The 72,089-nt window shown below is 41.5% G+C and overlaps 2 protein-coding genes across 6 annotated transcripts; one reads left to right on the forward strand and one right to left on the reverse strand.

The window, feature by feature from the left end:
* Positions 1-26,107: 26,107 nt before the first annotated feature.
* LOC112221021 (polycomb group RING finger protein 1) lies at positions 26,108-34,168 on the forward strand. Of its 5 annotated transcripts, none has more exons than XM_024383070.2 (9): positions 26,108-26,443; positions 27,236-27,344; positions 28,827-28,979; positions 29,249-29,320; positions 29,409-29,511; positions 32,133-32,217; positions 32,430-32,516; positions 32,834-32,914; positions 33,334-34,168. In XM_024383070.2, exons 1-9 carry the CDS (start codon positions 26,357-26,359, stop codon positions 33,382-33,384), a joined length of 828 nt encoding a protein of 275 aa, XP_024238838.1. In that variant the 5' UTR covers positions 26,108-26,356; the 3' UTR covers positions 33,385-34,168. The 5 variants fall into 5 exon arrangements, with proteins under 5 accessions (XP_024238838.1, XP_024238839.1, XP_024238843.1 ...); XM_024383071.2 differs by having other exon boundaries at positions 26,115-26,443; positions 27,239-27,344; XM_024383075.2 differs by having other exon boundaries at positions 26,268-26,443; positions 32,133-32,178.
* Positions 34,169-37,342: 3,174 nt separating this feature from the next.
* Positions 37,343-39,857, reverse strand: LOC112221022 (transcription factor LBX2). The gene is made up of 2 exons (XM_024383077.2): positions 39,110-39,857; positions 37,343-38,425 (listed from the first exon to the last, which is right to left on the reverse strand). Exons 1-2 carry the CDS (start codon positions 39,432-39,434, stop codon positions 37,965-37,967), a joined length of 786 nt encoding a protein of 261 aa, XP_024238845.1. The 5' UTR covers positions 39,435-39,857; the 3' UTR covers positions 37,343-37,964.
* Between the last annotated feature and the right edge of the window lie 32,232 nt (positions 39,858-72,089).

Raw genomic sequence — 72,089 nt, forward strand, 5'->3', positions numbered from 1 at the left:
TGTTGCTGTAATACATATTGTTACCTCGACAAGGTCTGCATCTGGGTCTTACCTTGATACCTGATAGTGGTATTGACCAGTAGGAAGACAAATGTACAGAACACACTTTATTGCACACACTTAAGACACACACACAGCAACGTAGCAAGAGGGGACTAGTAGAAGTGGTTTCTAGGAAAGAAGGAATTAAAGAATGGCTGAAGGCTAACATGGCAACTAATATAAACAGCGTGTACAGATACAACTGTTAGTAGGGCTGGGCTAAACGTGTTGGCTGCTGGGGCTAATATAGCACACGGTAGTATATACAATTACATGCTAGGCTACAAATTGGGGCATAGTGACATATGCCATTTACAATTAGTGGCAACGCTAATATGTGAACAGTAGGCCTCTAGAATATGACCATGGGGGATGATATCTTAGGTTGGGCAATAGGTAGTTTATTACTACATAACAACATAACAGTCAAACTACACATACACAACATGGATAAATAGCAGTGTCCTAGTTCACTTACATAGGTCAGTGATGCACTAACACTAGCGTGTGTTGGGAGAGTCCAGGGCTGCAGGAGGAAGGTCCATGGGATGTGGCCCAGCTGTTGGTTTGCAGGGCAGAGATCCTCACTCTGCTGCTGAAGACTGAGAGAAAGAGGCAAGTAATTGGGGATCTGTAATTGACTGACCCCATAGTTAGAAGAGTTAGAAGAGTTAGAAGTCCCACAGTTAGAAGTCCCACAGAGTTAGATGTCCCACAGTTAGAAGTCCCACAGAGTTAGAAGTCCCAAAGTTGTGTCACTGTCCCAGGGCTAGAGAGAAGGTTTGAGAGAGGGTTTTCTACAATGCTGGGAATAGGCTAGCCAGTGAAGGGCATGTCCTCTCTGGATGCTTTCCCACATGACAGCGATGTCATTGTGTGGCCGTGTGCCGATCTATTGCTGATTAGCACAATGGCCTGAGGTTGGGCGTGACGTGATACTGGCAGTGATGTCATGGAGTCCAAGAGCTTCGCAGGTCGACTGCAACATTTGCGTCCAGAGGACCTCGAGTCATTACTTATTGACCTGGTTTGGCACTGATATCGATTTTCCGTTCGGTTCGACAACTCTCCGTCCACTCCCACACAGCGACGTTTTCTGAGACATGATGGCATTACCCATAATACGTGCTTGGTGGGATGAACGAGCTTGATACGCCTGTGAGGCCACTGTTTCACTATGTGGGACACCAGACTACCTCAGTCATAGCATTAAATCATAGGTCATTCATTTCAGGGACCCTTCCCTATGCAACTCTTTAACAGGGTCTCAGTTATCATGTGCTGGGGTATCCCCTAACTGTGTGTGTTTGTGTTTGTATTAGTGTGTGTGTGTGTTTTTGTTTACCAGAAGTCCTCACAAGGATAGTAAAACAAGGAACATTTGGACAAGTGGGGACATTTTGCAGGTCCCCACAAGGAAAAATGCTATTTTAGGTTTAGGGTTTAGGTTACAATTAGGGTTAGAATTAAGGTTAGGGTTAGGGGTTACGGTTAGGTTTAAGTTTAGGGTTAGGTAGAGTTTTAGGGTTAGGGTTAGGGGTTTGGGGTTAAGGTTAGGTTTAGGGTTAAGGGTTAAGGTTAGGGTTAGATTTAGGGTTAGTGAAAATAGGATTTTGGATGAGAAACAATTATTTGGTCACCACAAGGATACCAATACAAATCTATGTGTGTGTGTTGAGAGGGGTGTTGTTCAGGCCACTCAATTACTTAGATGCTCCCAGTGGCGCCGTTCCTTCATAAACTCAATGAACTTGCATAGTGGCATCGTTTGCTACTTGTGAGTGTTTGAATGGGCTAGTCTGTAAGTATGTATGAGTGTGTGTTAGAGAGTTTGTAAGTGTGTGTTAAGTGCCTTTCCTGCTAGTGTGGGGGCCTTTTCTTCTCCCATTGTTCACACAGTGACTGGATACAGCTGCTGCAGCTCCTATGGTACAAAAAGCGCTTCTAGCACCAGTCCCTAAGCTGACTTCTGCTACAGAAACCAGGGGAGAGCGAGGCCAGCGTATATCTGCTTACAAACTATTTGCTAAATGTTTTATTCCAGTGTCTCAGATGACAACGGCACAACTGTCTCAGTTGGCAGCTCAGCCTACGCGGGTATCAGTCAGGTAATAAGTACAAGCATGCGGGAGGCAATCGATCAACGCACAAGTTGAATGATATGACAGCAACACAAAAAGCCCAACAAACGGTTTACAGACACCCAAAAGCTGAAGTCAAGTTGTAATGCAGGAGAGAGATGAATCACAGGTCAATATCATCAGCTAAGAAGAAAGTATTGTTTAAACTTATTGTCAGAGAGTAGTGAGGATATCGTTAATTTATGTATACACTCGGTGACTAATAGGGGGCCTGTTTTGAAGCCACCGTGCCTCCATCTTGCCACTACCCAACCATTCTAAAAAATATTTTGGAAGCTATAGAAATGCATTTATTCATGTCTATATTCATTTCTGCCACATGTATTCTATTAAAGACACTTTAATGCATACTTTGAAATTATATTATGAGAGCTAAACATCAAAATAATTTTTTAAAAATATATAAAAACAGCATCATTTTTGGAGATCATTAATGTTAGTGATTCTAATACAATAAAAAAGGACTGCTCCTACTTGGGTTTTCCAATATGGCCGACTGGTGGCTTCAAAGCCTCTAAATGGCCAATACATACAGTGCTTTTGGAAAGTATTCAGACCGGTTGACTTTTTCCACATTTTGTTACGTTAAAACCTTATTCTAAAACGGATTAAATCTTTTTTTTTCTCTCATCAATCTACACACAATACCCCATAATGAAAATGCAAAAAGAGTTTTTTAGATTTTTTTGCAAATTAATAAAAAATAAACAGAAATATCACATTTATATAGTAGGTATTCAGACTCTTTACTCAGTACTTTGTTGAAGCACCTTTGGCAGCAATTACAGACTCAAGTCTTCTTGGGTATGACACTACAAGCTTGGCACACCTGTATTTGGGGAGTTTCTCCCATTCTTCTCTGCAGATCCTCTCAAGCTCTGTCATGTTGGATGGGGAGCGTCACTGCACAGCTAAGTTCAGGTCTCTTCAGAGATGTTAGACTGGGTTCAAGTCTGAGCTCTGGCTGGGCCACTCACGGACATTCAGAGGCTTGGCTGTGTGCTTAGGGTCGTTGTTCTGTTGGAAGGTGAACCTTCGCCCCGGTCCTCGGTCCTGAGCGCTCTGGAGCAGGTTTTCATCAAGGATCTCCGTTCATCTTTACCTCAATCTTGACTAGTCTCCCAGTCCCTGCCGCTGAAAAACATCCCCCACAGCATGATGCTGCCACCACCATGCTTCACTGTAGGGATGGTGTCAGGTTTCCTCCAGACGTGATGCTTGGCATTCAGGCCAAAGAGTTCAATCTTGATTTCATCAGAATCTTGTTTCTCATGGTCTGAGAGTCTTTAGGGGCCTTCTAGCAAACTCCAAGCAGGCTGCCATGTGCCTTTTAGTGAGGAGTGGCTTTCGTCTGGCCACTCTACCATAAATGCCTGATTGATGGAGTGCTGCTGAGATGGTTGTCCTTCTGGAAGGTTCTCCCATGTCCACAAAGGAACTCTGGAGCTCTGTCAGAGTGACCATCGGGTTCTTGGTCCCCTCCCTGACCAAGGCCCTTCTCCCCCAATTGCACAATTTGGCCGTGCGGCCAGCTCTAGGAAGAGTCTTGGTGGTTCCAAACTTCTCCCATTTAAGAATGATGGCCATTGTGATCTTGGGGACATTCAATGCTGCAGAAATGTTTTGGTCTCCTTCCCTAGATCTGTGCCTCAACACAATCCTGTCTCGTAGCTCTACGGACAATTCCTTCGACCTCATGGCTTTGTTTTTGCTCTGATATGCACTGTCAACTGTGGGACCTTATATAGACAGGCGTGTGCCTTTCCAAATGATGTCGAATCAATTTAATATACCACAGGTGGACTCCAATCAAGGATGATCAATGGAAACACGATGCACCTGAGCTCAATTTCAAGTCTCATAGCAAGGGTCTGAATACTTATTTATTTATGTTTTTTTGTTTTTAATACATGAGCAAAAAAAAAAAAGAAAAACTGTTTTTGCTTTTTCATTATGTGGTAATGTGTGTGATTTCCTATGGCTCCCTTGCGTTTTTGAGAGTTCAAAACCAGTATAGTTCCTCACAGCTAAATATGTAGCCTAGTTTACAACACACAGGTTGTTGTGGAAATACATCTGTTCCCTGAGGCTGTGTGTGGCAACCACACCTATGGTACAAGATACAGCTTACATTCATCATCACATAAAAAGGTCAACAATAGAAATTGATGAATGAATACTGTATTGATCCTCAATGGGGAAATGTGTCTTGGCACAAGTAGCATACAGAAACACAATACAGGAACTAATCAAATAGGTGTGTGTAGCAGCTGGGAAAACAAACAAGCAACACAAACATTGCTGTGGCAGGTTTGATTTAATCAGATCCCCATTACAACAAAAGTGCATCATAGCTTTCTGAGGAAATGGTTTTATTGAATCCATTTTAGAATAAGGCTGTGACGTAACAAAATGTGGAAAAAGTCAAGGGGTCTGAATACTTTCCGAAGGCAATGTAGCATCAGCAATCCAGGGTTTACATACATCATTGGAGGACATGCCTAGGCTATTGTGCACTTTTGAATCTTTGCCAGCCTTTTGTGTGGTTGAATAGGCAGATTGAGGCAGACATATTTTGTCAAAATGAAGTGGTTGTGAAAGCAGTGGGATTGGGAGGCATGGCACCACAGAGGTTGGACTGTAACTGTATACAGGGTGTGCAGCGAAGCCTCCCGACAGAGTAAACCTGCAACATTTTGATTCCACCTTGAAATCTGGTATGAGATGATGAGTATCAAATGAAAGATCTGGATAAGATCTAGTTATATGGTGCAACTATAGGCAACCCCCCAGGGCCAAGTTACCTGGGGTGATGTTTTCTCAATATAGCGAACAACGCAATGAGCAAACCATACACCAGTCAACGATTGGTCGCCATAATTTAGACTTGGGATTCAGCAAACCAACCCTTGTTGCCAATCAGTCCCAAAGTCCCAAAGTGGTTCCCTTACAACCAATTGTAATTTCAATGCCAGATGTACCTATCAGTTCTTTTGCAGGAAGCTGAACAAATGAACCTTCATAAAAGCTATAATTGGAGCAGCTGGATTTGTAATGTTGATCCTCTGCTTGTACCATGTGATGAGGAGGAGGATAACTCCAAAGCTACAACAGCTGTTTGAACTAGTACAAATATTCACTGCAATTCATGAGTCACCAAACGTGGAATGTGTACAAGACAGGATGTACTGTAGGTTCACATGCAAGAGGGGTGTTTAGAACTTCGTAAAATAAAACCACATTGGCATCTTTGAATCAGTCTAGGATGTGAATCATGTCTATAATGAAACATGCAGAGACTCATCATCACATGAAAGCGTACAGCCACTGACAATGGTTTAATTATCACTCGACTACATTACTATACAATTGCTGAAGTGCCATGTAACAACAACGTTGTTAATGCAGAAATAATAGCAACTAAATGTGGAACACTCACAGTGTTAACATGGTGAGAATAACATTAGTGCATGAGCATTCCAAACTGTCACAAGCCATATAGTCAGCAGAGCAATTCCATTTATTGCATAACAATCACCACATGCTTAGTTTTGAGATGACAGAGTGCTAACTGCAAGGACACGGCTTCTATAAGATTCAGATTCAGTTGGAACTGTCTTCACTAGAAAACTGTATTCTCAAGATAGCTAGTCTAGAGCTGTCAAACTTGCCTCTCAACAAGCATATTTAAGTCATATCAAGTTTTCAAATCAAGTGTTAGATTAAATTAGCCCAATATGCAGTGAGATTTTTAATTGATTGTTGAATTAGGTTACTTTGATTCTCACAGATTCAGCATGAATCCCTTATAAAACAACATTTAATAAAACCTGAATGAATGAACTTGTAAACATTTTTTAACTGTGATGAAATGTTAAATATCAACGTGCAAGCAAGCCTGTCTCATGTCAGATCTTTCTGTGTGTTAACATGTTCTCTGTGTTAGCAAGTGCAGCATGCCCCTGTCTCATGTTGAAAGCAGGTTGCTCATGCATGATTAGACTGTTCAGAAAACTTAGCTGTAGGAGTGTACCAAGTTGACATCTGGTCTTCTCTTTCCCCCTCTGTGAACAATGTAGCTACACCTTCTCCCAGTTACTTCCATAGAGATAGTTAGAGGACACACTATTGCTACATGTCCTATTATGGTGTCTGTGAGAGCATGGGCAGTGCCATTAAGGCCATCTCCATTTTGAAGTAGTACATATTTGTCCTCTCCTACTTCTATAAATTGGTAAACAAACTGAAAGGGTGCACACTGCCACCTGGAGTGTGTTGTTTGAACAGGTATAATGCCAAGGTTGGCGATTTACTGCCACCTGCAGTTTAGGAATGTTTGCTCATAAGTATAATTAATTGGCTGATCTCTCCTGATGGCCTGGAGGGAATTATGTGATCCTTCTTTAACCCATAGGAAGTCCCACCCAGTTGACTACTTCAAAATGGTGAAAGTCTTCAATGGCGCTGCCCATGCTAAAATGGGCTTTTGGGCACTAGAGTCCTCTACCTATCTCTATGGTTACTACCCACCTTCTGCAGGTGAGGGCTGTATAAGCCCTGCCTTAGGCCATCACAGCTACATAAACTTTGAGCTTAACATAGAAGAAGACGGTTCTGACACATTAGATCCACTGTCATCTCCACATACTCAGAGAGAGCTCGTTTTCCAGAGGCTTTTTTTAAGGATTGCTGCCAAAGCTAGGTCATCAGACAAATATGTTAGAATTATCTTTTGCAAAGGTCAAATATTTATTTAATTCACACCCACTTTTTGATATGATAGCTGAAGCATGCTGGCCAGGTAACATGGTGAAGACTTGAGTTAAGGCAGATGTTTGAGGGCAGTTCTTCAAAAGGAGTTTTAGCTCATTATCAGCTAAAACAACTTTGATCTATTCTCTATAGGTAACATATACAATGTTGTCGACATAGATAACACTTGAAATGATTATCACTTCTCCCTGCTGCGTACATCACATTTACGAACTGGAACTTACATTTTCGTAAATGATTTCCTATGGCTCCCTTGCGTTTTTGAGAGTTCAAAACCAGTATAGTTCCTCACAGCTAAATATGTAGCCTAGTTTACAACACACAGGTTGTTGTGGAAATACATCTGTTCCCTGAGGCTGTGTGTGGCAACCACACCTATGGTACAAGATACAGCTTACATTCATCATCACATAAAAAGGTCAACAATAGAAATTGATGAATGAATACTGTATTGATCCTCAATGGGGAAATGTGTCTTGGCACAAGTAGCATACAGAAACACAATACAGGAACTAATCAAATAGGTGTGTGTAGCAGCTGGGAAAACAAACAAGCAACACAAACATTGCTGTGGCAGGTTTGATTTAATCAGATCCCCATTACAACAAAAGTGCATCATAGCTTTTGCATAGGTGTCCGTTCAATGTTTGTCAATAAAATCATTACAGAGCCAGACCTGTCACTGTTCCCCCCCTGCTACAATTACATGGACAGAATAATTGGTCTGTAATTTCGATCCTCTCCCTCAACCATTTGAGAGTGTGTCATCTCTTCATTCGGACCCAGCTCCTCTGTTTGCGACACAGTCTTTTTTTGCCAGGAAGTACCGGTTCCAATAGTGAAATCACATGTCCTGACTTCTTCACACGGTCGTCTACTCTGTGGCAAGGCCTTCTCACTCTTTAGCCAGCTGAATGCTCCTACGATCATTCAAGGCCTGCCAGATCTCTCCAACTCGCCGGCCCAGCCTGGCTCTGACTGCCTTTTCACCATGTAGTAGAAGCTCAGAAACAAAGGGCCTGCTCCATTACCTAAGAGGGAGCAGAGGCTGCGCCAAACCCACACACAGACGCCAAAGGGGGGTCCACCGAAGGCTCCGCAAGACCCCATACCTGTGTCAGAGCCTATTAAGGCTGAGAAGGAGCCCAGAATAAAGTGGACATTTCTTTTCTCTCTGCTTCTCTCCACTTTGTTTCTGTGGGACCTTCGAAACGCTTCAGTTCTTATTCTCCCCATCGCCGACAATAAGGCCTGAGGCTTGGTCCTTTTGGGAGAAATTCACGAGAAGGAGCCATCCAAATGACCAAGAATTGGCCAGGCCACTTCTCCCTTGGTTGCTCTTACCAGTAATGCATTGCAGAAATGGACGAGCCGATAGGTTGTGAACATACATGTGCAGGGCCTCTGAGTAGGAGTGAAATGAGGAGTGGTGGTGGGAATGTTACACCGTTTTCTTTCCTTCACACACTTTAGGGCGTGTGTGTGTGTGCGTGCGTGTGCGTGTGTGTGTGTGAGAGATCTGGCAAAAGAGATTTGCAAATATAACAAACAATGAACACCAAGTTGAAAGCTGCATAGCAACCAGAAACATACCCAAGACATGAATATATTTCACATCCACAAGTGAAAATACTATGATGTCTACCAGCACATTATCTCTACATATTTATGACTACATCTTACAAAAAGTCATAAATACTCCTCTCGGAATGTCATCAAGCATATTGCATGTGTTTTATCAGTTGTAATCAATCCACGAGGTAAGGAATGCAAAGAAGTTCACAAATTCTATCATGGACATTCTGTTTGGGCGAGGTAAAACACTGATACAAAGACCGATGATACATTATTTCAACAGTTTTAATATGCAGTCAGGGTAGAGACAGCAACTTTCTAAATGAGTGCTAAGTGAGGACACCAAATTATAATTATTTGTACAACGACTGCATTATATAATATCTAGTCATGGATGTTGTTGTTGTTGTTTTGTGTTGCGGTGCCGTGCCGTGTGTCATTTTGTGTTACAGGCTTTGCCCTCATGACATACTGAGCATGTAAAGATACAAGTAATTATCTAACTGATAATAAATGTATTCGAATACATTTCTAGATCTGAATTTATGCTTCAGTTCACAGATCTACAATCATCTCAGCCAACCTAAATCCTGAGCTTTGGTAATGGAGAGGGGTTACTGAAATTCCTTTCTTAGATCAGCAGACTAATACGTTCATATATATATCAATTATTATTTTAAATATACACAAAAAAAGTTGACACACCTACATATATTTTCTACATTATCGAATAATAGTGAAGACATTAAAACTATGAAATAACACATATGGAATCATGTAGTAACCAAAAAAAGTTTGAAACAAATCAAAATATATTTTATATTTGAGATTCTTCAAAGTAGCCACCTTTGCACACTCTTGGCATTCTCTCAACCAGCTTCACCTGGAATGCTTTTCCAACAGTTTTCCACATATGCTGAGCACTTGTTGGCTGCTTTTCCTTCACTCTGTGGTCCAACTCATCCCAAACCATCTCAATTGGATTGAAGTCAGGTGATTGTTGAGGCCAGGTCATCTGATGCAGCACTCCATCACTTTCCTTCTTGGTGAAATAGCCCTTACATAGCCTGGAGGTGTGTTGGGTCATTGTCCGGTTGAAAAACAAATGATAGTGGGACTAAGTGCCGTAATTGTAGGCCGTCATTGTAAATAATCATTTGTTCTTACAGTGGCAAGAAAAAGTATGTAAACCCTTTGGAATTACCTGGATTTCTGCATAAATTGGTCATCAAATGCTCAAAAAGCTAATTGGAGTCAGGGGTCAGCAAACCTGGAGTCCAATCAATGAGACAAGATTGGTGATGTTGGTTGGAGCTGCCTTACCCTATAAAAAACACTCACAAAATTTGAGTTTTCTATTCAAGCCTGATGTGAACCATGCCTCGAACAAAAGATATCTCAGAAGACCTAATATTAATAATCGTTGACTTGCATAAAGCTGGAAAGGGTTACAAAAGTATCTCTAAAAGCCTTGATACTGTATTCATCAGTTCATGGTAAGACAAATTGTCTATAAATGGAAAAGGTTCAGCACTGTTGCTACTCTCCCTAGGAGTGGCCGTCCTGCAAAGATGACTGCAAGAGCACAGTGCAGAATGCTCAATGAAGTTAAGAAGAATCCTACAGTGTCAGCTAAAGACTTACAGAAATCTCTGGAACATGCAAATATCTCTGTTGACGAGTCTACGATACGTAAAACACTAAACAAGAATGGTGTTCATTGGAGGACACCACGGAAGAAGCCACTGCTGCCCAAAAAAAACAACATTGCTGTGCGTCTGAAGTTTGCAAAAGTGCACCTGGATGTTCCACAGCGTTACAGGCAAAATATTCTGTGGTCAGATGAAACTGCAGTTGAGTTGTTTGGAAGGAACACACAACACTATGTGTGGAGAAAAAAAGTCGCAGAACACCAACATCAAAATCTCATCCCAACTGTAAAGTATGGTTTGTATGGCTTTGCTGCCTCAGGGCTTGGACAGCTTGCTACCATTGACGGAAAAATGAATGAGTTTATCAAGACATTTTGCAGTAGAATGTTGGGCTATCTGTCCACCAATTGAAGCTCAACAGAAGTTGGGTGATGCAACAGGACAACAACCCAAAACACAGAAGTAAATCAACAACAGAATGGTTTCAACAGAAAAAAAATACGGCTTCTGGAGTGGCCCAGTCAGAGTCCTGACTTCAACCTGATTTAAGATGCTGTGGCATGACCTCAAGAGAGCCGTTCACACCAGACATCCCAATAATATTGCTGAACTGAAAAAGTTTTGTTCAAAGGAATGGTCCAAAATTGCTCCTGACCGTTGTGCAGCTCTGATCCGCAACTACAGAAAACATTTGGTTGAGGTTATTGCTGCCAAAGGAGGGTCAACCAGTTATTAAATCCAAGGGTTCACATACTTTTTCCACCCTGCACTGTGAATGTTTACATGGTGTGTTCAATAAAGACATGTGTTATTAGTTTAAGCAGACTGTGTTTGTCTATTGTTGTGACCTAGATGAAGTTCAGATCAAATTTTATAACCAATTTATGCAGAAATCCAGTTATTTCCAAAGGGTTCATTTACTTTTTCTTGCCACTGTAACGGACTTTCCTAGTTAAATAAAGGTTAAATAAAAAATTACAATAATAAATAAAAGCGCAAACCAGATGGGATGGTGTGTCACTGCAGAATGCTGTGGTAGCCATGCAGGTTCAGTGTGCATTGAATTCTAAATAAATCACTGACAGTGTCACCAGCAAAGCACCACCACACCATCATACTTCCTCCTCCGTGCTTCATGGTGTGAACCACACATGCAGAGATCATCCGTTCACCTACTCTGAGTCTCACAAAGACACAGAGGTTGGAACCAAAAATCTCAAATTTGGACTCATCAGAACCAAAGGACAGATTTCCACCAGTCTAATGTCCATTGCTTGTGTTTCTTGGCCAAAAGCAGGTCTCTTCTTCTTATTAGTGTCCTTTAGTAGTGGTTTCTTTTGCAGCAATTCAATTATGAAGGCCTGATTCACGCAGTGTCCTCTGAACAGTTGCTGTTGAGATGTGTCTGTTACTTGAACTTTGTGAAGCATTTATTTGGGCTAAAGTCTGAGGTGCAGTTAACTTTAATGAATTTATTCTCTGCAGCAGAGTTAACTCTGGGTCTTCCTTTCCTGTGGTGGTCCTCATGAGAGCCAGTTTCATCATAGCGCTTGATGGTTTTTGCGACTGCACTTGAAGAAACTTTGAAAGTTTTAAAGTTCTTGAAATGGTATGGATTGACTGACCTTCATGTCTTAAAGTAATGATGGACTGTTGTTTCTCTTTGCTTATTTGAGCTGTTCTTGCAATAATATGGACTTGGTCTATTACCAAATAAGGCTGTCTTCTGTATACCACCCCTACCTTGTCACAACAAAACTGATTGGCTCAAACGCATTACGAAGGAAAGAAATTTCACAAATTAACAAGACACACCTGTTAATTGAAATTCATTACAGTTGACTACCTCATGAAGCTGGTTGAGAGAATGCCAAGAGTGTGCAAAGGTAAAGGTAAAAGGTGGCTACTTTGAAGAATCTCAACTATAAAATATATTTGTTTAACACTTTTTTGGTTAGTTTATGATTCCATATGTGTTATTTCATAGTTTTTATATCTTCACTATTATTAGAAAAAACATTGAATGAGTAGGTTTGTCCAAACTTTTGACTGGTACTAAACTCAGCAAAAAAATAAACATCCCTTTTTCAGGACCCTGTCTTTCAAAAATCATTTGTACAAATCCAAATATCTTCACAGATCTTCATTGTAAAGGGTTTAAACACTGTTCCCATGCTTGATCAATGAAGCATAAACAATTAATGAACATGCACCTCTGGAACGGTCATTAAGACACTAACAGCTTACAGACGGTAGGCAATTAAGTTGATAGTTATGGAAACTTAGGACACTAAAGAGGCCTTTCTACTGACTCTGAAAAACACCAAAAGAAAGATGCCCAGGGTCCCTGCTCATCTGCGTGAACGTGCCTTAGGCATGCTGCAAGGAGGCATGAGGACTGTGACCAGGGCAATAAATTGCAATGTCCGTACTGTGAGACGCCTAAGACAGCACTACAGGGAGACAGGACGGACAGCTGATCGTCCTCGCAGTGGCAGACCACGTGTAATAACATCTGCACAGGATTGGTACATCCAAACATCACGATCTAGAAGAAAAAGCAACACACACCTATTAAGACGAGTTGCTGGCTAGCGGAGTAGAAAACTTGAAAATAAAAGAGAGCCGCACACTCTAGGAGCTCAGATGCAAAAATGTAATTACCAACGTTTCGACAGCCAAGCTGTCTTCATCAGGGTATAATCCCAAACACTGCGGGATGACTCGTTTATATAGTGTCAAAAGACACAGGTGTCTGTAATCATGGCCAAGAGTGGCCTAATATCATTGGTTAATAATCAAATATTAAAATGTCATACAAAGAACAGCATACAAACAACACATGGATAGCATACGATCATAGATTAAGTTGACTACACAAGCTTACAAACAATTACAATGGCAAAGTCACAATAATCACAAGAATGGCTTCAGATCAAAGTCTACGTTGAGACCGAAGGGCGCAAGGGTCTTTAAATTAAAGATCTCTCGTTTTAACATCCAAACATCACACCTGCGGGACAGGTACAGGATGGCAACAACAACTGCCCGAGTTACACCAGGAATGCACAATCCCTCCATCAGTGCTCAGACTGTCCGCAATAGGTTGAGAGAGGCTGGACTGAGGGCTTGTAGGCCTGTTGTAAGGCAGGTACTCACCAGACATCACCGGCAACAACGTCGCCTATGGGCACAAACCCACAGTAACTGGGCCAGAAAGGATTGACAAAAAGTGCTCTTCAAATCAAATCAAATCAAAGTTTATTTGTCATGTGCACCAAATACAACAGGTGTAAACCTTACAGTGAAATGCTTACTTACAGGCTCTAACCAATGGTGCCAAAAAAAAAGGTATGTGTGTGTAGGTAAGTAAAGAAATAAAACAACAGTAGAAAGACATTTGAAAAAAAGAGTAGCAAGGCTATATACAGGCACCAGTTATTCAGGCTTATTGAGGTAGTATGTACATGTAGATATCGTGAAAGTGACTGTGCATATATGATGAACAGAGTGTAGCAGCAGCGTAAGAGGGGTTGGGGGGGGCACACAATGCAAATAGTCCGGGTAACCATTGGTTACCTGTTCAGAAGTCTTATGGCTTGGGGATAAAAACTGTTGAGAAGCATTTTTGTCCTAGACTTGGCACTCCGGTACCGCTTGCCATGCGGTAGTAGAGAGAACAGTCTATGACTGGGGTGGCTGGGGTCTTTGACAATTTTTAGGGCCTTCCTCTGACACCGCCTGGTGTAGAGGTCCTGGATGGCAGGCAACTTTGCCCCAGTGATGTACTGGGCCGTACGCACTACCCTCTGAAGTGCCTTGCGGTTTTGTCTCACCAGGGGTGATGGTCGGAATTGCGTTTATCATCGAAGGAATGAGCGTTACACAGTCCTGTACTCTGGGTCGTCATGGTCTGGAGGGGTGTGCTACAGCATCATTGGACTGAGCTTGTTGTCATTGCAGGCAATCTCAACGCTGTGCATTACAGGGAAGACATCCTCCTCCCTCATGTGGTACCTTTCCTGCAGGCTCATCCTGACATGAACCTTCAGCATGACAATGCCACCCGCCATACTGCTCGTTCTGTGCGTGATTTGCTGCAAGACAGGAATGTCAGTGTTCTGCCATGGCCAGCGAAGAGCCCGGATCTCAATCCCATTGAGCACGTCTGGGACCTGTTGGATCGGAGGGTGAGAGCTAGGGCTATTCCCCCCAGAAATGTCCGGGAACTTGCAGGTGCCTTGGTGGAAGAGTGGGGTAACATCTCACAGCAAGAACTGGCAAATCTGGTGCAGTCCATGAGGAGGAGATGCACTGCAGTACTTAATGCAGCTGGTGGCCACACCAAATACTGACTGTTACTTTTGATTTTGACCCCCCCTTTGTTCAGGGACACATTATTCAATTTCTGTTAGTCACATGTCTGTGGAACTTGTTCAGTTCATGTCTCAGTTGTTGAAACTTGTTATGTTCATAGAAACATTTACACATGTTAAAATAAACTGAACAAAGGGGGGGGGGTCAAAATACACATGGCTGAAAATATGAACTGCAAGCTATTACTTTGCATTGCCACCTGCTGGTGAAGAGTGAACCAATTCCATATCACTTAAAAATGTATATTGAGAAAGCCCAGTGCAGAGCCATTTCCTGTGTTGTATCTATTATGACATTACTAACATCTACATCTACAAGAGAATATGTTATATTCCATTGAGTCCAACTGAAAGTCTATAGGATTATCTAGAACCAGGTTGTGTACAACTTGTTCATAAAACATAAAAAATACACCCATATAGAAGATCTGTAGCAGATTTTCAGAGAACATGAGACTATTCATAACTCAAGAGTTACTGTTATCATCACCACCGCCAGCCAACACTAAAACCCCCGGCATTAGACTCATGTTAAAAATGTGTTTCTTCTTCCCTGTCTCCTTAACGGGTGGAGCACTAGAGAAACACTCACTGATTTAAAATTCAAACCATTACATTTCAAATTAGCTTGTTTTTCACTGTTTCATTGTTTTTTATTTGTTTTTTTGCAGTGAAGAACATCGCGTTGCATTCTGTGTCTGAAAGGTGCTTTATAAATACAGCTTGATTTGATTTGATAGGAAGGGTACATGTGTCTGGAACACACGGACACTCATGTATCAAACTGGCTCGAGTGGGAGCCATTTGGCCTTGAGCGCTGCGCAAATTAAATATGACCGAGTTCCATTTACAGTGTGAGGGTTCTGCGTGTAGGTGATGAATGAGCTTAGTATCCTACCCCGGGCCCCACACGAAGGAGTGTCTCTGCTCAAGTCCACTGTGATGATCATAATGATAATCAGCAGACCGCTGTAGCTGATGCAGTGGGGCAAAAAAAGTATTTAGTCAGCCACCAATTGTGCAAGTTCTCCCACTTAAAACGATGAGAGAGGCCTGTAATTTCCATCATAGGTACACTTCAACTATGCCAGACAAAATGAGAAAAAAAATCCAGAAAATCACATTGTAGGATTTTTTAATGAATTTATTTGCAAATTATGGTGGAAAATAAGTATTTGGTCACCTACAAACAAGCAAGATTTCTGGCTCTCACAGACCTGTAACTTCTTCTTTAAGAGGCTCCTCTGTCCTCCACTCGTTACCTGTATTAATGGCACCTGTTTGAACTTGTTATCAGTATAAAAGACACCTGTCCACAACCTCAAACAGTCACACTCCAAACTCCACTATGGCCAAGACCAAAGAGCTGTCAAAGGACACCAGAAACAAAATTGTAGACCTGCACCAGGTTGGGAAGACTGAATCTGCAATAGGTAAGCAGCTTGGTTTGAAGAAATCAACTGTGGGAGCAATTATTAGGAAATGGAAGACATACAAGACCACTGATAATCTCCCTCGATCTGGGGCTCCACGCAAGATCTCACCCCGTGGGGTCAAAATGATCACAAGAATGGTGAGCAAAAATCCCAGAACCACACAGGGGGACCTAGTGAATGACCTGCAGAGAGCTGGGACCAAAGTAACAAAGCCTACCATCAGTAACACACTACGCCGCCAGGGACTCAAATCCTGCAGTGCCAGACGTGTCCCCCTGCTTAAGCCAGTACATGTCCAGGCCCGTCTGAAGTTTGCTAGAGAGCATTTGGATGATCCAGAAGAAGATTGGGAGAATGTCATATGGTCAGATGAAACCAAAATATAACTTTTTGGTCAAAACTCAACTCGTCGTGTTTGGAAGACAAAGAATGCTGAGTTGCATCCAAAGAACACCATACCTACTGTGAAGCATGGGGTTGGAAACATCATGCTTTGGGGCTGTTTTTCTGCAAAGGGACCAGGACGACTGATCCGTGTAAAGGAAAGAATGAATGGGGCCATGTATCGTGAGATTTTGAGTGAAAACCTCCTTCCATCAGCAAGGGCATTGAAGATGAAACTTGGCTGGGACTTTCAGCATGACAATGATCCCAAACACACCGCCCGGGCAATGAAGGAGTGGCTTCGTAAGAAGCATTTCAAGGTCCTGGAGTGGCCTAGCCAGTCTCCAGATCTCAACCCCATAGAAAATCTTTGGAGGGAGTTGAAAGTCCGTGTTGCCCAGCAACAGCCCCAAAACATCACTGCTCTAGAGGAGATCTGCATGGAGGAATGGGCCAAAATACCAGCAACAGTGTGTGAAAACCTCGTGAAGACTTACAGAAAATGTTTGACCTCTGTCATTGCCAACAAAGGGTATATAACAAAGTATTGAGATAAACTTTTGTTCTTGACCAAATACTTATTTTCCACCATAATTTGCAAATAAATTCATTAAAAAACGTGATTTTCAGATTTTTTTCTTCTCATTTTGTCTGTCATAGTTGAAGTGTACCTATGATGAAAATTACAGGCCTCTCTCATCTTTTTAAGTGAGAGAACTTGCACAATTGGTGGCTGACTAAATACTTTTTTGCCCCACTGTACCTGCACTGTTTCTGTCCTGCACCCTAGTCAAAGAACAGCAGCAGGTGCATGATGTCCTCAGAGTGTGTGGATGTGTGTTTGTTCAGCTCTTGTAATTAATATATTTTGTCAGAAATGTCAATCTGTTGTTTATTTGTATGGGGAGTGGCACCGCTGCTTTTTCATCCAGTAAACATTGCCACAAGTGTCTTTCAGTTGCATCACCAGAGGGATGGAATTCAATTGAACACTGCACAGCATTGCACAAAAATAACATTTCCACTGTGCAGAGGAAATGCATGCATCGATTAAAATCTAAATGTTTGGTTTTCAATGAGTAATCATTACAGATGCACTTATTTGATTTACTACTATTGAGGTTTCCTGCTAGGCTGGGCGATATTTTAAGGTCATATCTAACTCTAGGAGTCATACTACCCTACAGCAACAAGAGATATGGAGCTCACTGGGCTCTTTCAACTGCCTTAGACACTGTTATCTCCTCAAAGCCCCGTCCTAGACACTATGCTCTAATTGGTTAAACACCACCAGTTCCTCACATCACCACAAATCTGTCTCTTGATATATAGACCCCTATCTCCACGGGCGCTGTGCTCTTCACACATTGCTATGACTGATTGAGCCGCTCAGCAGATACATGTGAAAATCCATGCATTGGGAAAGGCACACCTCAGATGACAGACCACAGTTTATCACACTGAGGTATTTGGATTATTTACAGCAAATTGTTCGCTATGTGAATAAAGTTAAAAAAAAGTCAAGAAAAAAGCAATTGTTTCAAGTTTACTTCCATATATGTGGTAATTTACCATTTGTAACCCGTAATAATACATTTTTATTTGTATAGCACTTTTCATTTACAGGCAGAAATCACAAAGCTTGATGTCTTAGTGATGATTTGTTCCCTCTTGCAGAAATATGCAACTGTCATTACAGCCATCCTGTCATTACAGCCATTAACTGATAAAAGCATTAGAATAGACTTTTACTAGTCCATAAACTATGTGAACTTTTCAGCAGTTTGTGTTTGATCAAAGTCCAGTCTTAGTCAATCTGGTCAGAGTCTTCATGGTGTCTTCTTCAGTGCAAAGAACAAGGCTTCTGCAGTTGATCCCCATTCCAATATGGGGAAAATGTTACTGTTTTTATTAGTGATCGTGCAGTTAATTGAAGAACATGAATAGAATATAGAAAAAGGAGACTTCTTACGGCAATCACATTTTTCAGCCTCTTTCATCGATTGGCTGAATTCAGTCACTCTTTTTTTCACTCAACTATCCAAGCCCCCCCCACACACACACACACAAAAGTCCTCCCTGAAAACCATAGTAATTGTTTGCATTACTAAATTCTACCAACCTTGCCAACAGGCATGCCAGCTATGATAGTTAGACAAGCTAGCTACTCTAACTTAATTGATAGCCTGAATGGCTTCTTGGTAGCTAGTTATGAGGTTGGGCACGTGCCTATGTTCCCCCTATGGCCATGACGTCTCTGTGTTCATACACCCTCCAGATCAACCACACACATCTTCAAATCTCCACTACACGGAGCCGGACCTCAGTCCTCCTGCAATCAGCCCAGAGAAGGTGACATGAAAAGGAGAGCCCCAAGACTTGATGGGAGATCATTTTTAAGAAAGCCTCTCTTTCGACTAAACTCTCTTCTCTTTAGCCTAAGTGGTCTTTGTTCGACATTTTCCCCTCAGTCGTTTCTGATGAGGACTTGGGGTCAGTCTAATTGTGGCAGGAAACACTGCGCTGATCAGAGGTGCAATTTGAGGGAAAATGAGGTTGCATCAGATTACCTCATCATCTCTGTGGCCGGGGCAGGGAGAGCAGAGAGCCCCTAGGCTGCTCCGATGCTTCTTCTCGGGCCAGAAATTGCACACATGGGAAGGGTGTGTGTGTGTTGGGGGAACTTGGACAGACTCAAGGGAGGTGATCATTAGAAACAAATCAGAGGATGAGAGGATGAGAGTCTGGGAGGTATGGGAGAGGGGGTGGGATGTTTTGACTAAACCCTGGTGGTCACTATGATGCAACCTTGGCATCATCTTCTTTACCTTGCCTCTTCATAACAGTAGTAGTAAAAACGTTTCAAATAATACCTTCAAACTGAATGGCTAACTTTAGAGAGAAATTCTGAAAATGCCACAAAGCACAATGCTCCAGGGTCTGCACTATGAAGCATTTTAATCATATCTCTTACCTCATCATAATATAGGGTACTATAACTCCTGTCCAAGAACAAAAAAAACAACCAAGGCAAGCTTCTGAAAGAATCCATTGTCCAAATATTTACCAGCCTCCTTTTGTCCTGGTCCCTTTAATCAGATCATAACTTTGATCCACCCACCTATCAGGATATTAAAGGCTCTTGACTCACAAGTTCTCCATTAGCTCGTAAATTTGGCCACTGTTGCGCACAGGTTGTCCTCTCCAGTGTTCCACCATTCTAGCTCGGTGCCAAGCCACGCTGCACATGCACACACAGAACAAAGATCCAGCCCGCAAGTACAAATTCCTGCTTTCTTCTTTGGATCAAATAGGCTTTGAGCAATAGCAAATTGTTTTTTTGAAACTTTTTTTCACATGCCTCATTGCCATGCCTTCTATCTTGTTTGTCTGTATTAAAATCGTATAAATCAAATCAAATCAAATCAAAATTTGTCACATACACATGGTTAGCAGATGTTAATGCGAATGTAGCGAAACGCTTGTGCTTCTAGTTCCTACAGTGCAGTAATATCTAACAAGTAATCTAACAATTCCCAAACAACTACCTAAAACACACATATCTAAAGGGGTGAATGAGAATATGTACATGTAAGTAAATGGATGAACGATGGCTGAGCGGCATAGGCAAGGTGCAGTATATGGTATAAAAAAAAGTACATACATGGAATTATGAGTAATGTAAGATATGTAAACATTATTAAAGTGCCATTATTTAGAGTGGCTTTGTTTAAAGTGACTAGTGATACATTTATTAAAGTGGCCAGTGATTGGGCCTCAATGTAGGCAGCAGTCTCTCTGATTTAGTGATTACTGTTTAGCAGTCTGATGGCCTTGAGATAGAAGCTGTTTTTCAGTCTCTCGGTCCCAGCTTTGATGCACCTGTACTGACCTCGCCTTCTGGATGTTAGCGGTGTGAACAGGCAGTGGCTCGGGTGGTTGATGTCCTTGAGGATCTTTTTGCCCTTCCTGTGACATCGGGCGCTGTAGGTGTTATGTAGGGCAGGTAGTTTGCCTCCGGTGATGCGTTGTGCAGACCGCACCACCCTCCGGAGAGCCTTGCGGTTGTGGTAGATTTGATAGATTTATGACTGGGGAGAAGACAAACTAGAAATATTGTCTTAAATATATACACACTGTCAATTGTTATCTAAAGTACCCACTTTGTGTGTTTAGTTGTCAGAGATCCCACTATAATAACACCAGACACCCAAACAGCAAGGTGTGTGAGTCGTAGGTGAGCAAAGCCCTCCGTTTTCACATTTAAATGCAGAACAAATAGTCTGTCTCGCTAGTCGAATCTCTAGCCCTAAGCTCCCTTCTTCCCATACCACAGGAAGCCCCCCATACCCCCGCAAGCCCCCACCCTAAAGCCAAGGGCGAGCAGAGCAACCAGAGGCACACACCTCTGCCTGCGAAGAGCAAACAAGGGGATCTATAGTTCACGAAAGCAGGCCCCGCACTCAGGCCTGGGCAAAAGTAAACAAAAGCACTGCGGGGCCATAATTGATGGCACCATTCCCTTTCATACAGTAAATAGATGTCAAACAGTGGGGACAAGGCAGCCAGATTACCCAAGATTTGCAACACCACCAGATTACCCAAGAATGCCTGCTTTTGATCTCCCACCACTTAGCCTGTGATTCCCTGTCATTATTTCAAGTGGCTGCTTTTTTTTGCCAGAACAGTTATAAAAGGCTCTAATGATTTCTTCATTTTGCACTGTGGTGTGGTGGGGAAGACATAGCGGTCAGGTCCATCTTACAACATCTGTCCATGCATTTGAGAGTAGAATTTAAATTTGAATATGCTGTCATGACGCTATTGAGACTAATGGGCAAATCGGCTTGCTCACCCTTGAGTAAAATAAATAAAGTAAATGTTTGTTTATGTTTATTAACTTCTATGACTCCAAGGTTGCTTTATTGCATTGTCAATATCAATAATCGAGTCTGAATGTGAATGAAGTGACACGAACAATGAGAATGACGGAAATCTGGGAGCTGAAGTATGCACACCTTCAATGGAATTAGAAGTGTGCATACTGGAAAACACAAAGAGTGATGGGAAATTGTATTTTCTCCTTAAGGAGTTTTAAGTGGCAGGGCCGGCGATGGCTCTCAGCAGCCAGTCGCATGCTACGGAAGGAGATACTGAAACAAGATGAAAGACAGCCTGCATGTAGGGACTAGAGAGAAGATGAGACAGAGAGAATACATGTCTCCAAAACAATTCCATTATTGACACAGTGCAGGCAATAAGGGCCCTTTTTTTTGTAAACCCCATCAAAGTTCTTTACGGGAGGCCATAAAGAAAATAATGTGCTAGGCTACAGCTACTGGCTCATGCAGCATCAAAGGACTGCCGTTATCTCTTAGCCAAGCTCCCAACATTTTTTTGGGGGGGGGGCATCTCTGTGATTCTGCACGCTTTGATGTGCCGATTATCTGGACACGTCAGCGCAACGTAATTGGGCTAGGTGAGTAACCGTGTTCTGCTCAACCTGCATGCTGCCTGGGATTTGGCTGCTGCTCCCTCAGGTTCTGTGTCGAGCATGTTTTCCCTCGGCCCCCCATCCTCTTAAATGTCTGTGAAGATAAGATGGGTGTGGGGTAATTGAGAAGGTTCTCCGTGTGGAGATACAGCAGATGGGAAGTGTGATGCCTGTTCCTTTTGGGGTTTTACGAAAGAGAGGTGATGTTAGGAGTCCTCTGTGGAGGTATGTAGTGGTGGCCAAGTCTAGTGCAGGCTAGACACGAAGGGCATTGATGTGATATTTACTATAAATACCAAACTTTCACCATGACATGATTATTATAGCATAACACCTGTTGAAATGCTACAATACCTTAGATGGTCAACAAGCACAACGCTCCCAGATAACCGTGGAGAAATGCGTTTGAGACGTTCGCACCGCAGGGGTGGAATTCTGTTCGACGAGGAATTGTTGATGAACTATGGGCACATGTAACAAATCACCTTATCAAGACCTGATTGTGAGAGACAACCTACTCCCTTCATGTAAGGGAGGTAAGACAAGCCCAGAAGGGAAAAATGACGAAGAGGGAAAAAGAGATTTGGGGAGTTCTGGGGTTTCACACACGAGCCAGAGAAATCAGAAAACAATGGCAAAGTGTTGCTGGTCCTCTACTAGGTCCTCCCACTAGGTCCTCTACTAGGTCCTCCACGAGGTCCTCCCACTAGGTCCTCCACTAGATCTTCCACTAGGTCCTCTACTAGGTCCTCCACTGGGTCCTCTACTAGGTCCTCCACTAGGTCCTCCCACTAGGTCCTCCACTAGATCTTCCACTAGGTCCTCCACTAGGTCATCTACTAGGTCCTCCCACTAGGTCCTCCACTAGGTCCTCCACTAGAGAGAAAACTAACAAACACACGGCCAATAGACAGGTTGGCTGACACAGTCATGAAAATGATGCGTGCACATCGATGGGTCCGGAAATAGTGTTTTTTTATGATTCTGAGCGGTCAGTTACCTAACAAGAATGACCAGAAGCTGCCATGTGTGGAATCATAGGTGGCTGGTTTCAGCTAGTTTCATCTTGTTCTTAATACCATGTCTTGTTTTCAGATGTTTGGACTGGTTTCATGTCAATGCTAATATGGCTCAAATTCACTAGCTAGCAAGCTAACCAACCCCTGTAACGATGTATTTGAGAGACAACAAGTTCTCAATGTGCAAATGTATTTATGTTTTCAATATGTTTTCAAACCTTTGGAGACAATATATAGTTTACATGTTGTCAACCATCTAAGCCAACCCTGTCTGTTTTCACCCCATAGTTGCGCACACTTTGGTTTTGGTGCTGAACTACCAACCTTTCTATAGGCTTGTTTGAAGTTTAGCAAGTCCACTGGTCCCTCAGGACTCAGTGGCAGAAAGTTACTCACTCACTCATTCACTCACTAAATTCACACACTTGCACACACACTCATCCACCTACCTGGAACTTTGGGGCTGCTTGTCAAGGATTACAATCAGATATGACTACTCAGTCCAGCTTGGTTGACCAATGAGCTAATAGGCTATATATACCCACCAAAAGAGCATGTAAGTTCTAAGAGTACGTAGTAGACAACGTGCTGTGGGTTTCCTGCCAGGGAGGCCTAAAGGGCCTTGAACTACATCATCCATTTTGCCCTCCACTTCAAAAACAGCCTTTGGAGTGCTGCCTGGGGGCTTTGGAGCGCTGCCTGGGGGCGTTCGCCATTAGCTTGCCACTTGGCGGCCAATTGCGGGGAGCAGCGGAGACAAAAGCCACGCCCACCCCTGCATGCTCTGATTGCTCCGAGAGGGCCGGGGATAAAAATAAAAAAAACCTATGTGCCCCGGTTGGGACGGGGCCTCGTTTTGGCATGGCAGAGCGCAGATTCCCCCGCAGAATGTTTGTTTGGCTGTTTTTGGCACAGGCTGTCCAGGACTGGGTCTTTATCAGTTATTGGATGTCAGTCAATTGATTCAGTGTGCAACGTTGGAGGATTCTTTCCTGCTTTGATGAAGACGTTGACATTCCACGATACTAATTTTAAGCAAATATTCAATTGGGAGACGAGACCACACTCAACGATGTGCTGCAGGCTATGTTCTAGTGCTATTTCAACAACAAACATGTTTCCTCTTTCTGAGCCAATGCCTTACTACAGTGCACACCTGAACTAGCCGTTTCATATGTCAAATCAGAAATAAAGGTGCACTGTATTTCCTGACAACTATAGTCCGGATTTTCTCACCATGAGATTTGTCTATAAACCTATTTATTATCTATTACTTCTTGCTATGCAAATTGTCGGGTGACATGTTACACACGGTCCACTTATATGGAGGGTGTTTAATCTTTGGACCTCTCCGTCTTGCCTGGCAGGTGTTTGAAACTCATAATTTCAAATAAAAGGGCTGAGAAGTCAAGCGGATTTACAGACTGTCCAAGAAAAAAAGGGCCCCATTGTCCATGTCCTATGTGAGGTAATGAGAATAAATGAAAGGCTCAGTGCGCCCTCTCTGACATCTCCCTCTCTCTTCCCATCCCTCTCTCTCCTGGCTGACGTGTTTTGCCATACTGTGATCTCCTGTCTCCGGGCCCTCAGGTAATTTGGATATTGCATGGAGTCAAAAGCTCTGTCAATCAGATAAGCACTGACCTAGCAGGCCTCATAGATAAGACATTACACAGCAAGAGGGAACGGCAGACAGTGGGGACACAAGGTTGACTATAAAGGCTCAGTGAAGCGAGGCTGATCACGACGGCTTTTCAACCACATAGGGCTGCCAAGAATTAAGTATCGCTTGTCCTCTTCTTGCCATCTCCCAATTTAGATTGACTGGATCAAATCTGGATCTGGTGGATACTCGTCTTTCCTTTTCAGGTCCAGAACACAGTTTAAACAGGTATCTCTGTTATATGATGTGAGTGGGCCTCTGCAAATAAAATAAAATAGTATTTGTCACATGTGCCAAATACAACAGGTGTACTTAACCTTGAAATTCTTGCTTGCGAACTCTTCCCAACGATGCAGTTAAAAAATAATAATAATAGTAACACAAGAGGAATAAAATACACAATAACGGAGCTATATATTTTATTATTCTTTATTGCTTTTATTGCTCTTTTATTCTGCATTGTAAAATTCTAACTTTAGAAGCCTTTTTAAACCTTCAGTAAAATTCCTCTGTAAACATAAAACATGTTATGTGTAAATCATGTACATGATCCCAGAATCAATTAATTGCACCTATTAGGCCTACAGTTTTTTACCATTGCACCAAATGGGGTGCAAAAGACACTGTATGCGTATATTCCATTGGCTTACCTTACAAGGTGCTTTACCATGGAGTGGGAGACAATGTGCCACATATTTTGAATGAGTGCGACATTGACATATTACAAAGGGTAAGACATGAGTTTTTGTTCAAGACAACATTTGGGCGGAGGACAGATAGAAAGCCACTGGGGGATTTCACTACAAATTCTAAATACACGTTCAAGACAGCCCAGAGCACTTTCCATCAATGAAGGAGCGACTCAAAAGTTCACTTACATTTTGTTTTTATTTTATAGATGCTACTTCTCTGAAACTTGTCACAGCAAAGTGCGCTCAAAGTGACCATACAATATCTTTCCATATGGTACAAATGACATCTTTTAAAAGGCAATATGTAGTGGTGATCTCTAAAGATTCACCTAAGGGAAAATTGGTTAAATTTAAGGACATAATTGATATAGTTTTATAACTAGGACTGTTGTTAGTGGGAACACCATCTCTTCTAAATATGTCACACAGTGTAGCCTACCCCCGTGGATGAGTAGCCTATGCTCTATAACCGTAGTGGTGATTGCAATCTCCAAACTAAGATGTTGGCCAACAACTAACGTGAAAAACAATTTATACTGACAATTTCTACCCAATAAATGTTGCTGTTGTCTTAACAATATTGAGTTGTATGCTTCCAGTGCCATCTACTGACAAGAGACTGGTAGCACAGAGCCTACCACTCAAGGCTATTCAAAAACTTTTCTGTGTGTGAGCCCAACAGTGAGCTCTTATGTCATAGAAGGTGCCAGTGCTGTCACTAGTAGGCCTACTTAATTTCTCCATGCAAATATGATTTATTGTTGGAAGTAGTATAGCAATCGACACGCAGCTTTTACAACCCATCATGAGAAGCTGTATGCTAAGAAATGCAAGAGGAGTAAACAGGACTCACCGTTCTGTAATTTGTGTTCTGCTTTTAGTTTAGTATTTTTCGCGGTGTTATTATTTAAAATACTTAACACAAAAAAACGTCACTGACGTTTGATGGTGAGTTTTGAGTAGGAAGCGAGTGAGAAAACAGAGTAGGAAGCGAGTGAAGGGTTAGAGGGCAGGGTACGATGAAAGATGATTGAAATTCAGCCACAGAACGAACTTGGAGCATGCTCTTGAACACTCCTTCCACCCGGAAATACGAATAATTTCCAAAGATGGCGGAGCAAGGGCCAATGGCGATAGCTATGCGGCTAAGAAATCAACTCCAGTCCGTATATAAGCTCGACCCGTTACGAAATGAGGTAGGTACCAATTAATTTCGGACTCTATAGACCAGTGAGAATTGTTTGAGTTGATCAGGGCTGGATCTAGCCGCATAACTAGTTACGACAAGGAAAGGCAGCAATGCGAGCGCTTTCTCCCGTCCCTAAGAGATGGAGAGAGAGCTGCCTACCATGTGTGCGGAAGTCTACCCGTGTTGTTGTTCTGGGCAGCTAATGCAGGTAATTCGTGCAAATGTGTACCGTTCAAACGACCCATTCCCCCCGTTTTACACCAGAAACGCGGTGCATTGTTTGTTAAAATACTAATGTGCGTTTTGCATGGATAAAATATTTTGACAGTGATGTTTTAAGTTTTTACACTTATTAACCAGTAGCAGCTAATTGTGTTTGCTAGGCTAGCTAGCTTCTCGTGACGGGCTTGTCAAACCTTGCTTGTAAGTGACTGTCTTACCTGTGTCCAATATTTGCAATTCCGTGTGTAGCGTACTGGGTTGCTAACTATAACTTTTTGTAAAGATATAACGTAAAGTTAGATGCTACACTGTTATTTGCCATTGTGATAGCAATCATAACTAGGTACAATGTTAGTCACCTGACACACCCACCTGCTCTAAGTAGTGGAAAAGAGCACGCGCAATCGACAATGAACTCACCAGGCTCCTCTAGAATATCGTCATTCTGCTATTTAAAAAAAAAAAAAAAGATTTTTAATATATTTTTTTACAACTTTACACCAAGTAGCAACAATGTAACGAAACTGCATGGGATACTTTATATTCTTGAGATTTCAATAGCAACTTAATATTGTTGCAGGAGGAAGTGAAGTTGAAGATCAAAGACCTGAACGAGCACATAGTGTGCTATCTCTGTGCTGGGTACTTCATCGATGCCACAACTATTACCGAGTGTCTGCATACATGTAAGTGGGCCTAGCCTGTGTGTTCTATGTTTTGGTTTATGAAGTTACCTCTCTAAGAAATAGGCTAACTTTCATAGACTTGTGGACTAGCCTACTTACTGCCTGTGAATGCGTACAAATCAAAGTTTGTTGGTCTCGTACACAGATTTACAAGTGCAGCTTAATACTTATGTTTCTAGCTTCAAAAGTGCAGTATACTTTCGTATATATAATGTATGGACACCCTTCAAATGAGTGGATTCTGTAATTTCAGTCACAACTGTTGTTGACAGGTGTATAAAATCGCGCACACAGCCATGCAATCTCTATAGACAAACATTGGCAGTAGAATGGCCTTACTGAAGAGCTCAGTGACTTTCAACATGGCACGGTTATAGGATGCCACCTTTCCAACAAGTCAGTTACTCAAATTTCTGCCGTGCTAGAGCTGCTCTGGGCAACTAAGTGCTGTTATTGTGAAGTGGAAATGTCTAGGAGCAACAACGAGTCAGCCATGAAGTGGTAGGCCACACAAACTCACAGAATGGGATCGCCAAGTGCTGAAGCGTGTGAAAATCGTCTGTCCTCAGTTGCAACACTCACTACAGAGTTCCAAACTGGCTCTAGAAAAAACATCAGCACAATAACTGTTCGTCGGGAGCTTCATGTGAAATGGGTTTCTATGGCCGAGCAGCTGCACGCAAGCCTAAGATCACCATGCGCAATGCCAAGTGTCGGCTGGAGTGGTGTAAAGCTTGACCCCGTTGAACTCTGAAGCAGTGGAAACAGTCTCTGCAGTGATGAATTAAGATTCACCATCTGGTAGTCCGGCAGACAAATCTGTGTTTGGTAGATGCCAGGAGAACACTACTTTCTCAAATGCATAGTACCAATGGTAAAGTTTGTTGGAGGGGGAATAATGGTCTGGGGCTGTTTCATGGTTTGGACTAGGCCCCTTTAGTTTCAGTGAAGGGAAATCTTAACGCTACAGCATACAATGACATTCTACACTTCCTACTTTGTAGCAAGTTTGAGGAAGGCCCTTTCCTTTTAATGCATAACAATGCCCCTGTGCACAAAGTGAGGTCCATACAGAAATGTTTTTTTTTTTTTATCAGGGTGGAAGAACTTGACTGGTCTGCCCTGACCTCAACCCCATCGGTCCACTTTGGGTTGAATTGAAATGCCGACTGTGAGCCAGGCCTAATTGCCCAACCTCACTAATGCTCATGTGGCTGAATGGAAGCAAGTCCCGCAGCAATGTTCCAACATCTAGTGGAAAGCCTTCCCAGAAGAGTGGAGGCTATTATAGCAGCAAATGGGGGACCAACTCCATATTAAAGCCCATGATTTTGGAATGAAATGTTTGACGAGCAGGTGTCCACGTACTTTGTCATGTAGTGTACATAGTAATAAAACAAGTTTGTATAGTTAATGTTACTATAAAATAACATCCTTTTTCGGGGACATTAATGGCCAATGTCTCTTCTGCTTCTATTTCAGTCTGTAAAAGTTGTATCGTGAAATACCTCCAAACCAGCAAGTATTGTCCAATGTGCAACATAAAGATTCATGAAACCCAGCCTTTATTGAACCTGAAATTGGATAGAGTGATGCAAGACATTGTCTACAAACTGGTTCCAGGACTTCAAGAAAGTAAGTACATTGAAATTCATACAATTATACTTGTTCTGATTTTTGTTACATAGTACTTTAATGGTTTGACTTTTTCTCCTGTTTACTTAGAAAAACGCTCTTAACTCCTAATCATCTCATTTGTAAAGTTCTCATGCAATGAGAACTAGTGTAATAGCGTTACTTAAACACCTGCGTCATTGCATTATCAATTTAGCGTGGGTTGATAAAATATATTTTTTAATGTGGTAGTGTTTCTAAGGTCCTTATTTTCTGTTCTTTGTAAACAGGTGAAGACAAGAGAATAAAGGAATTCTATCAGTCGCGTGGGCTTGAGAGAGTTGTCCAACCACCTGGGGAAGGTAAGCCTTTAGATTTTAATTTGATTTTTTAAATGTTTTGTCAATCTACAGCTTCTACTTTTACATGGTATCTGTGTGTCACCCCTAGACTCCATACCAGATACAGGATTACCTTTTACCAGCTTTGACCATTCCAAGGCCCACTTCTACAGATATGACGAGCAGGTCTCGCTTTGTCTAGAGAGGCAAAGGTAAGATTTTGTGTCATGCCTTGACAAAACTACAGTAAGTAGCCTACTGTCTATTCTCAGACCGCAGGTGGATTATCACTGATACTTAGTGCTTAAATTCAGTTTTGGTTCTACATTCCCCCCCCCCTCAGTGTTTCCAGTAATTGTCAGCTATTGTCCAATAAAAATGCATAAAAGCCAACAAATTAAAACATTGCAACCCTAGAATATATCCTGTTTGCATTGGCTCTGCATGGAAATTGGTTCAGATTGTCTTTCAATCGCATCATCTATGTACTCTGCCTGTCTGTCTTGAGCTCTCGCTAACATATCAACTGGTACCGGCCTGCAGAGTTTCCTGTGAGTCAGTGTGACAGGGGCAGAAGTGTTTAAGTATTTTATGATGTTTTGCAAACTGGTGACAATGATTTGAGCTGTAATAGCCTACCATGAAAAATGCATGTGTCCTGCTGGCTTGTCAATATGCTGTTGAAACCTGGACATTTTATTTCTTGAGGCATGTCTTACCTTGCTTCAAAGTAGCCTATAACCAAAATCCCACCATAGAAATGTGAAGGCAATTATTTGATGAAGACCTCATGTGTTCATGTACTATGTTTTTTTTTCATTGTCTAGCAGCCAAAGGTATTATCCTAGTCATTTTAGCAACTCACCATAGTTATCTTTAGCATGCCTCCTTCAAAATAACAAAGGGATATTTCTGTCTCTGCCCATGAAACCGCTTTAATGGTGTTTTCAAATTGTATTTTGTAACATTTGCACATAGGCCTACCTCTGTGTACAGTGCATTTGGAAAGTATTCAGACCCCTTGACTTTCTCCACATTTATGTTACAGCCTTATTCTATAATTGATTTCCCCCCCAATTAAAACACAATACCCCATAATGACAAGGCAAAAACAGGTTTAGAAATGTTTGCAATGTATAACAATTTAAAAAATAGTGAAATCACATTTACATAAGTATTAAGGCCTTAACTTAGTACTTTGTTGAAGCACCTTTGGCAGTGATTACAGCCTCTGGTCTTCTTGGATATGACGCTACAAGCTTAGTACACCTGTATTTGGAGTTTCTCACAATCTTCTCTGCAGATCCCCTCAAGCTCTGTCCGGTTGGATGGGGAGCGTCACTGCACAGCTATTTTCAGGTCTCTCCAGAGATGTTTGATCGGGTTCAAGTCTGGGCTCTGGCTGGACCACTCACAGGCATTGAGACTTGTCCCGAAGCCAATCCTGCGTTCTCTTGGCTGTGTGCTTAGGGTTGTTGTCCTGTTGGAGGGTAAACCTTCGCCCCAGTCTGAGGACCTGAGCACTTTTGGAGAACTTTTTCATCAAGGATGTCTCTACTTTGCTCCATTAATCTCGATCCTGACTAGTCTCCCAGTCCCTCCCGCTGAAAAAATGTCCCCACAGCATGATGCTGCCACCCTTGCTTCACTGTAGGGATGGTGCCAGGTTTCCTCCAGACATGCTTGGCATTCAGGCCAAAGAGTTCAATCTTGGTTTCATCAGACCAGAGAATCTTATTCGTGGTCTTCCTTTCAGTGTCTTTTTTTGAGGAGTGGCTTCTATCTGGCCACTACCATAAAGGCCTGATTGGCGGAGTGCTGCTGAGATGGTTGCCCTTCTGGAAGCTTCTCCCATCTCCACAGAGGAACTCTGGAGCTCTCAGTGACCATCAGGTTCTTGGTCACCTCCCTGACCAAGGCCCTTCTCCCCGATTGCTCAGTTTGTCTGGGCAGCCAACTCTAGGAAGAGTCTTGGTGGTTCCAAACGTCTTCCATTTAAGAATGGAGGCCAGTGTGGTCTTGGGGCTCTTCAATGCTGCAGAAATTGTTTCATACCCTTCCCCAGATCTGATCCCCGACACAATCCTGTATCTGAGCTCTACAGACAATACCTTCGACCCCATGGCTTGGTTTTTGCGCTGATATGAACTGTGGGACCTTATATAGACAGGTGTGTGTGTGCCTTTCCAAATCATGTTCAATCAATTGCATTTACCACATGTTGACTCCCAAGTTCTAGAAACAGGATGCACCTGAGGTCAATTTTGAGTCTCATAGCAAAGGGTTTGAATGCTTATGTAAATAAGGTATTTCTGTTTTTTCCTTGTCATTATGGGGTATTGTGTGTAGATTGATTTTAAAAAAATATATATTTTCGAATAAGGCTGTAATGTAACAATGTGGAAAGTCAAGGGGTCTAAACTTTGAATGCACTGCACTTTGCAGCGCCTAAAACGGAGAAATAATTATCAACATTTTAAGAAGCATTCTGATCATGTTCCATTGATACAGCGTATACCTACAGTACTTTGACACATTGTGTGGATTAAGGAGTATATGCAATACCCACTGGAAAATAACTGGGTATACAGCTTATACCTGCATATGCCCCCCACTACACCACTGATTGGCAGTGAGCACTCCTAAAAAAAACGAGCTTAAACCTTCACACGGTGGCATTCAAATGGGTTTTTATTAGATATAGCCGGTAAAGTTCACATTTTAAAATGAAAACCCTGTCGCAAATGTTTCCTGAAATTCTTGCCGTTCAAAATGCCCCTTAAAATCCCTCCCAGTGTTTCATGCTTAATCATGTACTCTCTTGTCCCTACAGTTCATCTCTGTCTGAAAAAAAAGATAAGACCAAACTGACTCTTCATGTAAGTCGTGTGGAATGGAACCCCACTATGCCACCAGAGGTCTCTGTTAGTTTAACTTGCAATGGTCTGTTCTGTTTGGATCTGGTCTCCACAAGCAATGCTTTTGCAATTGTATTTAATTTGAGTATCTGTCAGTCCCTAGTAGAATTGCCCACATTTTTTGGGGGGTATATCCATTTTAATTCTGTAATCATTTGGAATCACGTGTGGAATTGGAGTTGTAGTAATGTTGCTCTGCCTCGTGTCTGCAGCAGAAGTTTGTGCGCTGCTCGGTCCGAGCTGAGGTGAGACACCTGCGTAAAGTGCTGTGTCATCGACTGAATGTGGAGAAGCACCAGGTCAGTTGCTTGTCTAGGAAGACTACATTTTAAGAGGGACATATCAGCACCATTTTACATTACATGTGCAGTGTACCTATTTGCAAACAGTCCAAAACTACAACACAGGAACCATGTCCTATGACTACAAAAGTGTAGCCTATTAGATAATCCCTTGTTGTGCAACTTTTCAGTCGAGTGCTTTGAATATTATACACAGGTTAGTTGCATGTGAATGTTTCAGAGAACTGGAAATGGAGCATATGGGCGCTTGTACAGTTAACCCAGGACCAGTTGTCATGTTTTGTCCTCACTGTGTGGTCTCCATTTCATCACAGATCCAGATGTTGTTCAATAATGAGTCCCTTCCAGATCACATGACCATGAAACGGCTGTGGATCTCTCACTGGTTTGGCAAGGTACCTCCCAAGTTGAGCCAACAATTTCACACTGAATTCCTTTACACTTGAACTTTTTCCATTTGGACGTTCTGCGGTGGAAACAGCATTGTTGAATTTAAGGAAATAATATTCCACTTCAATATTCTGTAGTGACTTCAAATTATACAATGTCTATGGAAATGTTACTGTCAATTCAAACATGTTGCTTAGAAAACTACATTGTTCGGGGGTAAGACAAATAGTGCATACATATTTAAAAAGTTAAATCATGCTGACGTTGATCTCAGTGTACATATTCCTTCATAAATCCAAATAATGAATTGTAGTGCGAGAAGAGAAAATACTTTGACTTACCTCAAATCCTGTAACAGGGTTATAATTGATTTGGGAGCTTCTTTCTATAAAATTGTTAATAAAATTGTTTCTTATTATTCCAGGCTCAACCGTTGGTCCTTCACTACACTATTAAGGACAAAAGGACAAGATAGAACTTTTCTTGCCTGGCTACCCATCCACATCACTCCGGCCAACTGATGTTTCTTGTCCACCATGAGTCTGGGTTTGCCCCCCGACAGTTTCTAGAATGCACACACATTCTAATTGGTCCCAGAAACCGAGGGGTTGGGCCAGAGCTGGCCTACATGTCATCAATTTTGCTACTCTTTGTTAGATGATCCAACCACTGAATTTGTTTTGTACAAAGGCCTTCATTTTGAAGTCAGACAAACCACTTCTAGGATGGCAGTTTCAGACTGAACGTATGTAGTGAACGATAGACTCATTGGTTGTTTAGCAACAACCGACTTGTGTGCGACTATGGGGCAAAACAGAAAAGGTTGGCTTAGATTGTTGACACGTAAACTAGTCTCCATGTGCAAATTTGTTTTATATAAACAATGAGCACTTCTCTTCATACATTAGTTGTTGGTTAGCTAGTGGATTTATTGCCATTAGCATTGACATGAAATCAGTCAAACCTCAAAACAAGACATGGTATCAAGAACAAGATAAAACTAGCTGAAACCAGCCACCTATGATTCCCCACGCGACAACTCTTTTCATTGTTGCTAGCTAGCTGACCATTCAGAATCTTCACAAAGCACTGCTTCCGGCCTCAGAATTACATTTGGGGTGAGATGTCAGGCAAGGACTTCCCCCTTTCTAATGACCTCAGCAGCTGTATATATTTTGTATTAAATATATTCTATTTTAATAGTGTGTGTACATATTTTGCTTGTTTTGTATTTTTTTAAATAAATATTTGAAAATTGACGTACAGTTTTTTTTTTTTTTTTTTTTTTGTTTTTTTTTTTTTACAGTTATCGGTGGAGATTTGCACAGAATAAAAAATAAAACCGTTATGTTCAATTATGGGAAGCCAACATCAACATGGAATGGAAGCAACTATCAATGGAACTGTGCAATGTTGTCTCAACTCAGTTATGGAAGATATAACCTCAAATAAAAGCATTGCAGCTTTAGTGCATTTGATTAATGGAGTGAAAGTATGTACACTTTTATAGACCAGAAAATTAAAGCTTGTCACTAAAATTGTAATTTATTAGTTGAAGTTTCAGTGGTGCAAGTCCGGAATTATCAAATTGGAGTACTGCAAAACACTGAACTCTAAATTCTGGTAAATATTTTTGTTCTTAGAAGCACCTAAACTCCCATGAACTGTACTCTATACAGTGGAACTGATGTTCTGTACATACTTGATGCTATTTTACAGCCCCTTTATGGTTTGTGCTGATGAGTCACGCTGGATAGGAGCAGCTGATGTCCAGGCATGCCAGCATTGGGAATCGATGTTAACTCACTATTCTCAAAGCTATACCCAAATCTCATACGAGATACCTTTTTGTTTTAATGACTGTCAGACGACTGGTTCTAATGTTCTTAAGTGATAACATCCCACTAGGTGGCAGACTTGATTCATTCTACACATTACTTCACTTTTAGGTTGACTGAGGAGAGACCATCCCCATGAGGGCCATTATCAGTGGAGCTGCTATGGTGCTGCTTGACATCGTTTAGAATGATTTTTCTCATGCCATCTGTGTGTCTTTCTAATATTACTCAGTCATACAGGATGATTTGTGCCATTGAGTCAATGTTATTCTCAGTCATGGCCTTTGTTTACACACACCATACATTCCATGTAATCTTTTGTAGCACAGTATATTTCAGCTTTAAAACCAACTGCTGGGTATCTGTAACCATATCAATGGGCATCTTTTCGTGTAAAACTATGTCGAGCAATACGCAATACATATCCACTGTATGCTCTAAAGAGATTACCAGCTATTTACTTAAAGTATATGATGAAATTGTAATGATACAATAATGACCTATTACTTGTTTATTTGGGATTCATTAAACATGCACCACTAGGCACTGTGCAGTTACCACTTGTTGAATTCTTTGAAGTACTGTTAGTAGAAAGTACACGAACGTACCACAATCTCCAAGTAAATACCATAAAGTGCCATCTCAAAACTGATATCAGAAGTATATAGCCTACTTCATAGAATGTGCATATGTGAGTACATTCCTTAACTAACCATCAAGAACAGTGGTGCCAGGCCAATGACATAATGGGCTATGGGAGTGGTGATATTGCATATGCATAAGATTTGTAGGCCTAAACAAACTCCCTTAAAATGATTACTTTAGATCACTCAGTTGTTATTCTCCGTAACTGTTCATTTGCAAATAGTTGAAATTGTGCATGCCACAACCAGAGGGTTATACTACAACACAGGATAAATGAGTTAGCCAGCTAACTTTGATGAAAAAAACAACAACAGAAATAACAGATTTTGTGGTTAATTAACTAAGCTAAAAATGTGTTTTTGGTTGTTGAGCCCCCCCCCTCCCAAATTAGAAAGGTTATTTCACATTATTTAGGCAAGTTAGCTGGGTAACTCACTGATATTCTTTGTAGTATACCCCTCCAGTAAAACATTTGTAAGCCTAACAATGTGTAGGCCTACCTCCACTGTAATTACACCGAACCTGCCAATGTAACTACTATGTTAACACACAGGAATTATTAGGGACACAATGTAAAGTGCCCATGTAAGACTTGACCAGTTGAGCACAAATTAGCCTGTTTATCTATAATAATAAGTATTGCTCTGGTTATTTAATTGTTAATACATTAATATTAGAAATAATTATTACACTCACACGTTTCACCCTTCTTCGTTTAGCTGACATTTGATTAAACACATGGATCTGAGCATTTGTAACAAAAGACTGCCTCCGGAAAGACTGCTTATTCTATTTTGTGGTACAGATATTCCAGCATTCCTCTTGCATTTGTATGAAAAACATAAAATGAAAGCCGTTCATTTAACGTTGTTAGACTAAGGTAACGACGTGATAAATATGGATTTTACATATATTATCGAATGACATGTAAACGAAAGCTTGGTTTTACCAATTATGTATCATTATTTCTATCCAATCTTCTGTAACATTTGTTGTTCACGTAGACTGCTAAATAGTTTCCCTTTCAAAATATTGTGATGTGTGTGATGAGGCAAGCAGTGAATCAGATGCCTTATATCGCGTTGTGGGTCTCACTGTTCTTTACCCTAACCTAGAAAAAAAACTGTAGGCCTATCTGGCAAGGTCTGGCTGAGTCACTCCACAATGCACCTATAAAAATCTAGTTGACTTTTCAACCACAACGATTCCAAGCGATTACACCAATTGTGTAATTACACCAATTGTGTGCACTGTCTGAAGAAACTCTGAAGAAACTCCCTTGATCTGGTTACAAGTGTTACAAATGTGCCGAGAGATATTCAAGCAGACTGTTAGAACAGCAAGGATGCGGGGGAGAAAGGCAACAACCCTCCTATTTCCACTGCCTCCTATTGAGACTCCTATTGAGATGTATTCATTAGGAACCCCATGCTAATCAATTGCTATTCATGGTCGTTTTTCCAAAACACACCCATTTTTAGAGACGCAGATGCGTGCCATTATTGCTACCGGCTCAGTAAAAACTGTTTATGTACGGTAAGGCGGGTTAACCTAATCAATCATGTTGACCACTTTGTGTTAAAGACCATTCTTAAACCATATGGCAGTGGAGTAGTCGCAACATTATTTTCTGCCGCCCCGGGTCCTTACCAACTTGTGACAACTGTCAGGAAGGGAGTAAAAATGAAGAGCTTGTTTAACTGCCGCTAATTGTGCAACTTTACGCAGAAAGCCACTTTCCACACAAAGAGCAGTAGGCCTTCAATCAACAGAAGGATATTCAGATGTTGAAATCACGTGTAATAACCAATATTTTGATGTTACCATAAGGAAAACAATATTCAATTCTAGATAAATGTTCACGATAATAAAATGTTGCCTTGCCATTGTGTTATGTCACAAACTGTAGACTAAACCAATACACACCGAGACAGAGGTAATTGCAGATACTATCATGAAATATCATACCCTTTATTTACATATTATTGATTAAATAGAATGGTACAATAAAATTAGGCATTCGTTATTTAATTTATATACAGAACGTATAGCGTGTAAAAGTTTTGGCATATGTTTTACTGGATATTGATAATGAATTTTTACATGACTGCTATTGCTTGGAAACACTGTTTTTTTTAAATAAAATGTACATCAAGATTGATCCTACGTTCCACTTACATGGGCATTTTAAAATTGGATCTGAACTTGGGGACATTCGAGTTGAAAATCTTTAATGTCCTTTAGCAGCTGAAAACGGATGACTAGTTAAAAAATGCCCCCCCCCCCCAAAAAAAAGAAAAGACACATAGAGAAGAAAAACACACACTTTGCAGTCTTGATCGTGTACTTTAACACTAAGTATGTTTCATTACCTATTGAAATAAATATGTATTCCTCAAATAAATGGGTGAAATTGAAACGGGGACATCTAGAAGGCTTTTACAGTCCCATTAATGTCATTAAGATGGAGAAGAGGAGAAAGAAAACTTTCCTTTTAAGTTTAACTGCTATCAACGTCAATATCCGTGCAAAAGTTTTGAAAAATGCGCTTTCTTAAAACATGGGCCTACTGTCAATCGTCCACCTCAATCTCTTCGTCCTCCTCTGAGAATTCGTCCGTGGTTTGGTCTCTGGATGAGGAGGGGGACTGAGGAAATGCTCCGTGTCCCTGTGACGACGGGGAGATGCTAGGGGATATTGCTCCAGAGCTTCCTTGCAGGTCGTCAATGTCTTCCATGTTGACTAGCTTTTGCAGGGTTTGTGGTGGGACTTTTTTGAGCGACTCCACGTCTGCTTTCATCTCTTCCAAGTCTCTCTTGAGCTTGGCCCGTCTGTTCTGAAACCAGGTGATGACCTGAGCGTTGGTTAGCCCCAGTTGCTGAGCTATCTGGTCTCGATCGGCCGGAGACAAGTATTTCTGGTACAAAAAGCGCTTCTCAAGTTCATATATCTGATGGTTGGTGAAAGCTGTCCGGGACTTTCTCCTCTTTTTTGAGGTTTGCCTCTGTCCAAAGGCGTTTACATGCTCACGGCCTTTAGGGAAACGGAAATACAGAGTCACTTTCCAAAACAATATCAGAACAATATGTCTACAAGTGTCCTAAAGTGTGCCATGATAGAATCAGCAGCGTTGTAATTGAAGTCTTGTTTTATCGAATATGTAAAGCAGTTGCAAACAATTGTTATTATTTGGGTATGGTTTGGTAATAACTTGCGTACAGCATTCTATAGAGACAATATGCAACGAATAACAGATTCATGTTTTACACTGTCCATGCACCATTAGGATTAAAATATTTATCAATATCAGGATTGAAATAAACAACATGCTACCCAATAAAACAACCTATAAAAGGTTAATTACATTTTAAACCAGGAAGCACAATAGAACATGTCAGTTTAGAGGCCTCCTTTTCCACCCCAATAAATGGCAGGTTTCCTTATAGCCCACTGTTAAGTATCGCACAAATAAAATTAAACTATGAAATAATAGCCAGGGATAGATAACATCACACAGAATAGGCTTGGCAATAGCTTGACACATATTGCAATGCCTTTAGAACCACACTCACTGTAAACGTTTGATAACAGTTGACACGATAGGTTATCACCAATGGCTATTTCGATGATTATGCATGCTTAGGCAATACAATCACTCACTGAATCTGTAAATGTAAATATTAAAACATTATGTCAATATTGAATATGAATCATTACCTTCAGCTGCTTGTATAACGCTGACTTCCAGACCTTTAAATGTTTTGCTGGCTAGTTCCTCCAGAGCGCATAACGGCGAAGAGGGAGTGCTAATACCGTTCCTTGCTGCATTTGAGCCGGACACTTTTTCAATAACTCTCGGCGGACAGAGATTTGCAACTGACTTCTTCACAGAGGGTTTGCTTAGGATATCCTCAATGCTGAACGGCGTCAGAGGCTTGTTTGAGTTGGCCGGGGGTGGAAGCTGGTCCAATGGACCCCGTCTCCTCTCCTCACCGCTGGACTGCAACACCGAGCCTGCCTTCATGTCTTTACTGGAGGTCATTGCAGTCCCAAGGAATTACTGCTGACAAAGACTGATTATTTCATTCAAATGGTCGTTCAAACGTCCACAAGTGTTTCCTTCAATTGTCGTCTTCTTCGCAGCCCACTTTTTTAGCACTTTCAGTCGAATTATGCAACTACACTTTTCTAAAATGTTTCTCCAAAATAACCATGGTTCGGGCGTAGGTTGCAGTTTCACAGGCAACCAAATCGTATTTCCTTGCAGAGAGAGACAGTTCCTCTGCGAAGTTCCATGGAGATCTTTAGAAAGTATATCTGTACTGGCTGGGGGCGATTCCCTGCAAGGAATAAGCTGTCTCAAGGAACAAGAAAAAGCAAGCAACCGCTAACGAGTTATTGTTGATTGGGCGAAGTTCAATTAGAGAAACACTAGCTACACTACTTGCTGACCCGCTGCTGCGTCTTAAAGGGCCAGACCATTATAATTAATTGGACGCGAGAAGAGGAGGAGTTTCGCCTCAGCAAAGTTGGGGATGTTTGAGGAGCGGGAGATGGCTTGAAATGTTCATGTATCTTCCGCCCCTCCTTCCCACAGGCAACATGCTATCCGTGTATTCCTCTGGAAAGGGAGTTGATGTTCATTTAAACAATGCCATAAGCATTCTTGTGTATAATGGTCAACTCTGTATTATTATGGTACACAGTAGGCCTAATTGAGTGATATAAAAAGAAACGGCACTATTGGCACCCTTGTAGCTTAATCATACAAAATGATACGAGAGATTTGAAGGCACTTATGATTCGGAGACAAAAGGATTGGTGGATAATGTGAGTGCTAGCAACCCCAAAAGCTTGAACAGGGTAGGCAACATCAAACTGCTCACTGCACGGTTAGTCTAATTTTCAATTATGCAATATAGTAAGCTAAGGCAGGTAACTCAAATGCAGTAAAATGACTTTTGCAATGTGACAAATGTGCATTATTATTAGGCTACTAATGTCTAATATTACTAATATTTATTGAATGCATTACTATTTTGATAGGCAGGACTGTATATGTTATTACTACATTATCAACATAATTGTTTTCTTAGAACTATACAAAAGTAAGCCCACATAATTATTAACATTACATTTTAGCATGCCCATTAAGTTTCAAGAACAAAGCATAGACATGCATTATCCTTCCTGTCGTGAGCTTATAGTTTTGGATCTTTTGGCAGAGGAACCACTAAGATAAACCGTTAACCCTTGAAACCTTTATCCTTTTTTTGAACATCAGCTATCGGTGCTTTACAAAACAATGGCTGCAGCCTACTTTTATCTCCTGTAACCGTATAGCAAGCCAAATAGACAACCTGGGAATGATTAGGAGATAAATAGTGCATTGTAGGACAGTGTTGAGTTACACTATAATGTTCCATAAAATGTCCTAGAATAACATGCTGATAAATCTGACGCCGTGGCCAGTGACAATACTTTATGTGATCTGTTTAGCTTGCAGGTAAAGAGACGAGACACAGAAGAGTTGTCACGCTGCCATTCTCTCCCCATCGTTAATGGTGTGAATTCAAATTCTGATGATGTCCGGGCTGTACCATGTAAGAGAGTAGATCAGAGAATGAAAAAGGGGCCAGTTCGAAAGCATCGAGGATCAGGTTGGTTGTGTGTGTTGTTTATCCATTGAGCAGACTATTAGGCCTACTTCATTTGACACAATAACACATATTGTAGAATATGCACGCATTACTAGTTCGTTACAACGATTTTTGAAATGGGTTTAACGGCAATCTGAGGTATGAAAATACCCATCATGCTATGTTGCATGCTATATGTTTCAATAATTGCAATTACAAAATAAGCAATGTGCTTCGAAAGGAATTTGATCTGCATGCACATAGCGAAATGTTGTTTGTATTTTCGTTTAGCCTATTCAAATATAATATATTGAGAATAATGTTTACAATTTGTATTACATATTTTTCAAACCAGCTCCATTTCATTGTTTATGGTGCACACGTAGGCTATCATAAAATGCATATTTGTACCCTATTAGGCTAATCGCAAAAAGGGAAATATCCTAATTGAAATAGGACAATATCAGCATATGAATATAATGCTTTTCACCATATTTTTTTCTAATAAAAACATTCGATTGACATGTTTACAAAGTGTTGGAGGATTATTTCTGATGTATTTTACTAAGCAATTTAACACCGTTCTCTCTCAGCAGTGTGGTAGAAAGATGTAAGATTTAGAGGTGGCAATTCTGAGCTTATTCCCACATCCCTACCGTGCGTGTCAACAACATCAACTATCTATTTCAAACCCGATGTACACTATTGTTAATGTCCAATGTTGCGATTATTTCATTGCGTTGTAATAATCGACTGAAATGATAAATGCCTTTCTTACATGAACCATTAACAGTGAATAGAACCTTGCAGAAACACCATATTGTTCGTGCCAAGAACCCCATATGGTGACATTCGTGTAGGGACGAAACCAGGCCAAATAGCATAGGAGTTATAAAACAGCACGAGATTCTATTAGCTTGGATGGAGACCTGCTGTCTTGGATGTCATTTAGCAATGTTGAGAGGGAGGTTTTCCGATTAAATATGTATAATTCATTCGAAGGGCTTTGTTGACTACAAACAACATTTGAGGTTATAACATTTCAAAGTGGTTTTGGCTATACAATACAATGGAGGTACAGTCTCCCTCAGCTAGATGCGTCGATTGGGCCTTGTAAAATGAAGATTTTCTTCCTCGTAAAAAAACACACATCTGTAGGCCTATCACACTAACGTCATTAATGTGTTGCTTATTCTCATGACTTGTTGTAGGATTTATCCTAGCTCAAATAATGACGAGTTAAATAGAATTATAGGCCTAGGCCATCCATCGAATTTATATATTTTTTAAACTACAGCTTGATAACTATAAACCAATGTATTGTTGCTGATCAACAATTTTTTTTTTTTTTTTTTTTTTACAATTTGGTTGTGGTCAGTACTATCTTTGGGACGTCCCTAACCCTGAACCCAACCTTAACCCCTAACCTCAACCATAACCACAACCCTTACTTAACCCGAAACTTAACCCTTACCGTAACCATTTAAAGTGTCAACTTCAATGGGGGTATGGAGGTCCCAAGGATCCCGTTTAGCAGGGCTATTTGGTTGCAATGATTTTATTATAATACCGTTCTTCTCCACGTGTTATTATTTTTCAACCCTACCTGGAAAATAACCCTTGCTAACCTTTTACAATCGCAGTAGACTTTAACATAACATATGTTTCTATATACAGGTGAACTTGGAAATGGAAACGAACCACCCATGCTTATTGATGTCATAGGCTAATATTGTCTTGATGAAAAATATTTACATTTATGCCAACAGACTTGGTGCAATTCATAGTTTCGGCCTATTCAGGAAAAAACGCAGAATGTAACGTTGGTGTTGATATCATAGGGTTCTTTCAGAAAGAGATACAGCTGCACTCTACGACCATCAAGAACACAGCGGAGGGCAAACGAGCCATGGAGCGATGGAATGAATGGAGTGTTATATTTCCCTCAAACGCGGCAAGCATTGATAGTTCTAAAGATAAGTCCACCGATATCTCTTTTCCAAACATGTTTCCAATGATCTTTACGGTCTCAAGCGGAGCAGTGCTAATTCGAAAGGTTTTCTTTGGCTTAATTTAACCGTTAATTAGAAACAGAACACCTGACATCATCAATCATTAACTCTTCTGGGAGTTGTGTTTTATATTCGCCAAAGCTCTATCTCCAGTCAGTCAGTCCCCTTTCCCAGAGCTGCATGGTCCCCGGGTAGGTCACATATTGCTCATGGCCTTTCAGTTTTTCTGGTACAGTGAAGATTTGTTGGGGCTGGCTATTGGAAAGACGTATTCAGACTATCAAAATATCATCGCCAATAGTCTAGAACTGGCCTTTGGAATAACTGCAAACATAAACAGTTGGTTGTGAATGTTTATTTTCTGATTATTTAGGCTGCACTGCATGGTTTGTCTTGATGCTTTGAAGATATTCAAGCCATGATAAAAGTACCCTGGCCCGGTACGTCCAATCAACTAGTAAAACCGGAGAAACATACTGTAGTTCTACCAAATTGTGCTAAAGCATAACATATGCAGGTGCATTGATTCGGTCATTTCTACGTTTTCTCTGTTGGTCTCTGTCCATGATTTAAATACAATTATTATAGACGAATAATCTCTCATCGGCAATATTATTTAGGCTTTACAAAAATGTTTGAAACGTGGCGCGCCCAATGTAATACTACTGTGTCGAGTGACACATCTGAATATCCTTAAGGTAACTAGACCTATTATGGTTTATTCATCACCTTCTTGCTATAATCGTTACTGACTCCTGTTGCAAAACAAAACAGCTGTACTAACAACTTAAATATAACATGATACAGGAACACTCACATTAACGTGGGAGTTATGGTGACACATGAGAGTGGTGAATACATGTGAAATAGAGGGCTTGCTGAGTTCGCAACAGTTGTGTTGGTCCCCATTGTATCCCTATAGGTCCTGTGATTTTCTGGGCATACAGGGTTGAAACATAAGATATTTGTCTATGCAGGCCCTGCATTTACAACAGTCCTAACGCTGCGTTACGACCGAGGTTCAATCTTCAGTACAATAAACTGATGTGGTGTCGGGGAGGAGGGTAGTGACTTCAATGTATATGCCTTCTAATGACATTACCTTAGTCCTAGTGTGTCCATAAAGTGCTTGCATTGATCAAGTTGTATAATGCCAGCAGGGCACGTTCACAAAATATCAGTAGTCAACCATTTTGATTACAAATGCGTTTGGGCTTTATAAGATGCTACACAATGAAGCAGTAATAAAGACGAAATAATCGTTGTGATATTGTGGGCTTTCACCTCCTCATTCAATCATTATTTTATAGGCATAACAATTCATAACCAATATTTTCAATTGTAAACTGTAAATAGAAAAGTATATTATTTGTATTCTTAAAATTATTGATATTAGTATAATTTTCAACAAGAAAAATAATGGTAGGCCTACTAATGATAATGCAGTCATTCACAACATTCTGTCACTACTGGAATCAAGGTTGACCAACGTAACAAGAGAGCGAATTACAGGCGATTTCCCTTCAAAATTGTGTTTTTTTTTTTTTTGCAATGTTATCTAACATCATTATTGACTGCCCTTATTTTCTCTGCACCGGCCGAAACATGTAAGGACTAAACAAGCTTTATTGAACGCAGCGATCGTTTTAAGCAATGATGCATTTTCAAGGAAACACTACTGTCAATAGTTCGGGTATATGTGATCTTGAGTTGCTCGTGCGTTCTAACGATAATCACGGGTACCCTAGCCCTAGTAAACAACACATCATCACCACCCCTGAATAAGAGAAAAAGTGAGTGAGCGCAAGAATAACTCCCTGCAGTGTGCGTGTGTGTGCGCGCGTGTGTGTGTGTGAAAATGGGGAGGGAGAAAGTGGAGGCTTGTGAGTGCGCGCGTACATGACAGGCAAGGTGGACGCGTAATCTTGGAGACAAAATATATCCATCCATTCTCTCTGTAGGCGTGCGTGAGTGGGTTTGACGCGTGTAGGGATGGAGAGAAGAACATGAATCCCGGTTTCAAGCACCCTCTCTTAAGCATCTAAAACAACAGCAATCGTAAACGTCGGCCTTTAGTTGCTTAGGCTGTTACATTGCGCATTGCCTTTGACAGTGTCATATTCCACGGTGTTTAGTACCTGTTGTTTTTTCTCTCCCTTCAGCCACTGGGTTGACAAATGTTTAGATTTCTAAACGCGGAACCCCAAACGCGCAGGGCCAAACCGCTTCGCAGCCCTATCACCTTTGCACAGTTGATTTTCTCTCGCCGTTCAGAACTTGAAACCCCCCGGGAAGCGGTGTTGTTTGACAGTAATGCTCCATTGGAGTCCATTTAAGATCATAAAGAAGCATGTGGGAGGCCAAGCGCCCGACCAGAAGGGCTTAACGAAGATTACATTGCATTAGTACATGTATCTGCACCGTGGGCCATAATAGGCTTTATTAGCCTGTAATGATCAGAAACAATTTAAGCACCTTTAAACTAACCATAATGTCAAACACGACTAATAGGTTAGACTGAGCTAACTGTACAAGTCCTACTGCAAAGACAAACACTTTGAAATGTATTCATATTTTGTAAATAGCTGATTACAGGCCTAAACTATTATTGTTGTTATTATTATTATGATTATTATCATTATTAAATATAAATATATTATAATGACATTACATTAGTTATTATAAACTGGGTGGTTCGAGCCCTGAATGCTGATTGGCTGACAGCTTTGGTATATCAGACCATATACCAGGGGTATGACAAAACATTTATTTTTACTGCTCTAATTACGTTGGTAACCAATTTATAATAGCAACAAGGCACCTCTGGAGTTTGTGGTATATGGCCAATATACCACAGCTAGGGGTTGTGTCCAGGCACTCCGCAATGCTCGTGCCTAAAAACAGCACTCGGGCGTGGTATATTGGCCATATACCACACCTACACTCGGGCCTTATATTATAAGACTTTTCTTTTGATAAATTCATAGCCCATACATTGGTTGTTCTTTTCTTCCGGATGACACCTGTGAGTTCCAGAAGATGGTCTGAATTTGATGTCTCCACTCAATACACTGTAGTAGAATGTTCTTAATCAATTAACTACATGTGGAATCACTTCAATCTAAAGGGTGGACATTGGCTCTATTCAGTATTCACTGTGTACTGTAACATATTGTACCCACAATTACAGATTTCATTTTTCAATAACACACACACACACACACACACACACACACACACACACACACACACACACACACACACACACACACACACACACACACACACACACACACACACACACACACACACACACACACACACACACACACACACACACACACACACACACACACACACACACACACACACACACACACACACACACACACACACACACATACACACAGAGCAATCTTGATGGATGTTTGCCTTTGAACATGGCACCAGTAGACTAAGACAGAGAGAAGCGGGACAGATCAAAGGGAGGAACCATACTGTCCCCCCAAATGGACGCCAACTGATGAGAAGATATGGAGCGGTTGAGCCCAAGCCATTTATTATTGGTTAGATGTGGGGTGAGCAACCATGGTCTGATTCCATTTTCGGGGTTTTGTTTTCTCATGTACAGTATTGCTCACAAAATAATGTAGCATTATCCTGTATGGACAATGTGCAGAACTATGTTGTCCTCCATAAAGATCATTTCTATTTGATGCATTTGAAATGATCCATAATGATCTATACATTGATAAATAACCATACATTGATAAACTGAACTAAGTTCAATTAAACAAATATTAATGCCAAAACTGAATGAATTAGGATATACGGTTTTCTCCTCCCCCCCAAAAAACACAACTTATTTCCATGATCTTTGGAGTTAATCCTTCATTATTATATTCAATGTAGATAAAGCTGTGTATCGATGTTGTTAACCTTATTTTGTCTGCACTGATTGTCAGTTGCTCTGGATAAGAGGGACTTAAATGTAAAAGGCAAACACATGACAGATGCAGTAGGAGTTATGTGCCTATTTCACACTAGAATGTTAAACTGAGACATGCTCACAACCTCAGCACAGGAGCAGACTCATAATTGGAAGAGCTCAGATTGGTCAATTGACCCCAACATAAAACCTACCTGATCTCATGGACAAACGGTCATGCCGTGTTTTATTTGGTTATTTACTGAACCTTTATTTAACTAGGCAAGTCAGTTAAGAACAAATTCTTATTTACAGTGACGGCCTAGGAACAGTGGGTTAACTGCCTTGTTCAGGGGCAGAACAATGGATTTTATCTTGTTGGCTCAGGGATTTGATCTCGCAACCTTACATAATGACGTTTAGCAAAATAATTGGACTTATTGAGGTTTAGGACTTATTAGATTTATTGCTAGGTTTACAGTTAGGATTAAAGTTTGGGTCATGAGACCAAAACCCAAAGTTGATGCGCTAAAGATTAAGCTAACTCAAATAGTATTGAAAAAGTAATATTGAACATACACAGCCTCAAGAACAACATCACATACCAAATATACTCTATCCGTTCATAGCTGTAGAAAGTAATGCGCAAAGAAAACAAAATAGAAGGACAGTGAAAAGTTGAAGCTGCTTGTAGTAATACTGCTGTGTAGTAATACTACTTAGGAATATATGACTCATGGAACTGTGAATACAACTAAACAGTCAGAAAGGTACTCTTCAAACAAGAAGCCAGAAAGTCAGTCATTACAAACATTTGAATGAATGCCCACATGGAAAGCTTCCATATTTCCATAACTATACTAACGCACACTACCTATTCAAAACATAACAGAAATGTGTGTACATTTTAGTGACATCTGTTCTTTTTGTTGGACGATAATTAATTTGGACTGAACTGGGACTCATATCCACAGTGTCACTGCACATATTTTTGTGAATGAAGATAAATGCTTCTCTGAGTACACTCTGTACCATGGGAGCCGTCAACAAATTAATCACTTGCAATTCTATCCACGGCTACTTGGGCACCTGGTGGGTCCCAATACACGTTCCGAGATAATGAGGGTGCATCGGTGCAACATTTTACGAGCAGAGTGTCGTAGTTCTTGAAAAGAGAAAGAAAAAATGAATAACTGAAGCCACCTCTCCAGAGAGGTATAGTTTCTTGAGATGGTTCGGTGCCACGACCTGAAGCAGATCTCCCCTTTCTCACATCAGGATTTCATTAAGCCATGAGCACTCCTGCGCCACTTTGCTCCCAAACCAAATGAGGAAATAGCTCGTCTGGCCACTGACAGACCCCGGGTTTGGCCGTAAAGATAAATGACCCAAAGTATTAAAGTTTAACACTTTGACAAAACCCACCTGATCTCGGGGATTAATGCAACGAAAAATCCATCTGCGAGAAGGACTCAGAGGTGAGTAATGGCCAGGCGCTGGGAAGGTCAAACAATATTTAGGATAAGTACATATCCAGCGTTGAGACTTAAACTTTCCCAAGACATGTACACTACATGACCAAAAATATGTGGACATCTCATTCCAAAATCATGGGCATTAATATGGAGTTGGTCCCCCCTTTTGATGTTATAACAGCCTCCACTCTTCTGAGAAGGCTTTCCACTCGATGTTGGAAATTTTCTACGTGGACTTTTTTCCATTCAGCCACAAGAGCATTAGTGAGGTCGGGCACTGATGCGATTAGGCCTGGCTCGCAGTCGGCATTCCAGTTCATCCCAAAGGTGTTTGATGGGGTTGAGGTCAGGGCTCTGTGCAGGCCAGTTAAGTTCTTCCACACTGATCTGGACAAACCATTTCTGTATGGACCTCGCTTTGTGCACGGAGGTATTGTCATGCTGAAACAGGAAAGGGCATTCCCTAAACTGTTGCCACAAAATTGGAATGTCATTGTATGCTGTAACATTACGATTTCCATTCACTGGAACTAAGGGGTCTAGCCCGAACCATGAAAAACATGATTCCTCCTCCACCAAACTTTACAGTTGGCGCTATGCATTCGGGCAGGTAGTGTTCTCCTGGCATCCACCAAACCCAGTTCCGTCCGTCGGACTGCCAGATGGTGAAACTTAATTCATCACTCCAGAGAATGCGTTTCCGCTGCTCCAGAGTCCAATGCGGGCAAGCTTTACACCGCTCCAGCCGACACTAGGCATTGCGCATGGTGATTTTAGGCTTGTGTGTGGATGCTTGGCCATGGAAACTCGTTTCATGACGTTCCTGACGAACAGTTCTTGTGCTGATGTTGCTTCCAGAGGCAGCTGGGAGCTTGGTAGTGAGTAGACGTTTCCACTTCACAATAACAGCACTTACAGTTGGCTTACAGCACTTACAATACATTTGACGGACTTGTTGGAAAGGTAACATCCTATGACGGTGCCATGTTGAAAGTCACTGAGCTCTTCAGTATGGGCAATTTTTCTGCAAATGTTTGTCTATGGAGATTGCTTGACTGTGTGCTCGGTTTTATACACCTGTCAGCAACGGGTGTGGCTGAAATAGCCAAATCCACTAATTTGAAGGGGTGTCCACATACTTTTGTATATATAGTGTATCTCATAGATTTGTGTGGGGACGCTCACACACATGCACCTGCACGCACACTACTGTTGTCCAAATATCAAGAATAGTATACTACTTCCACCAGCATTATTACCACATAAGCGCAGATAGTGCAAATATAACTTGTTATATCCACCCTGTGACTTTGAAATGATGTCAATAATGTTGTCTACTTTTCATAAACATATGGATCATATGAGTTAGGTCAACGAAAATTACAAATAAGCAATGCTAAAGAATATAAAATGTCAATGTAAGACATTGGTACGGCTTTTCAAAGTATCCCGTCCCATGCCATTTGGGTGAGCCAAAACTGTAATACCCTCTGGTTTTGGGTTTAGGCTAGCCCTGCAAAAGAAAGACAAAAAAAAACACATCTAATGTCGGGAAGTAAGTCATCTTTCATGGAGAGCGATGCTCTCCCCTGTGAAACATCTTTCACCCTGCAAGGCTGAGCACTAATAAGTGTCTTCATCCAAAACAAAGGGTTACTCTGCAGCCTACCTGGCCAGTCCTAACACAACAAAGGTCATCAGAGGGTTAATAGGCCACTTAGAGTAATGCATCAATATAACTGAAAACCAGCCTGCTAGAGCCTTTAAACACCACACATTTGTAAAGCGAAAACACAGCATGAGCCACTGGGAAGTCAATGGGGGTGTTAACTTTATGTGTGCATACAAGAAAATTACATTACATGTTCTACTCATTACTGAAAATGACCTAGTAATAACAATCATGGACACTGGTTTAACCCCGGTGCAGAACCACAAGCTAGAATGGTTTTCGGTTCTGGAAAATAGCAGATTGATGCTTCCAGTTTTCAAAGTAAGAGGCATGTGTAGGAAGTTATGCTAACAACACCACTGCATAAACACTGCTAAGGCAGTATAGATTTCATTCCAGCCTACTTATCTATCACTGACACTACTAACTGGCTTTCACATCAATGTTCGCTTGTCATTTTTGAAAATGCACAAACTCCCCTTTCTCTTTTATTCTACTCGGGCTCCATCTAAAATGGACAGGAAGTTGGGCAACATAAATAACAAGGGAGTGAAACTACCGAGGAAGGTCTTGGCCCGAGCTTCCCCATAACTTACTTTGTCACTGGGAAATAGGCTCACACCCAGTCCAAATCATAAGCGATGATTCCTCGGAGAACACTGTGCATGTCCCAAGGGCGAGAGACCTTTCCTTAGGCCCAAAATAGCCTTCAGTCCAAGCTATGCCCTGTTCCAGGTAACAAACAGACATACTGTATGTTCTAGTGGAAAGTCTAGGTTTCTAATTCGTTTTGCTGACAGACCTCCCTGACCCAGTAGTATTTTCTCCTTGTGCTGTTTTGTTCAAATGTCCTAGATGAGAAAGGAGAGAAAAGATAAATATAAAAGGAAGGTGCACAAGAGGATTGCAAATTTCCATGCAGTTAAGGAGTCAACAATGAGGATACTTGTTCAAATATTTGGGATTACAGTAAAAAGCTTTGGCAATTGAAGAACTGCTGGAGGGTATTGTGGTATTTGGAAATTGGATTTGGAGGGGATTCTTTGGAGTGTGATTATTGTTTTTATGGTTGTTGTAGCATTAATTTATTAGTATTTACTAATCCTGGATCCCCAACGTACACTAGATAGACTGCATACAAGTGTAGTGGCTACACTTTTACCACAACACAGACATTATTGCTTTACTGAAATGTTGTGAAGATGTTTATTTAGTTAGCAACACTGGATATTTATAATTTTTTTTATTTAGCATCCTTACTATGCCCAAATAATTTATACAATTCTCCTTGTTCCTTTCAACTTGTGTAATGTGATCTTTCATCCTCATGCTTACCTAGTATTTGGTTAGCATAGCCCCTGGGCAGTAATGAGCATGTAGCCAACTCATCACTAGTCACCATGAGTGTTTCAATGTTTCAATCTCTTCAGTTTAAATAGGGATATACATATTTTCCAAATGTGACAGCAGGTCTTGTGTGGCTTAGGTGGTAAGAGCATGGTGCTTGCAATGCTAGGGTTGTGGGTTCAATTCCCACAGCGGACCAGTGTGAAAAATGTATACACTCACTGCTGTAAGTTGCTCTACATCAGGGCATCTACTAAAGTACTGTAAATATAAAGCACAAAATGGTTGTTGTCTGTGGCCATGTCTAATGGTTACCACAGGTCTGGTATCTTGCTTATTATGCAGGGTGCCAATAGAACCAAAGCAGCACCCAGGTCTGCACTCAGGACAGTTTTTAATTACAAGCAATTGAATCAATTAATCCAGAATGGAGTAGCCCTGCAAAAGTAAAGGTAGGTGTGAACATTGTGGCACTATTGACCTGCAGCACTATGGCTATTTCTCATTGTCAACCGGTACTTTGAGTTCTGGACAGATATCACAAACTGCCCTTTCATTTTTTTTCTTTCTTGACACTGTGCTCAAGGGCTGTGATATATCCATCAGTGACCACACTCACCATAAGGAAGCTGAGAGAATACATGCGATGGAGATTATCAGGACAAAACCCCATCAGCTTGTCAAGGGATGCAGACAGTAGACAGTATTGTATCCACATGTATTGAACACAGAGCTGTCAACGTGTCTGACGGTCCCATTCATCATGTACAAAGCCAGCGCTGTCAGAGCCAAAATGCACCCCATCTATCCCTGCCCTAAGTGACAACTCTGAGATGAGCATTAGGGCAGTGGAGGATGTATACAAATGATTTGTTTCTTTCTCTTTGCACAAGGCAATTTCCTCAAGGCACTCAGCCTAGGGGGATCGTTCAGAGTGAAACCTTATGGCAAAGTAAAAAAATCCTTTGGCTCCTATAGTTGACCTAGTATCTAACCGATCTTACCAACTAATACAGTAGGAGATTGATTATATATTCTTTGGATATTACAGGAGTTACATTTTTTATAACAACTAATTAGTAGAATAAAAAGTAATGGAGGATAGATTATCCAATTAGTTTAACCAGAGCTTTGTGTGTGTGTGTGTGTGTGTGTACACATATATATATACACTGTATATAGGTGTATGTGTGTATGTTTGCATGCACATATGTGTGTGATGTGTGTTTGTGCGTAAGGGTGGGCATGCACGTGTGTGTGAGTGTCTGTGTGTGTGGCCTGAGTCAGCAGACTAGTTATAATTACTTTGAGGCCTGCTAGTTGAGGGCTGTGCAGCACTGCAGAAATCTGACAGGGGGAGCATCATTTCCCCTGTAACCCAGGACCAGAGAAAGCAATAAAGCTACTCAATACAGAACAATAAAGGAGAGTCATGCCACATTTTTAGAATACCGAAAACAAGTAACCTGTTTACGCTGTACAAACAGCAGCAATCTAATAAAACGATTTATGCTAGCGCATTGAAGTAATCATATCAGAGCCTTCGTAAATTATGTCTCAGTCATACACATGACGGATTATTAAGTGTTAAGAAACTTTGTGGTGTTAAATGTCTTTAAGAGGGGACATAATCACTATTTTCAATAGATTGGTCAAAGAGATATGGCAAAGAGTTCCAATGACACGGTTCCAGAACGTTCCATTCACTTTGATTCATACCTTTAAATCACAGAACAAACTATATTCCTGTTATTGCTTGAAGACTTTTAGGTTTCATTCAGAAGATGGCTCTTAAATCTAATTGCAAAGACTGGTCTGCCATCCTATTGACATTTTGACTGCGTTTCAAACAATATGAGCTTTTCTAATGTCTCCGTCATCATAATTTCTCCCGAGTTAATGTCATACTGTAATATAGACCACATCCAAAGTATTGGTTAGGTATAAAGTGACAGAGAGATGTGCTGTGAAATGCAATATCTTCATCAAAGAACAATTTAATTTCTTCGTCTCCAGTTAATCATTTATTATTAAGTCTAAAAGTAGCAGAAAATCACTTTTTGTATGGAAAAACTCAGTGAACCTTTCTTCCATATCTGCAGAAGAAGACATGAGTAGGAGTAACATATTGGTTTTAGGGCTTAGTCCACATCCTAAACGGAGCAGAGGTTGAGGGAATCTTGGAGACACCTCCATCTCTCCTATGGGGTATCCTCCTCTTGGGTAAGAGGGTATGCTAACCTCAGCCTGAGCCAACACTGGAGCTCATTTGGAAGTCTGTGGGCTTGTCCCTGGTGTGCGACGTCCCCGCCCTAGCTCCTTGTGGTTTTATTTTTAATTAACCTCTAAAAGATAATCTGTTGTTGCTTCCACTGTTCGTGTCAGCGGGGTTAATGATTTCACGAGCTCAGGGAGAAACGGCAGGGGACAGATCAATGCACCTCAATTTCCCGCCCCTCGTGTTCTGTCTCACTAGCCGGGGCTGCGGTGAAAGCACTGCCTGGCCCTTCTCCCTGTCCGCTCTCTCCCTTGTTCTCAATATATACACTTGCACGCTTGCACACACACACACACACGCACGCACGCACACACGCACGCACACACACACTATGTGCATGCAATGTCACCCCCTTACTTGGGAAAGCACTCGTAAATGAAGCTTTACTTAGACACGTAAGAGATTAGATAAAATGGCCAATATGCTCTTACATGATCCTATTGATGTCACACCAGTGAAGGCAGGGTGTAATTGGCCAACTTTTTGTTTTCTGAATTAGTCGCTATCCTCCATTCTTCCTGACCATGCCTAATGTTTTAATTCAGGCAGGCTTGTACTCTGTAATGCACTTTTTGCCAAACAAACGCATCAGCACTGCACCATAACAATTGCATAACTTAAAGGCGATTTGCTTTCCTGTAATGTGTGCATACTGGTGACAGAGAAGTCAGGCGCAGGAGAGCAAAAACTATGTTACAACGGTGCAGTTTAATAATAAAATCACCGAGAACAAACACAAATAAATAAATACAATGGGACAAAACCCTTCGCACGTCAGACATAACGTGCACAAACTCTTACAATCAACAATACCGGACAAGGACATGTGGGGAACAGAGGGTTAAATACACAGCATATAATTGATGGGATTGAAACCAGGTGTGATGGAAGACAAGACAAAACAAATGGAAAATGAAAGGTGCATCAGCGATGGCTAGAAGACCGGTGACGTCGACCGCCGAATGTTACCCGAACAAGGAGAGGGACCGACTTCGGTGGAAGTCGTGACATTTCCAGGGATACTACAAAGTCAGAACTGCAGTATACTGTAAAACAACCACAGATTTTTAACTAGATTCAGGAAATCATATTCCATTAATGGCGGTGTCTCTCAGCATGACTCATTGATCACAGCAGCTCAGGACCGACTCAATACTTCAGCTTCTGTATTGGAACTCTTAAATTATTTTAGGTATAACATGACGGCTTATTGATGCAATGTCAGACTGTGACATGTGTATATATGTCCCTAAGGAGAAACTCTGGGAGAGAGGCGTTTTCACCCTCCCTAAGTCAGACAAAGCTTTTCCAAATCCGTCACAATCCTGTCCTTTGATTTTGTATTCTCCGCCACCTATTCGTTTGGGGTTTGAGGTGTTGTTGATAGTGATCATTCAGTTTAATAGTAGCATATTAGCCATAGTGTAATTACCCACAATGATTTAATTTAGGTTGAACACAACACAGTAACAGCTTAATCAATATCTGGCTAAAACATGGGATAGTGCTGCAAGGCTTTAAAATCTTTAGATTTACCCTGTAAGTAAGCATTTGCTTTCAAGTAATGTCGTAGGGGAAAACAACAACTAATTAATCTTGATCCTGTCAATATTGATGTGAATGATGTGAGATCGTATTAACCAGTTTGAATGTACAAATGAAACAATATTGAATTTGTGCCAATTTAGATATTTCTTACAAGGTATTAGCTTACAATGGAGGCTGACCAGTTCAGAGAAGCACACCAATACAACCCCCCCTTAATTAATACAGTGTCTAATCATAGATAAAGACATTAAAGTAAAGTAGACCCAACTCTGAGTCATCACAGGGAATGGGGCCCCCCATTGAGCTCATCTCAGCATGCTTCCCTGACTCCGTCTGTGAGACACTTACTCTTCCAATCACAGCGTTCGGCCTTCCCTTCCCCTTGTCCCTGATATGTAACAGAACCATCAGATGGAGTGGACGTCTGTAATCATACTCTGACTACACACACACACACACACACACACACACACACACACACACACACACACACACACACACACACACACACACACACACACACACACACACACACACACACACACACACACACACACACATACACTAATGCATGCACACACCAAACCTTCACATGCTGGTTTTGGAAACATCAAAACTGACTGTAGGGAGTCTGAGACTTTAAAGTGTGCAGCACTCCTTGGCCCACAGGTATGCAGTGTATGGGCCAGCGGTATGAACCCCATGCTGGGTCCTTCTCCCATTTGGATGTCTATATCTGTGGAAACTTTTCTTTTTCACCCCTTGCATCCCCACCAGTCCAGCAGGCCTCCGTTAAGAACTGCAGCCAGGATGAATCAATCAACCACACGCCAAGGGAATTACCTCATTGCACATTGGCAGTGCTATCTAAGCAGCGACAGCATTTGGGCTTTGAGATAAATACCCGCTCTTTAAATTACATCCTACTCTGTGAGAACCTCTGCTGTATCACTCCGGAGTACGACAGGTTCGGGCCATGTCCTTGTTGCTTTGGCTTTCCTAGCCACTTCTTCTGGCCCATCTCCCCCCCGCGTTTCAGGACAACTTTATGAAATCAGAATGCACGGAATAAGGCAGCGGGTACTGCCAAATGTTTGTCTTTACAATAACAGTAAACATTTCATTGTCATTACATGGTCTAAGTCACAACCTCAGTCGGGTGAACTCTTCAATTTCATCCAAGAACGCTTCCCTCTCTCCTCAACTCATATTATATAGCACTCCCTCTTGTGCCATAATGTTTGCAACAATGACAGTGAAGTCAATGGCAAGAGAGCTAGATTAGCCAGCTAGCATTTCTTCTAATGTCTCTCACTCGTCTGATGCTCTTGCACAATGTGTCAGTGCTCAAATGAAAATATATCTCAGCGGTGCCGGCAATGGTGTTACCCACTCTACACGTATAAGCTTATAAGGAAACTGAAACACAAAGTATCTTTCGTGGTTGAAAGTGAGAATGGAAATATGCTTGCATATTGAAACACAACATATTTAACACTTAAACATGCATTATTGTACTCACACATACTGTACTCAGAAATTCACACAATAATATAGGCCTACTCACATAACCACACAAAACATTTGCTCACTCATGAGCACAAAGTGGCAGGGTCAGGCTGTTGAGATTACAGATTGTGCCTTTAAGTGAAAGTTTTAAGGACAGAAAATCTGGTTCTACTTTTAACGCCTGTCAGCCCTCAATCCTTCCCAGTGCCCATCATTCCCCAGGAGTGGTGGAGTTAAACTGGGTTTGATGTTCTGCTGTCTGAAAATCATCTTTTACACATTCCAAGAGCCAAATGCAATTTGGGCTGTCACCAGTGGCATTCCCTTTAAGTGTCCATGCCTTTGACTATTATGGGCCTGAGATAATAGTTATCTCTCAACTTTTCACCCGTACTACATTGCTGCTAACAGACGCATAGGAATGGCAAAGATTCCGTATCAAACGTTCCCTCCACAATCTCTCACTCAGCTCATTGGAATGGCCTTGATTAAGATAGCTCTCTCACACAAACAGTTAAAGGATGAGAAACCCGAACGAAGCATCTTAACCCAATTAAAAATGCCTGTGAGTTCTTTTAAAGTGAGAAGAGCAATTCCATTCAGACAAGCTGGAGAAGACGATGTATAATAAATCACCCTCTCAAGTACGACGTTTAGGCTTTAAGCATGAGGATGAAGCAGAAGGAAAGGAAAATGGGATGACCCCGCGACCTCCCAACTCTTAACCCCTTCCCCGAGTCCAGGGCGACTTCCAGAGCGGTCTCACAAAAAGGCCCCGGTTGGACAGCCCATTTGGGCTTTGTCTCCGTGACCCTCACACGCGCCTGGTGTCTCGCAGCTCGCCCTCACATTTCAACACACCTGGGGGAGAGAGAGGTAGAGAGAGAGGTAGAGAGAGAGGTAGAGAGAGAGGTAGAGAGAGAGGTAGAGCGAGAGAGAGAGAGAGGTAGAGAGAGAGAGGGAGACAAGTAGAGAGGGAGACAGAAAGAGAGAGACAGCTGGGGATGGGTGGGCTTGCTGATTAAAATTAAACAAACCAAGCAAGAATTTATTCCACATACTTAATATTCTTCATTTTTTTCTCTAGTTCCCTCCCTCCATGTACAGAAGATAGGAGAAGTAGCAGATGAGGGAAAGATATGTTGACAAGGGGTGCTAAGTGGATTTGAGTAATGGGCAGTTGGGCGATGTGTTTGTTTAACCATCTGGTAGCAACTCCCTCAGTTTTGTGATGTAGTGTCTGTAGAGGGAAAAAACCCTGTGCCTAATATGCCATTTATGACACGATGGGTGGTCACACAACGAGCAACTGGGTTCATTGATTCATATTACAGCTCACGTTTAAATCAGAAAAAGATTTGAACACTGAATGAGTGACATCACCAGGGACCTCCAGAAAAATGTGTTGAAAAAACAAGAATGAGAAATCCACTTTATATACGAAAGTATGTGAACACCCCTTCAAATTTGTGGATTCAGCTATTTCAGCCACACCCATTGCTGACAGGTGTATAAAATTGAGCAGACGGCCATGCAATCTCCATAGACAAACATTGGATGTAGAATGGCCTTACCGACGAGCTCAGTGACTTTCAACATGACATCGTCATAGGATGCCACCTTTCCAACAAGTCAGTTTGTCAAATTTCTGCCCTGCTAGAGCTGTCCTGGTCAATGTCTAGGAGTAAAGTGGTAGGCCACACAGTGCTAAAGCGCTTAGAGCGTAATTCCTCAGTTGCAGCACTCACTACCCTGTTCCAAACTGCCTCTGGAAGAAACGTCAGCACAAAACCTGTTCATCATGAAATGGGTTTCCATGACCGAGCAGCAGCACACAAGCCTAAGATCACCATGTGCAATGCCAAGCATTCGGGGCCGGAGTGGTGTAAAGCTTGCCTCCATTGGACTCTGGAGCAGAGGAAATGCGTTCTCTGCAGTGATTAATTAAGCTTCATCATCTGGCAGTCCGATGGATGAATCTGTGTTTGAAAGATGCCAGTAGAACGCTACCTGCCCAAATGCGTAGTGCCAAATGTAAAGGAAATCTCAACGCTATAGCATACAATGATATTCTAGACGGTTCTGTTTTTCCAACTTTGTGGCAACAGTTTGAGGAAGGCCCTTTCCTGTTTCAGCATGACAATGCCCTTGTGTACAAAGCGAGGTCCATACAGAAATGGTTCGTCGAGATTGGTATGGAAGAACTTGACTGGTCTACACAAATCCTTGACCATAACCCCATTGAACACTTTTGTTTGGTATGAATTTTAATGCCGACTGCAAGCCAAGCCTAATCGCCCAACATCAGTGCCCGACCTCACTAATGCTTTTGTAGCTGAATGGAAGCAAGTCCCGCAGCAATGTTCCAACATCTAGTGGAAAGCCTTCCCAGAAGAGTGGAGGCTGTTATAGCAGCAAAGAGGGGACCAACTCCATATTAATGCCCATGATTTTGGAATGAGATGTTCGACTGTTACGTTCCCCAGATTATGTGTTGTAGTTTGTGTATTTGCATGTGTTTATTTCAGGAAATGGCTTCCTGAAATCCCTCAAGCAGCTGATTGGTCGACTCCAGGGCTAATTGGAGAGCTGACCCCGCCCCCTCGTCAAGACGCAGCTGTCTCCAATTACCCATTCCTTCTGACACTATATAAAAGCCAGTGTTCTGTTCAGGGGGGAGATCTCTCTTTTTGGAGGTAGAGATTTTGCTGGAGGTAGGGATTGCTGAGATTGATTGTGATAGAGGTTGATTTTGCTGGAAAGTGGTATGTTCTGTGAGTTTGTTGCTCAGATAGAGCTTATTTGACATCCTTTTGTTTCTTAGTTTGTTTGAAATTGTTTAATATTCTGTTTCATTTGTTCCCAGGGGGAAAGGGGAAGGCACCTAGGGAGTGCTTAGGCAAGAGGCCCGCGGGCATACATATACCCGTAGCATATTCGCTGTCTAGACACACTAGGTAAGACCTGGGCGGACCACCCCTTGTATTTTGGTTAGGGCACCAGGTGGTGCTAAATTAGGTAAGTAGTGGGTAGGCAGGTAAAATAGGAGAGGGGGCTTTGAGATTTACTTTCTTTGCTTTGGTTCCGTCCAGCCCCTTTTCCCCATATTACCGTGTAAAGGAATAAAGTCCTTGTAAACGGTACCACATTCTGCCTGTTGTCATTCTTACTTGCACCTACAGTCCATACCTTTTTCGCTTCACGGAGAGTTTAGTTGTAGCAGGGTGTTGCGTTCCCTCTTCATAGAGGCGTGCGTAACATCGACGAGCAGGTGTCCACATACTTTTGGTCATGTAGACTTTTGGTCGTGTCATTCATGAAAATGAGCATGCTAGCCTACAACATATAAATATTAAATTTCAAGAGCATCAAAACATTAAGAACACCTGCTCTTTCCATATCATGGACTGACCAGGTGAATCCAGGTGAAAACTATGATCCCTTATTAATGTCACTTGTTAAATCCACTTCAATCAGTGTAGATGAAGGGGAGGAGACAGGTTAAAGAAGGATTTTTAAGCCTTGAGTCAATTGAGACATGAATTGTTTGTGTGCCATGCAGAGGCTGAATGGGCAAGACAAAATATTTACGTGCCTTTGATCGGGGTGTGGTAGTAGGTGGCAGGCGCACTGGTTTGTGTTAAGAACTGCAACGCTGCTGGATTATTCACGCTCAACAGTTTCCCGTGTGTATCAAGAATGATCCACCACACAAAGGACATCCAGCCAACTTGGCACAACTGTGGGACGCATTGCACTCATGGGCCAGCATCCCTGTTGTACGCTTTTGACACCGTGTAGAGTTCATGCCCCGACGAATTGAGGCTGTTCTGAGGGGGAAGAGGGTGTTCCTAATGTTTGATACACTCAGTGTAGATGAACATGATTACCGTTCCAGTACGACGTTACATTGAGTGCCACTAAAACCTATATAAAAAAAGTCTAACAACATTGTAATATAATGCATGTAAATATCTGCATTTGTAATTACACAAATCGAAATAGCAAACCACTATTAAATGTGTAAGTACTGTGTAACAATGTGTTGTAATTATGCAGACCACAGCAAATGTTTGTATAATTTTTACGAGTCAGATTCCAGAATGGAAAGATATATGATGAAACATGAAGTAGGCAACCTAACATTTCAATAATACAATGAGATATTTTCCAAAGACAATGCTGTGTCAAAGACTATGTGAAATCGCAGTCATCATTTCATAAGGCCCCTTATTGAATCAGGTGTGGGATGGGGATTCCATGTGGATAGGATTCTGTAAGAGACGGCATTGTTCATTTTCAGCAATTACATGCAAGGCGCCTGTAACCAAATTAAGTCTCTCTTATTGAGGCAGTGACAGCGCGTTCTGAAGTAATTACCATGGCTTTTAATAAAGTGCCGTCTGAATTCACTTTTTAATCTCGCTCTCCTGAATTATTAAGCAGCTGTCCCCGCCCCATCTTTGGATCACAGGTTTCCCCCTCACACAGAATTGATTGGAGGGAAGAGAAAAGGCCTCACAATGATATGGTGGCATTGGAGCCATAATAATCCTAATGCAATACATTGTTAGATTTATAGATACGGACAGGGAAATAATCTGTAAAAAGAGATGAAAAAAGTATGTATTTATTTGAATCATTTTGATTGATAGGTTTTTATTTTAAAAGGTTTGAACTAGAGGATATGTACACTCTTAGAAACAAGTGTTCCAAAAGGGTTCTTCAGCTGTCCCAATAGGAGAACCATTTGAAGAACCAATTCCAGGTAGAACCCTTTTTGTTCCAGGTTGAACCTTTTCGGGTTCCATGCAGAACTCTCTGTGGAAAGGCGACCTAGACATGTCCACTTCATGATCTTCCATTCCATCCGTTCCTCACAGCCATGCCACCAGTCATGAAAACGAATAAAAGCTGGGTCATGTTTTGAAATGGAAACAGTCACAAGTTAGTGTTAACAAACATGGAACATCGACCCTCTATAAAAACCAAAACATTTGGATCAATAAAAGCCCTTCTCTAACTGGGGAAACAGAGCTGAAAGTCCTGATTTCTCTTTTAGCAGCTTTGCCTCGTATTTTTCTTTCCATCAGGAGAAATGTCAGGAGAACTGTAAACGTACTAAAGGTCAGCCAAGTACTAACAGACCAGACCAGGCCTTTGTTATGCATGCAGGGGCCATGGACGCGCTTTGGCACTGGACATGACATTTGGTTTGTTTTTGTATTTATTTGAGATCGGCACACCCCATAGAAGTTGAGCACAATTTATGTATTCATGTGAACTCTTTCCCTCTTCCTCTTAGTTTTTCTCCACATTACCCTAAAATCTACTATAAAAACAGGCATTCAACGATTCCCTACAAGCTAACATAACACATGTAATTCAGATCTGAGCTTAGCTTGGACGTGCTTTATTGGATGATCAAGTGACTGCATTAAAGCACGGAGCAGGTTAATAAAGTTTGGGTCCGCAGTGTAAATTGTCAATTTGCTTTGACTGGTGGTGGGCACTGCTGACAGTGAAAAGGCACACTCTGGTGACTCAATTGACACTCCTTCCAGTTCAAAGGTTAATGAATGGTTATTCCTCCTTCCCAGCAGGAGATGGCTTCTCTCCCGGGACCAGCCGTGTGAAAGGAACTAGATTTAGGGAGATAAATCTCAGGGCCATAATTTAATCAGGGCCTTGATTTAATCAGGAGAAACGTCATCATTGGAGACGACAGAACATAACCATAGTCACTGACACAGATTACAGGATGTATTTAATGATTAACGTGGTTTAATGCTCATTATATACTTTATGTAAAAGGTAAGATTCTGATCTTAATACAGATGTACCATTGAAATATGTCACAGTAGGTTTTGGGATTTGTTTTTTTAATGTTGGCAGATTGACATTGATAGCCATACATTTGTCACACCGGCTCAGTTGTTAGACCAACACGGGAACCTATGTGACATGCAAGGCCAGGGTTGTGGATTCGATTGCCATGGTGGCACAGTGGCAATCGAGCATCTGCTAAATTACTAAAATATACAAATTAAATGTCTAAAAAGATAATACAATTACTAGTGATATTTTATAAAGAAAGAAAAACGGTCTGATACACAGAGGGAAAGTCTCTAATAAACAGATACAATGTAACCCAGTTTGGTATAGTGCTTAGTCATGGCAAAGCCACAGCTTTAAAATGCATTATTGTGTGAATCTGTCTCTGAGTGTGACCTGGACTGAAATCACTTGACTGCCTGTTCACCCAGAACTCTGCTTGAAGAAAACTGCCAGAGCAAAGTGAGAGAGGCAGAGTTCAGGATAGATTTGATTTCACTTCTAGCCAGGTGTGGGCTTTGTACTTGCCACGAACCATACCAATGCTCTGGCTTTTCCATCCAAAAGCTGGTTATTTACACCCATACCTGGGCTCTTTGTCACAACAGTTTTAATGGAAACGTTGGATGTGAAAATTCAGTCGCTAACCAGAACCACAATTTTTTCCACACAAGCTCAATAAAAATATGTACCGAAATAATGATTTAGCTATACATCCACCTAACATGAATTATGTACTAAATGTGCAACATGCGTGTTAATTTTAAGTAAGATGAATTTTTCAGAAATATTTTTAGCAAGTTATGAACCAGTCAGAATATGCAAGTATCCCCAAACTTTTATAAGTGTTGAGGTGGGCCTTTGCACTTCATTAAAAAAAAGGGAAGGAAGGTTGCTTACCAAGAAGAACTTCCAAAAGGACTAATTCAAGGTAAAAAGGTGTTGGAGCCCTCGTCAAAAAAGGCTGAAATGTATTTATTTTTGCTCATTTTAATCCATTGAACAGGATGCGAACAGATGAGTGACGTTTCGACGTCGGGGTGACGTCTTCATGCTGTGGTATAATTTTTTTTCTTGCGTAACATTTTTGGAGATGCAAATTCATATGTTTCCTATGTTCACCCATGAACCTATAAAGGAGATGTGCATGGAACACAGTGTGATGGTTCCTAGGTATGATAATGACAGGAATAGGAATACTCCACGATGCATCACTCTACGTACACAATGAAGATTGATGTTCCAAATAGAATTGTATAGGTGGGGAATCTTGTCCAGTTGATAAATGAAACAAGTTTGTGCATGTCTGAGATTTAAATCAATATAAGGTATAGTAATATTATTTGAATGTTCTGTCTATTTTAATCACGAAATTCGACACTTTGTGGATTAATACATGAATAAATTAATCTGTTGCCGTATATAAAAAAATGTTGTGCGCAACTATTTTAGGAACGGTATGTAATCAGTAGCCATCCACTGCATGATTACAACCAAGATGTAGTTCAAATCTTATCTTTATTAACTTGTACCATGTACAGCATTACTAATAATATCAGTGGAACTTTTCCTCCAACTGGTCAATACTAGACCTTGTTCTGTTGAAATTCTCTCCAAAGTCCCTCCCGTACTACTTTCATTCTGAGGCATATACATTTGTCTGAACCCAGCACTGGGACTTCATTTCTCCCGTATGCAGCGGAGAGTTGTCCTATGGGTTAATGGCCCACTGAAGACCTGAATCAGTCCCAGATGAAAGGAACCTAAAGGGCCCTCATTTTTCCCCATTAATCATTCTTGTTTTCTTTAAAGTGATCTTTTCACCCTGTTTTAAGTACCTGTCTGTTTTCTGGAGGCCTATCTGAGCCTCGCACCCTCCTCACAAGGAGTCCCCTGGGCCCAGAATCAGGCTCCAGGTTTAATGGCTTTTGTAATGGCACATTATAAGGCGCTACAAGAAGATTAATCTAAGGGTGGTCTCGGACTCGCTGGGGCGCAGGCTTCAAGGTAACCTGAGATTGTTAACGTCACACTTAACAATGTAGATGGCTGCCCTGGCCGACCACACCATCACAGACACATGAACTCTTAAAACATAATGATTTACCAGGCCTAATATTTTAGCTGCCCAGGGCCAACTGACCAAAAAATCATTACCATTTGTAAAATTAACAAATTGTTTTGTCAGGATTTTCAGCACCATCATCATTCCTGTGCTAATAGATTTGCTATGACTCAGCGGCCACTTAATTCTTGCTGAGCCGAGACGACTGTGTCCTTCAAAGGCTGAAGACTCAACTGTAAGGCAGGCCAAAATGAACGAGGGAGTAACAAATCTGAGATGCACTTTGTCAAAGTCTACAAAATGCCTAGAAGTATTAAAGTCCTCCCTGATATGAAACATTTCTTTGCTCACTGTGTGAATGAAGTAAATTAGGCATGCAATTGTGAACACATATTTCCATTTTTTTTTTTGAGGCTGCATAGAAAAGTTGAGATCACAGAGAGGTGAACTTTGTTTTACTTTGGGTGGGATACATTTCTGCCCATGTATTTTGAGGTGTGGTGTCATGTCCTACTTCGGTCAAAGTGTCTGCTTATGTATAAGGCATTGCACTCTGGGACGGCATGATTATGTCTTTAGGGTAGTGACCTCAGCCTTTACTACATCAATTAGAAATGGATCCTCTAGGACCTTAACTCATCTCAGCATTAGCATGTACCATGTCAAATCTTTCAGACCATTTGTATTATCGTACTTAAAAAAGACAAGAAACCTTATGAAATGTTTAAACATTTAAAATGTTTAAAATGTAAACAAAGATGTGGGTCTTAGCCACCATGTTCTCTCTTCTCAAGGAGAATATAAAGATAGCCTCACCACATGGAGGTCACTAAAACAGTGAGTCTTACCTCTTAAAGGAACATCATGGTTGTTTGTGGCTCCTATAGCTGTCACCACAAACATGGTATTAGAGAAATCTGACAAAATTGAGGGACTATTTTAGTGTGTTGACACTTATCTGGTAAGTCCTGTCTAAATGGTAACATTTTAGTTTCGCTCTTTCATATAAATGACATCCGAGATGAGGCTGCATTTGCCTCAGAACAGCACTTGACCCCTCCAAAGAACGCAAAAAAAACAAAAAATGCTAATGAAATGGGAGTCCCAGGTACCCCACTCATATCTCATCTCTATTAACGGGTTTACTGGTGACCCCAGGGGTCCTCGTAAAAGTTTACACAGAGGTTTCAGTTAGAGCTCCCTTTAAAGGAATGAAAGAAATCGGTTAGTTTATGGTTAGCCTTAAGAATTATACAGCATGTTTTACTAAAGTTCCCATTTTTACAGACCCTGGTTCCAATTAGCCAGCTAATGGCAAAGGGGTCTAACCTAAGCTTCACTTTATTCAACAAAAAAAAACCCACATGATTGACTGTTGATCTCTGAGACACACAAGCCAGGGGGTTTGGAGTCCTACCAGCTCTCACAGTCTCATGTCAGAATTAAACCTTCATCCTTGTTTCTCAAACGTCAAATTTTGAACTTGTCCAAACGTCGAATTTCTAAGTGTTTAATGTTAAGTTTAGGAATTGACTCCAAATTCTTAAGGTTAGGCATTAACTCTGAATAGTTAAGGTAAGGGTTAAGGTTTGGGATAGGCTTAAAACAAAAATATCAAAAAGAACTTTCCATTGCTGGATTCAAAGTTGAAACCTTTGGAATCAGAGGCAGATGCTTACGCCTGTCTGCCATCCCCATCTACAACTCTGCTGCAGGTGACCTGGCTGTGGAGTCGGGTTTGAGGTCAGCATTAGCTGAGCTATGCTGCCACTTCAAGAATGGAATGAAGTACGAATGGACCAAAAAGGCGGTCGCGGATAGACCACTGTTCATTCCTTAGAATGTTCATTTGTTTTACCCTGTTGGAATGCCATGTGGGAGCTAATTTCATCCAGTACAAAGATCAAGTTCTAGGTTTTAAGAAAATAAATGAGTGCATTATATGTAGATATCTCAAGGCTGATGAAAATGTATTGGAGCACTGAAGCATAATTTGGTGGCAAAATATTAAACATTTAACATTCAAATCATGCATTCAATTACATGTATTCTAGCTCAGTTTCTCACCCAAGGCTATAGCTGACGACAGAGGCTTTGTAAACGGTTAGAGCTTTGCCACCCAAAGGGCCCGACATTATACATAGGGTTAGGGTCTATGTTTTCATCAATAACTAGGGTACCGGTAGGGCTCAGGTATCACTATATTGATCACCAACATGTGTAGTTTAACCCCCTTTTCATGGTATCCAATTGTTAGTAGTTACTATCTTGTCTCATCGCTACAACTCTCGTACGGGCTCAGGAGAGACAAGGGTCATGCGTCCTCTGAAACACAATCCAACCAAGCCGCACTGCTTCTGAACACAGCGCATATCCAACCCAGAAGCCAGCCGCAACCAATGTGTCGGAAGAAACACCATGCATCTGGTGACCTGGTTAGCATGCACTGCGCCTGGCCTGCCACAGGAGTCGCTAGTGCACAATGAGACAAGGATACCCCTACCGGCCAAACCCTCCCTAAGCCGGACGACGCTATGCCAATTGTGCTTCGCCCCACAGACCTCCCGGTCGCGGCCGGCTGCGACAAAGCCTGGGCGCGAACCCAGAGTCTCTGGTGGCACAGCCCTAGACCACTGCGCCACCCGGGAGACCCAATCACCAACATTTTGAAGCTGAGCCATTTGCTCGTGCTCTGTTGCGTATTACAGTCATATCTGACTAAGATCATAACATTCAACCTCGTCAAATATAAAACAGGAGAGATTATTTCACGGAAAATAATAATGCTCCTTAAATTTTGTCGGAGTTTAGAGTGAGGAAAAGTTGCGAACAGCTAACTGCTCTCTCATGTCTCATCATTGAGTAGAACAGCCCAAGCAAAGCCGTTGCTATGGATACTCAACAACTCAGAGCCGACCATGAGCAGGGATTGAGTGACAGATAGAGAGGAGCAGCTAATGAATTTACTAACAGAGAAAGTTATTTCTGATTGCGGGTATCGGGCAGGGACGGGCTTTAAATTTGGGAGAAGCAATCGGGCCTGGGTAGGGAAGGGGCCTGAATGTCGCAGGAATGGGTAGGGCTCAGGAATGGGTAGGACTCAGGAATGGGTAGGACTCAGGAATGGGTAATACTCAGGAATGGGTAGGACTCAGGAATGGGTAGGACTCTATTGGGCACAAAATAATCTGAAACAAACTTTTGACAACTTGAAAATACTTGTCAGTGTTTTTGTCCCAATACTTTTAGTCCCCTAAAATGGGGGGACCATGTACAAAAAGTTCTGTAATTTCTAAACTGTTTCTAAACACCCTATATGAATGAAAATACCTTCAAATTAAAGCTGACAGTCTGCACTTGAACCTCATTGTCATTTTATCATGTCAAATCCAAAGTGCTGGAGTACAGAGCCAAAACAACAACAAATTAGTCACAGTCCCAATACTTTGGGATCTCACTGTATTTGCGTCCTCCTCTCCCTAGTTTGCAATGTGTATCAATATGTCTGGAAATGGCCTGGCCGGACTAAACACACCAGTATTTAATATGAATTTAAGTGATTAAATGTGTCACACTGCTTCTGCTTGAGATCCCAAAAATGACCCTTACCCATAACAAGCCTTTCGTTTAACTATGTCAAGGCAGACAAGAGAGAAAATTGGAAAAACAGCTCAGGGAAAACCTTGAGCAAGACATGCAGATGAATTATGGAACATGTCACACAACAAGTCTATGTTCCAGAGGAGGGTAATGGAGGTAAAGTGCCTTTAGGCAGCAGGGACTCACGAGGAATACTTTGGTCCTTCCAACCTGCCACCACCACAACAGCCCGTTCATAACTCTCTGACTGTCACTCAGAGCTCCAGTCTGACAAAACAAACACCCCACCAACAAAGACATCAGGTCAAGTAAGTAGAGTTAATCGATTCGTGCTTTTTGAGTTCTGTCAGGTTTCGGTTCATTATTAAAAAAGAATCATGTTTTTTCCCCCCGATTTCGGTTTCAATCATTTGGGTTGAATGCTGTAACAACACAGAATAAAACAATAAATAAAAGTCCCATGATGGTAGTGACTGACATTACTGCTTATCACTTATTAACCATCCTTTATTCACATTACTTTAACTTAATGTAATATTTCAGTTGTTGTGTACATTATTGTGTATTTCATTTCTTTTTGATGACTTTATTATTTAATTCCACGTCATCATCTCATCTCGATAGAGCTGCTGCCTATGCTGCTGCCTACGGGCTCCTGAGTGGGGCAGTGGTCAAAGGGACTTCCTCTCAGTGCTTGAGGTGTCAGGTCAGACATCCTGGTTCACAACCAGCTGTGTTTGGGAGTTCCATAGGGGGTGTGCAATTGGCCCAGCGTTGCCGGTGTAGGCTGTCATTGTAAATAAGAATTTGTTCTTAGCGGACTTGCCTAGTACTAAAATCATAATTTTAGGAGTTCTTCAAAGTAAATAAGGCATACTTTATGACTGCTGAGTACCAACTACCAATCATCTCGACAGCTCCTCTCTATATCCCCTCACGATCATGCATTCTTCTGCCTCTTCTGTGGCAGGCGTAAAAGAAACACAGTCCGGACAAGTAGATGTGCAATGGATTATGGTCATTGTAGTTAATAACCCCGTTGTATTAGCTAAACTATGTAGATTATTGGCATGTTGGAAACTAGACCAACTGTGCAATGTGTGCACTGAGCTCGCAGAAAAAACTAAACTAAATGGAATGAAAGTAATTGAACCAATTAGTTGTTTAAAAACAAAAAATAACTGAAATTTCGGTTCACTGCTCAGCACCACCAGTAAGTAAGTAAGTAAATATGAATTAAGTTGAAATAACAAGGAAATTATGTTGATTCTACCTATTTTTGCCCAGTGATACATCTCGACACATTTCAGATTTAATTTGCTCCCCGTATGAGTCCTCAGGGATTTGGATGGGTGTACAGACAATATCCTCTGATTCACTCCCCAAGGCCTGAAGTTGACAGTTCTTTGGTGCTGGTCACTTAATTTATCAGCAATAACCACATGCATAGCCCCAGGAAGTAGTTTGGGCAGATTTTTCAGGGGGTCCTGCAGCACCCTCAGCACCCCTACTTCCTGTGGCTATGACCACATGCACAAACAATGCAGAAGCCTGACATAGGTTGTTGTCACCTTTATGACAGATGAGCCACAGTGACGCTTTTCTCTTTGGTCCACAGGAAATCCACTGTCTGGACACACACACACACACACACACACACACACACACACACACACTTCCTGCTGGTCTCCTGTGTGTCCGTCATTGAGGGAACTTGACTCATAACACAGCTTCCTGGTGGGAAACTGACTGGTTACCGTGGAAGATACATACTATTGTGGTCGGGTCTTTTCCCTGACAGGATTAAGAGCTTGTTAGCCATATATACATTCTAAGGTTAGCCTTGAATATAGCGAAACAAAGTTTGAACTGATGAAAGAGAAGCATGCAAATCATTATAACCCCACTGATTGTTTATGCATTAGGAGCACCGATGTTCTTCAGCGACAGTGTGTGTAGTGTGCATTTTCCTTTCTCTCTATGTGAACATGTGTCTGAGGGTGTATTATGCGTGTGTACACGTGCTTGGCATCAGGGGGTGTATTCTCTCTGCGTAAGTCCCTTGGCTCTGGACTTTGGGATCTTGCACTGCATGTCTGTCCTGCCTCCTCAGCCTGGCCTTCAGGCCCACGGTCTGGCCTACAGTTCTTCCCCCACACAGAGGGAAGGCAACAGCCCAGCTCGGCTCTTTGCCCAACGTCAGAGTCCAATAGCTGCTGGGCCTCTGCTTTTATCACCCTCTCCAAACTGGAATCCAGAGAGCAATGCAATTCAAACAGGATGGTCGTACAGCGAGCGAGTCTGGCTGGCAAAAGTCATGGCATTTCTATTTCCCCCTGACAAGCCTGTGTAAGCTACTACACACAGAATATTATTAAGAACTGGGCTGGCATGGATTGATTGTCAGGTTCCCATGCACCTGATACTGGACAGAGAAGTGGTTGACACACTGATCGTGGTCCTCTGTGATTGGTCAAGTCTAGTCTGTGGCTGGAGCTGTGCTATATTTACCATCAATGTTATGATGGACACTCTCCTTCCCCTCTCTCACTCTCTATTTCCATCCTCTGTGGAAGTCCCACCCAAAAAGATGTCCTGCCATCCACTGGCATGGCTCTAAACTTGGTAACAGATCTCTGGCGTTGCCATCCACCTGAAATTATACCGGAAAACATTACTAATGCAATGGTTTATTTTGGTAACACTTTTCTTGAAACACCTTCTTATGAAGTATTATATGGCCTTATTAACCTTCTAATAGATCATTCTGGACTAAGATTATAGTGATGCAATAAGGTACAAGAGGTTGTTATATATCGAAAATAAATCACAACTAACGTTCCTCTAGTACCTTATTTCTTTATAATACAGTTTCATAGTGTCCTGTGACTGGACTGTACCTGCAGATATTATGAAGATGTTTATAAGACTATGTAACATTTCATACGAAGAAACGTGTTATCATTATATTCTAAAATAGACAGGAAAGTAGATTGATATCACCTCTCATTCAACCCCTTCACAAAGTCTCATAGCCTTATATGAAATATAATGTCGTGAGGAAAAAATGGCCACAGGCAAAGCGAGTAAGCCAAAGGGGACCTGCTGAAAGAGACAGTGGGAGTAAGAGAGGAGGGCCACGGGGAGTGGAAAGGAGAGAGAGAGAGAGATGAGGGGAAAAAAGAAAGAAGGGAAGCGAGGCCTGGCTTTATTATGGTCTAATATGCCTTCCGTATGCAGCGAGCAAGGAGAGGAGCACAGAGACATCATTATACCCCTCCCTGGGCCGTCTCCCTGTATTAGCCTCTCCTCTAGTTCACTGACTGCGACAGAGACAAATGAGAGAGTTTTTCCAGAGGATCATTCTCATCCGTTACTGCCAGTTCCGTGTGATAGATCATCGGAGTTAAAGCAGGGCAATAGATCACAGCATAAAAGAGACTCACTAGGGTACCCCAGCGGAGTGCCTTTACAGATCACTGGTTGCTTAAGAGTCAAATCCTGCTGGTGTTTTGAACCCCGATTAAGCCAGAATAAATGGTTGTCTCCATCTCAGTGACCACCACACTATGGGGGTGCAGGTATGGACATAGCTTTTGTCATTTGCTTACCATTTAAATTGGTTAACTGAAATAACAGGACATCTACAGTACTGCTAACACAGGAGTCTCCTATCCAGTATCAGAACAGTATAGTCCATATTAAGGTTAATCTGTAGTCTGAGAAGATTTTCAACAGCCAATGTAGTACTAATATATATAATGAGCGGTATGGTATCAGAGCAATGGT

Source organism: Oncorhynchus tshawytscha, linkage group LG21, assembly GCF_018296145.1.
Source record: "Oncorhynchus tshawytscha isolate Ot180627B linkage group LG21, Otsh_v2.0, whole genome shotgun sequence".
NCBI lineage: Eukaryota > Metazoa > Chordata > Actinopteri > Salmoniformes > Salmonidae > Oncorhynchus > Oncorhynchus tshawytscha.

Excerpts from the sequence above, each read along its gene's own strand:
- LOC112221022 (XM_024383077.2), bottom strand. The coding sequence starts at position 39,434 with ATGACCTCCAGTAAAGACATGAAGGCAGGCTCGGTGTTGCAGTCCAGC. Across the intron at positions 38,426-39,109 it reads CGTTATACAAGCAGCTGAAG|GCCGTGAGCATGTAAACGCC; the intron begins GTAATGATTCAT and ends GTTTCCCTAAAG.
- LOC112221021 (XM_024383070.2), top strand. The coding sequence starts at position 26,357 with ATGGCGGAGCAAGGGCCAATGGCGATAGCTATGCGGCTAAGAAATCAA. Across the intron at positions 32,517-32,833 it reads TGAATGTGGAGAAGCACCAG|ATCCAGATGTTGTTCAATAA; the intron begins GTCAGTTGCTTG and ends ATTTCATCACAG. Across the intron at positions 32,915-33,333 it reads TCTCTCACTGGTTTGGCAAG|GCTCAACCGTTGGTCCTTCA; the intron begins GTACCTCCCAAG and ends TTATTATTCCAG.